The sequence below is a fragment of the Ylistrum balloti genome, unplaced genomic scaffold, assembly GCF_031769215.1.
Source record: "Ylistrum balloti isolate Yb309-2 unplaced genomic scaffold, AGI_CSIRO_Ybal_v1 Utg369570, whole genome shotgun sequence".
Taxonomy (NCBI): Eukaryota; Metazoa; Mollusca; class Bivalvia; order Pectinida; family Pectinidae; genus Ylistrum; species Ylistrum balloti.
The window spans coordinates 466,958-537,988 of NW_026781866.1; the positions used below are offsets into that span (position 1 = coordinate 466,958).

A 71,031-nucleotide genomic window follows, 5' to 3' on the forward strand; every position below is an offset into this window, starting at 1 on the left:
CATAAAACTTGGTGCAGAAAACACAAAACCAGACATATCAAGGAGTGGTTTACTTGTGACACGACCTTCAATTCCATTGGTAGACGTTAATTGTCATGAAAGTCAGCAAACAATGCAACCGATATGATCTTATCAGAGATCAAATCCAATCTCCTAACGAACGTATTGAATGTGGAGCTAAAACGGTAGACATTTCAAGGGGATTGGTGTCATCAACAGCGACAGCTGTAGGTTGTTACCATATTTTCAGCCCGCGTATTAACTTTTCACAGGTCAAACTCTCTTTGAAGGTTTTACAGCAAATTTTGTCTCTTTCTGACATGAATAAGTTTTTTTTTTCTATTTGTATATGGCAATAGATTTACATTGAATTTTAATTTTTGTGTTTACATACTTTTAATGGGTTTTTAAAGAACGGACTATATTTTGTCGCATTCTGCGAAGTTATCATGAGTAAGTAGTGTCTGTGAAAAACATTTTCAGCTTCCTCATTTTTATATCTAAAGATGCCAGTAATTTGTGTCAGTTCAACGTCTTTCTTTATTTGTCATTGTTTGTCTTTAATTAACACGAATATCACAATGAAACAAATATTTCAATAATCATTGTTTACTGACTGAATCAAGCCACCTGCGGATGCTAACTGTGAGACAAACTACCTTCGTTACTCCGTATAATAAATGTATCCTACCCATCAGTTATCACTCCGTATAATAAATGTATCCTACCCATCAGTTATCACTCCGTATAATAAATGTATCCCTCCCATCAGTTATCACTCCGTATAACAAATGTATCCCTCCCATCAGTTATCACTCCTTATAATAAATGTATCACTCCCATCAGTTATCACTCCGTATAATAAATGTATCCCTCCCATCAGTTATCACTCCGTATTATAAATGTATCCTACCCATCAGTTATCACTCCGTATAATAAATGTATCCCTCCCATCAGTTATCACTCCGTATTATAAATGTATCCTACCCATCAGTTATCACTCCGTATAATAAATGTATCCCTCCCATCAGTTATCACTCCGTATAATAAATGTATCCCTACCATCAGTTATCACTCCGTATAATAAATGTATCCCTCCCATCAGTTATCACTCCGTATAATAAATGTATCCCTACCATCAGTTATCACTCCGTATAATAAATATATCCCTACCATCAGTTATCACTCCGTATAATAAATGTATCCTCCCATCAGTTATCACTCCGTATAATAAATGTATCCCCATCAGTTATCACTCCGTATAATAAATGTATCCCTCCCATCAGTTATCACTCCGTATAATAAATGTATCCCTCCCATCAGTTATCACTCCGTATAATAAATGTATCACTCCCATCAGTCATCACTCCGTATAATAAATGTATCCCTCCCATCAGTTATCACTCCGTATAATAAATGTATCCCTACCATCAGTTATCACTCCGTATAATAAATGTATCACTCCCATCAGTTATCACTCCGTATAATAAATGTATCCCTACCATCAGTTATCACTCCGTATAATAAATATATCCCTACCTTCAGTTATCACTCCGTATAATAAATGTATCCCTCCCATCAGTTATCACTCCGTATAATAAATGTATCCCTACCATCAGTTATCACTCCGTATAATAAATGTATCACTCCCATCAGTTATCACTCCGTATAATAAATGTATCACTCCCATCAGTTATCACTCCGTATAATAAATGTATCCTACCCATCAGTTATCACTCCGTATAATAAATGTATCACTCCCATCAGTTATCACTCCGTATAATAAATGTATCCTACCCATCAGTTATCACTCCGTATAATAAATGTATCCTCCCATCAGTTATCACTCCGTATAATAAATGTATCCCCATCAGTTATCACTCCGTATAATAAATGTATCCCTACCATCAGTTATCACTCCGTATAATAAATGTGTCCTCCCATCAGTTATCACTCCGTATAATAAATGTATCCCTACCATCAGTTATCACTCCGTATAATAAATGTATCACCATCAGTCATCACTCCGTATAATAAATGTATCACTCCCATCAGTTATCACTCCGTATAATAAATGTATCCCTACCATCAGTTATCACTCCGTATAATAAATGTATCCCCATCAGTTATCACTCCGTATAATAAATGTATCCCTACACTCAGTTATCACTCCGTATAATAAATGTGTCCTCCCATCAGTTATCACTCCGTATAATAAATGTATCACTCCCATCAGTTATCACTCCGTATAATAAATGTATCCCTCCCATCAGTTATCACTCCGTATAATAAATGTATCCTACCCATCAGTTATCACTCCGTATAATAAATGTATCCTACCCATCAGTTATCACTCCGTATAATAAATGTATCCCCATCAGTTATCACTCCGTATAATAAATATATCCCTCCCATCAGTTATCACTCCGTATAATAAATGTATCCCTCCCATCAGTTATCACTCCGTATAATAAATGTATCCCTACCATCAGTTATCACTCCGTATAATAAATGTATCACTCCCATCAGTTATCACTCCGTATAATAAATGTATCACTCCCATCAGTTATCACTCCGTATAATAAATGTATCCTACCCATCAGTTATCACTCCGTATAATAAATGTATCACTCCCATCAGTTATCACTCCGTATAATAAATGTATCCCTCCCATCAGTTATCACTCCGTATAATAAATGTATCCCTACCATCAGTTATCACTCCGTATAATAAATGTATCACTCCCATCAGTTATCACTCCGTATAATAAATGTATCACTCCCATCAGTTATCACTCCGTATAATAAATGTATCCCTCCCATCAGTTATCACTCCGTATAATAAATGTATCCCTCCCATCAGTTATCACTCCGTATAATAAATGTATCCCTACCATCAGTTATCACTCCGTATAATAAATGTATCACTCCCATCAGTTATCACTCCGTATAATAAATGTATCACTCCCATCAGTTATCACTCCGTATAATAAATGTATCCTACCCATCAGTTATCACTCCGTATAATAAATGTATCACTCCCATCAGTTATCACTCCGTATAATAAATGTATCCTACCCATCAGTTATCACTCCGTATAATAAATGTATCCTCCCATCAGTTATCACTCCGTATAATAAATGTATCCCCATCAGTTATCACTCCGTATAATAAATGTATCCCTACCATCAGTTATCACTCCGTATAATAAATGTATCCCCATCAGTTATCACTCCGTATAATAAATGTATCCCTACACTCAGTTATCACTCCGTATAATAAATGTGTCCTCCCATCAGTTATCACTCCGTATAATAAATGTATCACTCCCATCAGTTATCACTCCGTATAATAAATGTATCCCTCCCATCAGTTATCACTCCGTATAATAAATGTATCCTACCCATCAGTTATCACTCCGTATAATAAATGTATCCTACCCATCAGTTATCACTCCGTATAATAAATGTATCCCTCCCATCAGTTATCACTCCGTATAATAAATGTATCCCTCCCATCAGTTATCACTCCGTATAATAAATGTATCCCTCCCATCAGTTATCACTCCGTATAATAAATGTATCCCTCCCATCAGTTATCACTCTGTATAATGAATGTATCCTACCCATCAGTTATCACTCCGTATAATAAATGTATCCCTACCATCAGTTATCACTCCGTATAATAAATGTATCCCTCCCATCAGTTATCACTCCGTATAATAAATGTATCCTACCATCAGTTATCACTCCGTATAACAAATGTATCCTACCCATAATTATCACTCCGTATAATAAATGTATCCCTCCCATCAGTTATCACTCCGTATGATAAATGTATCCCTACCATCAGTTATCACTCCTTATAATAAATGTATCCCTCCCATCAGTTATCACTCCGTATAATAAATGTATCCTACCCATCAGTTATCACTCCGTATAATAAATGTATCCTACCCATCAGTTATCACTCCGTATAATAAATGTATCCCTACCATCAGTTATCACTCCGTATAATAAATGTATCCCTACCATCAGTTATCACTCCGTATAACAAATGTATCCTACCCATAATTATCACTCCGTATAATAAATGTATCCCTCCCATCAGTTATCACTCCGTATGATAAATGTATCCCTACCATCAGTTATCACTCCTTATAATAAATGTATCCCTCCCATCAGTTATCACTCCGTATAATAAATGTATCCTACCCATCAGTTATCACTCCGTATAATAAATGTATCCTACCCATCAGTTATCACTCCGTATAATAAATGTATCCCTACCATCAGTTATCACTCCGTATAATAAATGTATCCCTACCATCAGTTATCACTCCTTATAATAAATGTATCCCTCCCATCAGTTATCACTCCGTATAATAAATGTATCCTACCCATCAGTTATCACTCCGTATAATAAATGTATCCTACCCATCAGTTATCACTCCGTATAATAAATGTATCCCTACCATCAGTTATCACTCCGTATAATAAATGTATCCCTACCATCAGTTATCACTCCGTATAATAAATGTATCCTACCCATCAGTTATCACTCCGTATAATAAATGTATCCCTACCATCAGTTATCACTCTGTATAATGAATGTATCCTACCCATAATTATCACTCCGTATAATAAATGTATCCCTCCCATCAGTTATCACTCCGTATAATAAATGTATCCCTCCCATCAGTTATCACTCCGTATTATAAATGTATCCTACCCATCAGTTATCACTCCGTATAATAAATGTATCCCTCCCATCAGTTATCACTCCGTATAATAAATGTATCACTCCCATCAGTTATCACTCCGTATAATAAATGTATCCGTACCATCAGTTATCACTCCGTATAACAAATGTATCCCTACCATCAGTTATCACTCCGTATAATAAATGTATCCCTCCCATCAGTTATCACTCCGTATAATAAATGTATCCCTACCATCAGTTATCACTCCGTATAATAAATGTATCCCTCCCATCAGTTATCACTCCGTATAATAAATGTATCACTCCCATCAGTCATCACTCCGTATAATAAATGTATCACTCCCATCAGTTATCACTCCGTATAACAAAAGTATCCCTCCCATCAGTTATCACTCCGTATAATAAATGTATCCTACCCATCAGTTATCACTCCGTATAATAAATGTATCACTCCCATCAGTTATCACTCCGTATTATAAATGTATCCTACCCATCAGTTATCACTCCGTATAATAAATGTATCCCTCCCATCAGTTATCACTCCGTATAATAAATGTATCACTCCCATCAGTTATCACTCCGTATAATAAATATATCCCTCCCATCAGTTATCACTCCGTATAATAAATATATCCCTCCCATCAGTTATCACTCCGTATAATAAATGTATCCCTCCCATCAGTTATCACTCCGTATAATAAATGTATCCCCCCATCAGTTATCACTCCGTATAATAAATGTATCCCTCCCATCAGTTATCACTCCGTATAATAAATATATCCCTCCCATCAGTTATCACTCCGTATAATAAATGTATCCCTCCCATCAGTTATCACTCCGTATAATAAATGTATCCCTCCCATCAGTTATCACTCCGTATAATAAATATATCCCTCCCATCAGTTATCACTCCGTATAATAAATGTATCCCTCCCATCAGTTATCACTCCGTATAATAAATGTATCACTCCCATCAGTTATCACTCCGTATAATAAATGTATCACTCCCATCAGTTATCACTCCGTATAATAAATGTATCACTCCCATCAGTTATCACTCCGTATAATAAATATATCACTCCCATCAGTTATCACTCCGTATAATAAATGTATCCCTCCCATCAGTTATCACTCCGTATAATAAATGTATCCCCCCATCAGTTATCACTCCGTATAATAAATGTGTCCTCCCATCAGTTATCACTCCGTATAATAAATGTATCCCTCCCACCAGTTATCACTCCGTATAATAAATGTATCCTTCCCATGAGTAATCACTCCGAATAATAAATGTATCCCTCCCATCAGTTATCACTCCGAATAATAAATGTATCACTCCCATCAGTTATCACTCCGAATAATAAATGTATCCCTCCCATCAGTTATCACTCCGTATAATAAATGTATCCCTCCCATCAGTTATCACTCCGTATAATAAATGTATCACTCCCATCAGTTATCACTCCGTATAATAAATGTATCCCTCCCATCAGTTATCACTCCGAATAATAAATGTGTCCTCCCATCAGTTATCACTCCGTATAATAAATGTATCCCTCCCATCAGTTATCACTCCGTATAATAAATGTATCACTCCCATCAGTTATCACTCCGTATAATAAATGTATCCCTCCCATCAGTTATCACTCCGAATAATAAATGTGTCCTACCCATCAGTTATCACTCCGTATAATAAATGTATCCCTCCCATCAGTTATCACTCCGAATAATAAATGTGTCCTCCCATCAGTTATCACTCCGTATAATAAATGTATCCCTCCCATCAGTTATCACTCCGTATAATAAATGTATCACTCCCATCAGTTATCACTCCGTATAATAAATGTATCCCTCCCATCAGTTATCACTCCGTATAATAAATGTATCCCTCCCATCAGTTATCACTCCGTATAATAAATGTATCCTACCCATCAGTTATCACTCCGTATAATAAATGTATCCTACCCATCAGTTATCACTCCGTATAATAAATGTGTCCTCCCATCAGTTATCACTCCGTATAATAAATGTATCCTCCCATCAGTTATCACTCCGTATAATAAATGTATCACTCCCATCAGTTATCACTCCGTATAATAAATGTATCCCTCCCATCAGTTATCACTCCGTATAATAAATGTATCCTACCCATCAGTTATCACTCCGTATAATAAATGTATCCCTCCCATCAGTTATCACTCTGTATAATAAATGTATCACTCCCATCAGTTATCACTCCGTATAATAAATGTATCCCTCCCATCAGTTATCACTCCGTATAATAAATGTATCCTACCCATCAGTTATCACTCCGTATAATAAATGTATCCCTCCCATCAGTTATCACTCCGTATAATAAATGTATCACTCCCATCAGTTATCACTCCGTATAATAAATGTATCCTACCCATCAGTTATCACTCCGTATAATAAATGTATCCCTCCCATCAGTTATCACTCCGTATAATAAATGTATCACTCCCATCAGTTATCACTCCGTATAATAAATGTATCCCTCCCATCAGTTATCACTCCGTATAATAAATGTATCCTACCATCAGTTATCACTCCGTATAATAAATGTATCCCTACACTCAGTTATCACTCCGTATAATAAATGTATCCCTACACTCAGTTATCACTCCGTATAATAAATGTATCCCTACACTCAGTTATCACTCCGTATAATAAATGTATCCCTACACTCAGTTATCACTCCGTATAATAAATGTGTCCTCCCATCAGTTATCACTCCGTATAATAAATGTATCCCTACACTCAGTTATCACTCCGTATAATAAATGTATCCCTACACTCAGTTATCACTCCGTATAATAAATGTATCCCTACACTCAGTTATCACTCCGTATAATAAATGTATCCCTACACTCAGTTATCACTCCGTATAATAAATGTGTCCTCCCATCAGTTATCACTCCGTATAATAAATGTATCCCTACACTCAGTTATCACTCCGTATAATAAATGTATCCCTACCATCAGTTATCACTCCGTATAATAAATGTATCACTCCCATCAGTTATCACTCCGTATAATAAATGTATCCCCCCATCAGTTATCACTCCGTATAATAAATGTATCACTCCCATCAGTTATCACTCCGTATAATAAATGTATCCCTACCATCAGTTATCACTCCGTATAATAAATGTATCCCTACCATCAGTTATCACTCCGTATAATAAATGTATCCCTCCCATCAGTTATCACTCCATATAATAAATGTATCCTACCCATCAGTTATCACTCCGTATAATAAATGTATCCCTCCCATCAGTTATCACTCCGTATAATAAATGTATCCCTACCATCAGTTATCACTCCGTATAATAAATGTATCCTACCCATCAGTTATCACTCCGTATAATAAATGTATCCCTCCCATCAGTTATCACTCCGTATAATAAATGTATCCCTACCATCAGTTATCACTCCGTATAATAAATGTATCCCTACCATCAGTTATCACTCCGTATAATAAATGTATCCCTCCCATCAGTTATCACTCCGTATAATAAATGTATCCCTCCCATCAGTTATCACTCCGTATAATAAATGTATCACTCCCATCAGTCATCACTCCGTATAATAAATGTATCACTCCCATCAGTTATCACTCCGTATAATAAATGTATCACTCACATCAGTCATCACTCCGTATAATAAATGTATCACTCCCATCAGTTATCACTCCGTATGATAAATGTATCCTACCCATCAGTTATCACTCCGTATAATAAATGTATCACTCCCATCAGTTATCACACCGTATAATAAATGTATCACTCACATCAGTCATCACTCCGTATGATAAATGTATCCTACCCATCAGTTATCACTCCGTATAATAAATGTATCACTCCCATCAGTTATCACTCCGTATAATAAATGTATCACTCCCATCAGTTATCACTCCGTATAATAAATATATCCCTACCATCAGTTATCACTCCGTATAATAAATATATCCCTACCATCAGTCATCACTCCGTATAATAAATGTATCCTACCCATCAGTTATCACTCCGTATAATAAATGTATCCCTCCCATCAGTTATCACTCCGTATAATAAATGTATCCCTACCATCAGTTATCACTCCTTATAATAAATGTATCACTCCCATCAGCTATCACTCCGTATAATAAATGTATCCCCATCAGTTATCACTCCGTATAATAAATATATCCCTCCCATCAGTTATCACTCCGTATAATAAATATATCCCTCCCATCAGTTATCACTCCGTATAATAAATGTATGAAGTGATGGCCATCTGACGGAAAGAGGATTTTGATGAACATGTTTACATTTATACTATGTTGTAAAGAGTTATTCTTTTTTATACGGACATTTAACATAAATCGATCACACTAGGTTTCTTTTTCTCATATATGGTGGGTTACAATAACCTGTTTTATCACATGCTAATCAGATTGTATGTTTTTATTATCTTCTTTCCTATCTATTTCATATTTTGTATTCATTAACAACGTTTAGAGTTTTAGATTTCCTTTCAACTACTAGTCCTAGTCTCTTCCGAAAAATTAGGTATTAAATTCTTTAAAACTCGAAAATAAACCAACCTCAAAAATATGCCTATCATGAACAGAATCCAGTTTTTTTTCTATATAAAGAAACTTACATTTGATAAGCAGCGTGATAGTGGTAGATTAAGATGTTAAACAGTGAATAAATCTGAATGGTACAAGTTGATTGCACAGAGTAAGACAGTCTGATGGTGAGTAGACAGTGAAGACATCTGATGCAGAGAAGACAGCGAATAAAGGTGATGGAAAGAAGACAGTCAATCAGTATCGTATTATGTAGACAATGAGTAAATCTTATGGAGAGCAGACTGTGACTGACAGAGAATACATAGTGAATAATTATGATGGAAAGTAGAGGGTGAATAAACCTGGCGACAATAGACAATCAATAAGTACGGTATAGAGTAGACAATGAATTAATCTTATGGATAGCAGACTGTGAATAAGTCTGATGGAGAATACATAGTGAATAAATAGTATAAGTTACACATTAAATAATTATGATGGAAAGTAGAGAGTGAATAAACGTTGTCGAGAATATACAGTCTATAAGTATGGTACGAGTATTAGTCTCATGCTGAGTAGACAATGAATAAGTATAATATAGAGTAGACATTGAATAAATCTGATTGAAAGCGAACAGTAAATGAATCTGATGGCGAATAGACAGCGAATAACTCTGATGGAGAATAGACAGTGGATAAACCAAGTGGTGAGTACACATTGAATTATTCTGATGGAAAGTATTGAGTGAATAAATTTGATGGAAAGTAGAAATTAAGTAAATCTGATAGAGAGTAGACAGTAAATCAGTATGGTAAATAGTAGAGAGTTAATAAGTGTATTTGAGAGTAGACGGATAATAAACGTGGTAAAGAGTAGACATTGAACCAGAAAGATATATAGTAGAGTAAATAGGTTTAATGGAGAGTGATTAAGTCTGTTGGAGACAGTAAATAGTAACAGTATAGAATAGGCAATGAATCTATCTGATTCACATAAAACAGTGAATAAATTTAAATAGTGAGTAAATATGGTATAGAGTATAAAATGAATAAGTCTGATGGAGAATAGACAGTAAATAAGTTTGGTGGAGAATAGACAGTGACTAAATCTGATGGAGAATAGACAGTGACTAAGTCTGATGGAGAATAGACAGTGACTAAATCTGATGGAGAATAGACAGTGATTAAATCTGATGGAGAATAGACAGTGACTAAATCTGATGGAGAATAGACAGTGACTAAATCTGATGGAGAATATACAGTAAATAAGTCTGATGGAGAATAGACAGTGGCTAAATCTGATGGAGAATAGACAGTGACTAAATCTGATGGAGAATAGACAGTAAATAAGTCTGATGGAGAATAGACAGTGGCTAAATCTGATGGAGAATAGACAGTGACTAAATCTGATGGAGAATAGACAGTGACTAAATCTGATGGAGAATAGACAGTGACTAAGTCTGATGGAGAATAGACAGTAAATAAGTCTGATGGAGAATAGACAGTGGCTAAATCTGATGGAGAATAGACAGTGACTAAATCTGATGGAGAATAGACAGTAAATAAGTCTGATGGAGAATAGACAGTGACTAAATCTGATGGAGAATAGACAGTAAATAAGTCTGATGGAGAATAGACAGTGACTAAATCTGATGGAGAATAGACAGTGACTAAATCTGATGGAGAATAGACAGTGAATAAGGATGGTATAGAGTAGACAGTGAATAAGTCTGGTGGAGAGTACAGAGTATATTAAGTCCGATAGAGTGTAGCCAGTGAATCAGTATGATATATAGTATCATGAATATGTCTACTGGAAAGAGAAGACAGTGAATATGTCTTTTGGGGAGTAGAGAGTAGATAAGTCTTTTGGAGATTGGACAGTGAATAAGTATAGTGTAGATTAATCAATTTGATTCAGTTAAGACAGTGAATAAGTCTGTTGGATGGTGTTGGATGGTGGACAAAGAATAGGTATAGTATGGAGTAGAAAGTGAATAAATAGTATTCTTATTCAGAACAGACAACAAATAAGTCAAGTTGAGAGTAGACAGTGAGTAAGTATGGTATATACCTTACAGTGAATAAGTATAATGAGTAGAAGACAGTAAATAATTTGATGGATAGGAGACAGCGAACAAATCTGATAGAAAGTAGACAATGAATAAGTCTGATGGAAAGTAGACAGTAAATAAGTCTGATGGAAAGTAGACAATGAAAATGTCTGAGGAAGTGTAGACATTGAATAATTGTGGAACAGTGTAGTCAGTGAATGCATCTGACAGAGAATGCGAACGTGAATAAGTCTGGAACAGATCAGACATCTAGAAAGTATTATGAAGAGTAGAAGGTGAACTCTGATGGAGAGCAGAGAATGAATAAGTCTGTTTGAGAGTAGACCATGCATAAATCCAGTTAATATATCTGTTGGAGAGAGGACAGTGAATAGATATGACTCAAATGAGACAATGCATAATTCTTTCGTTGGGTGTTGATTGAATACGTATGGTTGACAGTGAATAAATCTGATGGAAAGCACAGAGTGCATAAGTCTGATAGATAGTAGACTGTCAGTCAGTATGGTATATAGTAGATATTTTATATGTATTTTGAGAGTAGCCATTAGATGAATAAGACTGGTGCAGACTGGACAGTGAATGAGAATGATATAGAGTTGACAGTGAAAAAATAATTGGGAGTAGACAGTGACTAAGGCTTTTTAGAGGAGCTAATGAATAAGTATGGTGTAGAGTAGAAAGTGAATAAGTCTGTTGGAGGGTAGACTGTAAATAAGCATAGTAAAAAGGACACAGTGAATAGATCTGATTCAGATGAGACAATGAATAAGTCTGTGGAGAGTTGATTGAATGCGTATGGTATTCAGTAGACAATAAATAAATCTGATGGGGAGTAGACAGTGAGTAAGTATAGCATAAAGTTTACAGCAAATACAGTTGATTGAGTGGAGCAAGTGAATAAGGCCGATGGAGAGTATACAGTGTAAATTATCTGATGGGAAGTAGACAGTGGATATGTATGATAGAGAGTAGACAGTGAAAAAGCTGGTGAATGTAGACACTGGATACGTCTGGTATTGAATAGACAGTTAATAAGTCTGTTGGAGAGAGACAGTGAAATAGTCTTGTTTTTTTTTTGTTATTATTATTTCAGATTAAATATTGATGTCTGTACAATGGTAATAATATCTTTTCCAACACACTCTTTCTCTTTAAACTGTCACTCTCCTTTCGCATCAATCATCTTTTATCTGTTTTTTTTCCTTTCAATTGTCACTCTTTTTTCTCTGTTCGCTTTAAAACCTCCCCAAGTATCGATGTCTTTCACTTCTCTGCAATGCATCAATAATTAAAACAATTTTTTGCCTTACACATTTTAGAATGTGTTTTATCAAGTCATTCACCTCATAATCAACATCAAATTTCATTTTATTTTTTCTTTCCATTTCTGCCACTTTGTAGTAAAAACAAACAAATTTATTATCACATATTCAATTCTTAGATCACAACTTCCAAACATAACACCTTTCTCACTTATATGAAAAAAATTGATTTGGGAGATATATTACACTCAAAACTTTGTTGATCCATGATTCGATTGTCCTCCAAATATTTTTTTTTTAATTTTATAACATGTGTAGAATAGGTGAATTTGAGTTACATCATGTAAATGACAAAATGTACATAATCCATGAGACATTTTCATTTCCAATAATTTTGCTTCAGTATAAATAATATTATGCAAACATTTCCATTGGAATTCGCTACATTTCCTATTTGCTATAGACCTACTTAAGGAAGTCCAAACCTTTACCCAATTTATGTCATCTTGATATATTGTATCCCAGGTATTTTGTGGTATGGGATAATCGTTTGTATCCAAAACTAATTCTTTTAAAGTTTTATTTATTAACTTTTTTGGTTGTATTATTTCTTTGTTTCTATCTGTTTTAATATATAATTCTTCTGTTACAGCTATTGGTTCAGTTATTGGTATTTCTTGATTTCTTGATTTAAGCTCATGTAACCATTGCCACACGAGGAAATTGCTTTCTTTACGATGGAGAATTCTAATATCCTTGAATAAAAATGTCTCCCATAATTCTTGAAAATTAATAAAATAATGTCTTCCTTCATTCCATATATCTTTTATTTTTGTTATATTTGATTAAGTCCAATTTTTAAAGATTTCTGATTGTGATATTGGTGTTTCCAAATATCCTCATGGTGTTACAGTGAGTTATTTCACTCTGTGTTTTTTTGGACATAACTCCACTTTAAGTGGGAGTCTACAGGTGTGAATTGCTACCCAAGCCCCTGTAACATTCTAGAACGTGCAATACTCATCATTTTGGTATAATGAATACTATTTCAAGAGAAACTAGTGTGCATTTTTATACTAGACATCTGCACAGGTTGACACATGAGGAAGTCCTATATGGTTTAGATGTGAGCCCCCAGCAGGGATATCATCATAGGCAGCCAGCTCAAGGATGGTGAGTGTGTTGTCACCCTTCAGGTGGAGAGACACAAACATGCCTTATTAGTAAGTGGGGTGAGCATTAGAGATCTCCACTGCATGATTCTTGATGTAGAAAAATCTGTCACCAATGTTACTATCAACGTCGTGACAAGGACATAAATACCGATGATATTTAGGAGCTGAAATGATCGTGGCATCCTATAAGGGAATCTTAGAACAAAGAGGCAAGCGAAACCGTAGTGATACTTCACTCGACAATCCTCCAGATGCAAAACAAGTTCGATGTGGTGAGAAATCAGTTGAAACATGATTAATATTTCAATGTTTGTGAACATTTTCACTTTCCAGTGGTCGTCTATGGCTCTTTCAATACATTCCATTAATGTTAATGGTCTTAATAATCCGGAAAACGAAATAAATTATTCTATTGGTTTTGGAAAATTCAAGTAGATATTATTTTATGCCAGGAAGTTCATTGTTGGGATAAAAATACCATATTTAAGCGGAAAAGGGAGTGGAACGGAGAATAGTTTTTCTCAAGAGGTTCCTCTTCTAGAGGGGTTGTAATATTATTGAAACGGGTTTAAAGTTAAATCAAGTATATAGTGAAACTGATATAGATGGTAGATATATCATCCTTTCCTGTGAGCTTGAAAATTTCAACATAACGTTATACAACATATATGCCCCGAATGATATTAAAAGTAAACAAACATTTTTTAATACAATTAAATAGAAACTGTCGACCGAAAAATATAGAAATAGTTTCATTATCATAGGCGGAGGTTTTAATTGTGTTCTTAATAAGGATTTAGACAGAAACAACTGTACATCAGATGGAGTAGAGGGCGGAAAGTTAGAACTCAATAATTCAATTCAATCACTACAATTACAGAATATTTGGAGAAAGAGAACTTCGACAAATTACGGTTCACATTTAGGAGAAGTAATGAACAATCGAGAATAGACCTTTTAAAAATGTCTTCCTCTTTAGACAGTAAAGTGACTAAAACTAGTATAGAGTTCAGTCCCTTTATTAAAAATGACCATTTTGGCGTGCCTTGTATAACAATTAACATGTCTAAAGTTAACAGAGACCGAGGGTATTGGAAAATGAACAGACATGTTATCAAATCTATCATATTTAGAGACATATTTACAATTTTTTATAATGAAAGGAAAAACAAAATAAATTTATTTCGATAAAAGAGTGGTGGGAGATAACTAAAACAAAAATAACAGATATCACAATGTTTTAAGTAAATTACTTAACGCTAAATATATGAAATATTGTACAGCTTGAAAATGTATCAAAAATTGTAATGCTAATCATGAGACAATTCAACATTTAGAAAATCAAATGAGTTCATACTATGAACAGAGGGTAAACGCTGCAAAGGTAAGAAGTACTAAACAAACAGTGGACTTCGATTATATGTGAAGATGGCGGCTATAAACTCATATTTTAAGGAACAAGTGAAGTTTTACAGTAACCTCTTCACGACTGAAGGAATAGATGTTGATGAAGCAAATATCTTACTACAAAATGTAAATGTATCTATTAAAGACGGCGTTAAAAATGCCTTGAGAAACTGCCTACTGAAAATGAAAGTTACTTGTCTGTTTAAAATTTGAAAGCCAATCGATCCCCAGGCATTGGTGGTATTATTGCTGAGTTTTATCAGACATACAGGAATTTGACAAAGGATTAGTTTAAAATGTTGTTATAAATGTGTTTGAACCTAGAGGGCCCAATCACTCTCTTGAACACCGACTATAATATTATAACAACAATTATTTCAGAACGTATTAAAAAGAACTTCTAAAAATTATTCATAGCGACCAAAAGGGATTTGTAAAGGGAAGAAATATAGAAAATGGTATTCGTTTATTCCAAGATATTATTGAATACTTTAATACGGAAAACAAAGGTGGAAGCATTAAGACCAGCAAAAAGCATTCGATCGAGTTGAATGGGAATGGGTGGAAATGTGTCTTGAAAAAATTATTGAATGGATAAAAATGACATACATACATTCGTCTAGTCATATACTTACAAATGGTTTCGTTTCAAAACCCTTTAAGATTTTCCGTTCAGTAAAACAGGGGTGCCCAATATCACCTGCTGAACCCATGGCATGTTCTGTTAGGGAAAATGCTTCAATAAAAGGAATTGAGATACCATTTAGTAACAATGAAAAACCTGAAGCCAAAATTAATATGTTTGCTGATGATTCGCAGCTATTGGCTAAAGGTGTGTACATAGGAACATGGAAACAAAGACATCCTAACTTTAAGGAAATTTGTTGTGTAGAGGGTTAAGGCTCTTGGAATAATGCCTGGTTATGGAATCAACTTTGATAGAATTTGGGAGAAAAAGATTAAAAAGATTGCAGCAACCATACAAAGCTGGAAAAATCGAAATCTTACAATTAGAGGTAAAATTCTGATAATAAAGTCGTTAATACTTTCTATAATTAATTATGCTATATCTCAGACAACTATACCACAGAAATATAAAATTACCATAAATAATATGATTTACCAGGAACGCTAATGTAAATGAAGTTGCTAAAGAAACCTGTTATAGAGACATTAGTCTTGGAGGGTTAAATATGATTGATCTTGATTTACTGGAAACATTTAAAAGTATTAAAAATAAATCCAAGATAATTCATTCAGAAGTTCAATATTGGAATGCATTAGGGAAATATTGGCTTTAAAGATATGATTCTACCTTCTCACAGGAGCTCTTCATATGTAAATATAGTACTACAAAATCATAGGCATTAAATCGTATTCCACAGTTTTATAAGATCTCTCTCGAATGTTGGCAGGTCATGTTAAAACGCCGTCCAGTTAAGACAAAAAACGATATAGTCTTGTTGAGAGTAGACAATAAGTAAGTGTGGTGAAGAGTGAATAGATAATAAACCCGATGGAGAGTAGACATTAAATGATCTGATGGAGAGTAGACATTGAATGATCTGATGGACAGTAGACATTGAATGATCTGGTGGAGAGCAGACATTGAATGATCTGGTGGAGAGCAGACATTGAATGATCTGGTGGAGAGCAGACATTGAATGATCTGATGGAGAGTAGACATTGAATGATCTGGTGGAGAGTAGACATTGAATGATCTGGTGGAGAGTAGACATTGAATGATCTGATGGAGAGTAGACATTAGATAAATATGATGGGGAGTAGACATTGGATTAATATGATGGAGAGTAGACATTAGATAAATATGATGGAGAGTAGACAGAGAGGAAGTATGGTAAAGTGTAGACATTGAATGATCTGGTGGGGAGTAGACATTGAATGATCTGGTGGAGAGAAGACATTAAATGATCTGATGGAGAGTAGACAATAGATAAATATGATGGGGAGTAGACATTAGATAAATATGATGGGGAGTAGACATTAGAAAAATATGACGGAGAGTAGAAAGTAGAAGTATTGTAAAGAGTAGACATTGAATGATCTGATGGAGAGTAGACATTGAATAAATATGATGGAGAGTAGACAGAGAGGAAGTATGGTAAAGTGTAGACATTGAATGATCTGGTGGAAAATAGTCGGTGAATAAATCTGATGGAGAGTAGACAGAGATGAAGTATGGTAAAGAGTAGACATTGAATGATCTGACGGAGAGTAGACATTGAATGATCTGGTGGAGAGAAGATATTAAATAAATATGATGGAGAGTAGACAGAGAGGAAGTATGGTAAAGTGTAACATTGAATGATCTGGTGGAGAGTAGACATTGAATGATCTGATGGAGAGTAGACATTAAATAAATATGATGAAAAGTAGACAGAGAGGAAGTATGGTAAAGTGTAACTTTGAATGATCTGGTGGAATATAGTCGGTGAATAAATCTGATGGAGAGTAGACATTGAATGATCTGATGGAGAGTAGACATTGAATGATCTGATGGAGAGTAGACATTGAAAAAATCTGATGGAGAGTAGACATTAGATAAATATGACGGAGAGTAGACATTGAATGATCTGATGGAGAGTAGACATTGAATGATCTGATGGAGAGTAGACATTGAATGATCTGGTGGAGAGTAGACATTGAATGATCTGATGGAGAGTAGACATTAGATAAATATGACGGAGATTAGACATTAGATAAATATGACGGAGAGTAGAAAGTAGAAGTATGGTAAAGAGTAGACATTGAATGATCTGGTGGAGAGTAGACATTGAATGATCTGGTGGAGAGTAGACATTGAACGATCTGGTGGAGAGTAGAAATTGAATAAATATGATGGAGAGTAGACATTAGATAAATATGACGGAGAGTAGACATTGAATGATCTGATGGAGAGTAGACATTGAATGATCTGGTGGAGAGTAGACATTAAATGATCTGATGGAGAGTAGACATTAGATAAATATGACGGAGAGTAGAAAGTAGAAGTATGGTAAAGAGTAGACATTGAATGATCTGGTGGAGAGTAGACATTGAATGATCTGGTGGAGAGTAGACATTGAATAAATATGATGGAGAGTAGACAGAGAGGAAGTATAATAAAGAGTAGACATTGAATGATCTGACGGAGAGTAGACATTGAATGATCTGGTGGGGAGAAGACATTAAATCAATATGATGGAGAGTAGACAGAGAGGAAGTATGGTAAAGAGTAGACATTGAATGGTCTGATGGAAAATAGTCAGTGAATAAATCTGATGGAGAGTAGACAGAGAGGAAGTATGGTAAAGAGTAGACATTGAATGATCTGATGGAGAGTAGACTTTAAATAAATATGATGGAGAGTAGACATTGAATGATCTGGTGGAGAGTAGATATTGAATAAATCTGATGGAGAGTAGACAGAGAGGTAGTATGGTAAAGAGTAGACATTGAATGATCTGATGGAAAATAGTCGGTGAATAAATCTGATGGAGAGTAGACATTGAATGATCTGATGGAGAGTAGACATTGAATGATCTGGTGGAAAGTAGACATTGAATGATCTGGTGGAGAGTAGACATTGAATGATCTGGTGGAGAGTAGACATTAGATAAATATGACGGAGATTAGACATTGAATGATCTGGTGGAGAGTAGACATTGAATAAATATGATGGAGAGTAGACAGAGAGGAAGTATAATAAAGAGTAGACATTGAATGATCTGGTGGAGAGAAGACATTAAATCAATATGATGGAGAGTAGACAGAGAGGAAGTATGGTAAAGAGTAGACATTGAATGGTCTGATGGAGAGTAGACTTTAAATAAATATGATGGAGAGTAGACATTGAATGATCTGGTGGAGAGTAGATATTGAATAAATCTGATGGAGAGTAGACAGAGAGGAAGTATGGTAAAGAGTAGACATTGAATGATCTGATGGAAAATAGTCAGTGAATAAATCTGATGGAGAGTAGACAGAGAGGAAGTATGGTAAAGAGTAGACATTGAATGATCTGATGGAGAGTAGACTTTAAATAAATATGATGGAGAGTAGACATTGAATGATCTGGTGGAGAGCAGATATTGAATAAATCTGATGGAGAGTAGACAGAGAGGAAGTATGGTAAAGAGTAGACATTGAATGATCTGATGGAAAATAGTCGGTGAATAAATCTGATGGAGAGTAGACATTGAATGATCTGATGGAGAGTAGACATTGAATGATCTGGTGGAGAGTAGACATTGAATGATCTGGTGGTGAGTAGACATTAGATAAATATGACTGAGATTAGACATTAGATATATATGACGGAGAGTAGAAAGTAGAAGTATGGTAAAGAGTAGACATTGAATGATCTGGTGGAAAGTAGACATTGAATGATCTGGTGGAGAGTAGACATTGAATGATCTGGTGGAGAGCAGACATTGAATAAATATGATGGAGAGTAGACATTGAATGATCTGGTAGAGAGTAGACATTGAATGATCTGGTGGAGAGTAGACATTGAATGATCTGGTGGAGAGCAGACATTGAATAAATATGATGGAGAGTAGACATTGAATGATCTGGTGGAAAGTAGACATTGAATGATCTGGTGGAGAGTAGAAATTGAATAAATATGATGGAGAGTAGACATTGAATGATCTGGTGGAGAGTAGACATTGAATAAATATGATGGAGAGTAGACAGAGAGGAAGTATAATAAAGAGTAGACATTGAATGATCTGGTGGAGAGAAGACATTAAATCAATATGATGGAGAGTAGACAGAGAGGAAGTATGGTAAAGAGTAGACATTGAATGGTCTGATGGAAAATAATCAGTGAATAAATCTGATGGAGAGTAGACAGAGAGGAAGTATGGTAAAGTGTAGACAATGAATACGTCTAATGGAGAATAGACAGTAAATATGTCTGCTGGAGATTATATAGTGAATAAATATCGTTTAGAGTAGACATTGAATTAGTCTGATAAAGAGTAGACACATGAATGATAGATGAAGAAAATGATGTGTAGTGTGCACCTCTGTGTACGCATTTAGCAAATGTGGTTTTATGATGTTTGCCCTGATATTATAGTCGTTATTTTGTATCATGAAAACATCAACTCAATTGATCATTTTTTTGCAATTGTTACTGTTGATGCTAGTATCCCTGAACAATAATCTAACTCCCCTATGCCGTCTTGATATTATCGATTTAGACATATGTTCTGTATTATACGATAAAGTTTTACATATATATGTAGTACGCTTAATTGAAAGTAATGATAGCTAAATAGTCGATGATAATGCTTTTCTTACAGACAAGTATGATTAGCGATAACTATTGGTAATAATGACCTTTATTGGGTTGCTTATGTAGACTTGACGGTTATGTAATAACATTTGACAATTACCTTCCTCATGTATATGTAATTGACAACTCTAGACATGCAAGCGCAGAAATGATTATCATGATATGAATGTTAATATGAGCAACCTTCACCCAAGTAGACTTAACTTGTTTATGTAAGAGACCTTATCATCTTAAACAATGACAACAATGTGAACCAATATGAAGTCAATATTTCGCCATCAACCATACCATTTCTCACTTGATATAAAACAACGTTTTTTACACAAAATATGTACAGGAATATGATTATGCTGATATTAAAAAATTAGTAAGATACTACCAAAATGATACCCGAAAGAGAACTCTCTCAATAAAACGGAAGTTGACCTTTGACAGAATATTTTCTTGCTACTATCAATTACTATTAATTATCATATAATTATGCTACTGATCAAGTGTCATCGCTCTGTACCTTATTGATTACTGAGAAGGAACCATTCATACATTTTATCTCGATTGACCCCTGTGACCTTAAAAGTGGGTAAAGGTCATTTATATTGCAGACAATGACCTGGGCATTTTGATTATCAAGACTACAGCTTGTAGATATTTTTTGCCAAAATAATACTTTCAAAATTTGACACTTCAAGGAAACTATAAATCCTCACTGTTACACCAGATGGTAAAAAGACAAGTTATTGTTATGTTTCTTATTCTTATTTTTATTTTTCTTTCGAAATTCTTGGTGTTCAAATGTTTTGATGGGTAAGAAATAGATTAACAGTATATTTACGTCGTAGGTATGTATTTGATGATGTACGTGTATCATTTTTAAGTAGGTCACAATCCAATATGGCCGGAATGACGTCATATGTTTTAAACTTCAAAATAGCCATATCTCAAAAAAACGTTGACCGTTCAGGCTAAGAATTTTTTTAAACTTATTACTGTCTATAGCAATTTGTTTCATTAAGCAACACACCAGATATCGTCACTCTCTGCTTCTTAGTTACTGGTAAGAAGCATTTTTTTCTAGATTTTAACAAAAACAATTGACCAAGGTCATTTAAATTTTCAGACACTTGATAGTCAATGACTAGAGCTTCCTCTATATGAAATATCAAGACTCTAGACCTGTTGGCACTTGATAAGTTTTCCAATATTTGTTACCCAAACGGCGATTTCAAATTTGACCAAGAGTTGAATTTTGAGACAAGATGGTTTTGATACATTCAGCAGCAATCAGTATGCTACTGATTTTTTTATCACAATGTGCCTCTAGGTTATCGAAAGTCTGCTACTTACAAATTAAAACAAAATTGACACCTGCGACCTAGACAGTTGGTCAAGGTCACTTATATTCACGTTCTCAAATGAGAACAAAATACATGTATGCATCATCAGAACCAACAGGCAAACTAAGGAGCACCACCTTTATATCGTACAAAGAAATAGCACAGTTCTATAGGGGATCACTATGGCGACTGTAAAATCTCTCCCTTAATTTTCACATGAAAACCTTTGTAACAGTTTGTTCGTCAGTTGATGACTTCTTGCACAAAAATCATGATAATTAGAACAGGGCCAAGAATATTGGATCAACTGCGGAACGTTAAAACTATTGGTTGGCGATGCAGGAATGTTGCTAACCAGAAATGGAAAATTAACAATAGGCAAATTGCCTGATTGAAAGCTGAGTATATACAATAACGTGGTCAATTCATTTCTTACTATTGAAAGACAACATGTCAAAGTCTTTGTGACCTGGTTTGTTGAGCTCTTCGATAAATTCAGTCTCTTGTAAAAACAAAAACAAGTCAGCCAACAGAGGGGCACAGACATACTCTGTTTACTCTTTCCCAAACCTATTCACGGCGTACTTTTAACCAGATTTATTCACTGTCCAACATCCACTAGGCGTATTTAGTGTTCACTTTCTACCAGACTTATCTAGTGTCCCCTCTCTGCCAGGCGTTTTTCCCGTCCGCCTTCCACCAATTATTCAATGTTCACTCTCCAATATATTTATGGTCTGCCTACTCTCCACTTATAAACTATCAACTCTGTACCAGGCTTATTCATTGCCTACTCTTCGCCGGATTTATTCCCCATCTACTTTCTAACAAACGTATTAACTATCCCCTCTCCACCATACTTATTCACCGTCTCCACAAGAAAATTTTATTTTGCTGTCAACCATACTTATTCATAGGGTTCTTTCGTTGCAAGTCTTTTTCATTGCCTATGTTTCACCACATGTACTCCCCTTGCTCTCTTCGTACATTTCATTGTTGGTATTACTCTGTGCAATTAACTTGTACCATGAAGATTTATTCACTACCTAAAATATTAATCTACCCTTAGAACGCCGCTTATTTCTTTAACTATTGATCAAATCTAGGTTTATTTATTTTAAAAACTACAAGGTTCTTTTCATGATAGGCATATTTTTGAGGTCGGCTTATTTTCGAGTTTTCAAATTAAACGGAAGAGACTCGGAGTTTAAAGGAAATCAAAAAGCCGAGAAATCAATAACATCATATTTAATTTATTTTTAATAGGAAAGCAAATAATTAAAGCATACTGTATAATTAGCATGTGATAAAACAGGTTATTGTAATCCACCATAAATGAGAAAAAGAAATAAAGTGAGATCAATTTATGTTAAATGTCCGTATAATAAAAAATGTCATTGCAATAACTCTTCTATACATGTCCTTCAAAATCCTCTTTCCGTCGGATGGCCATCACTCCATCGCGGATTGGAATCATCACCTGTCAAACAAACATACAAACACATAATCCTTAGAATTCGAAGACAATAAAATAATCTAAAAACGTTTAGTTATATTTTATAGACAGAAGTTAATTTAATTGAACAAAAACAATTACTAAACCATTTATTATATGGAGTGATAATTGATGGGAGGAATACATTTAATAGATGGAGTGATAACTATTGCAAGCACATTTGTAAAACAGTTTGTAAAAACTTCCTTTGTGACAGTGACAACTGAACCCATTACCAAATCAGATATATATAATATGTTGTCATAACACAATCAATAAAATGAACGTGACATGTTTTATACCGGTTACAAGTTAGTCACGTGATGAAACATGATCCATGTTTTAATCAACCATCCATGCCAAACAATACACAAGATAACTGTTGGAGGTTTGTTACATTACAAAATACATGCGATCTAATGTCTGATGTTACCTGACGATGGTTTTAACCGTTTAACATACTAGCTTTTAACGGAAGCGGAGCATAATAATTTTATTGAACGTTGTGCATGTTTAAAAGAGTGATTTCAAAACAAAACAGAAAGCATCATATGTGTTGTGTTGGCCTAACGAAGGTGATTTGTCTCGCAGGTGGCTGAATTCAGTCAGTAAACAATGATTATTGAAATATTTGTTTTTGTTGTGATATCCGTGTCAATTAAAGACAAACAATGACAAAATAAAGAAAGACTTGAACTGACACAAAGAAATCGTCAGAAAAATCAAAACTTGTATGACTTGTTTAAAACGTAATGGTACAAATATTTACCTGTCTAACTCTGTCATCGTTGTAGACAAAATCATTGAAGCTTGTGACAACATTGTTGACACCCTCCATCCCCGGAAGAAGGGCGAGATCGTGAGACAGGTACGCCATACCACCGTGTAAAGCATTGTCTACCAAAATTGTTCCACGTGGAGTCAACATGTTTTCGTCCATGATAATCTACAATACATTTGCGAAGTTGTAAGGTTATCGATGGTTTTGTAACTAACACCGGAAATTCGTCTCGTGATGAGTAAAATAACGGTGCCAACTATTCATCGGTGAAAGAGACACCTAAGACCTTTCATTTTTGCCACATAAAACCTTATATATATATCATATGCGTACTGTTCCTGGAAAATCCTTCGTAAATGTGTTTTCAGCATTAGCATTTTCCCATTTAGTTGAATGTTATTTGATATACAATATCTGCCTTTTTTCGATTATGTAAAGCCACTAAATTTCATCATTAAGAACGTGTTTAAAACAAAATGTACTTGGTCAGAAGAAAAATATCGGCAGACAAGCAGTTGACATGATTCTGAGTACCGATGTAGTAGACATTTAGTGTAACGATAGAGCAACAGTAAAGAATTGAATAAAAGAAACAGACGTGAATGATGCCATCCAATACCACCGAAAATTCGATTCAGTAAATCTAAGCATTGAATAAGTCTACTCTACATTATATACCTGTATCGATCTTTTGGATTTGTTAATTATGGTAAAGGTCTTAATTTGGAATCAGGTTAAATCTTTACCTATTTTCAATGTTGAATATTTTTAAAAGGAAGAGTGAAAAAATATGAAAATGAAATTACCTGGTAGTAGTCCATGTAGCCTTCTTTGTTAGCATCAATAAATATCACATCGAATTTCTCGCCTTCTTTAGCCAGTTGTTTCATGGTTTCCTTAGCCGGGCCTGCCAAACAAATGTGAAAATTCTCCGTTTGTTTGTCTTTTTTTTGTTTTGTTTTTTGTTTATGTTAACTGAACTTTCTGAAGCCCGATACTGTCAAGGGTGTGTTGATATTTACTATATCAAAAATTATCTTTCCTGAATTTTGGCTATTCCTCATTGCTCGGACGCAGGTATTACTATCACCTTTCAAAAACAATACTGATCACTGCTTGTGAAACTGTTTATAAAAAGTATACTGCACGGTTAGTTTTAGATATATATTGCCATCTTGCTCGACAAGTGAAAATATATTAACCTCAGACCTCGTCATTGGTCGATTTAACAGTTACGGTCGATATAACTATTTAAGGACATTATTTAATTGGTATATTTGTATAATATATTTTATTTTTTATATCTGAATAATATTTGATCTTAATAGGCAAACGTCTTATAATACATCATAATTCTTCTACTTTTTCTTTTTTTTTTTTTTTAATTTTTTTGACTTTTCTACCTACCTATCCTGATTTCGATCTTCTTCCCATGAGGAGACTGATCAACAAGGTGGCGGGCGAAGTCACCGATGTATTCCGATATTTCCAAACCGACCACTTTCCCGTCTGCAGGAAGTGCTTCCGCCATAGCAAGGGCACTATTTCCAGTAAAAAGGCCAACCTCAAGAACTTTCTTGGCGTCCGACATGCTGAGTAGCGTTTTCAAGAAAGTTCCTTTTATAGATAACCACATCGGATTATTATAAATTAATGTAGCGGGAGGATTTAATTCATTTTTCATTCCTATTTAATTCTTAGTATATTTTTTATCATACTTTATATGCGACTGGCTTTAAAATATCGACTGAAATCCACAGTTTATAACAATATCAATTTTGCAGGGAATATGAATTCTTATTTGGTAGTAAATGTCAAAAACATTGAATTTGAAGCTTATGAGTTATTATCCGTATGAGAATGAAACAATTAACTTGCCTTACAGATATATCATTACCTAATACATCATTATTGTTCATTTGAAATCATAAAATGTAATCAGACAAATAAATTCTGCAGTAAGTAGCAATAAATGTGGCAAATTAACCCCACCTAGCCTGTATCGGTTTGTGTATGAACTTTTCAAAGAAAATCTTTCCCTGCATACTAAGGTAGAGAGGTTTGCTCGCATGTAATAGTACAACAGGTTATATCAGGAGCATAAAAGTAGTTTATATTCCTCATACCAGTGTCATAGAGGACAAAGCACCATGCAATGCCTACAAACCTTCACTAATTTTCAACAGAAACGATGAAGATTCCGTAGTTTGTTTATTCTTCTTTACGCTGTGTATGTTAAGTTGTAAGACCAGGTTTCGAGAAGAGTCAGAATTGACTATGAAGAAGCACCTTTCGAGTACGTTTATGAATATGGTAACTATGAAACCAGTGTGAGTTCAGATATCTCAAGAATGATACAGTCAAGACAATTTAGCAGCAGGAAAGACAATGTGTGTGTGAAGTACAATCTTCAGATGTAAAAGCATGTCAGCATGTGACTACAAAATATAGATGCATTGAAGTGTATTTGCTCTGTCAGGCTTGATGATATTGTTCAAAGAACATAGGACACTATTTGTTTAAATCATAAATTTAACGTTTCGTTAAATAGTTATTAAAAAAAAAAGAAGAAAAAGTAAATCGGGTACTTGTGGGCGTTCCGTTATACCCTTTTACGTAGCAGTTGCTGCAGCTTTGTTAAAATTTTAATGGGCTGTGAGAAGTCACCTGATACTATGACGTCACTGGTGACGTGGTAGGGAGAATATTCCATTGTAACCAATATGATGCATGCCTTATGCTTACATGTGCATTGTGTTTTCCAACACGGACACATCTGAAAGTGAAGTTTGTCTAGCCTGAGTTCATATGAGATAATTTCTCTTCAATATGAGGCGATCAGGGCATTGATCACACGATATTCATTCAAGTAATTTGACAACCGAATACAAGTGTGTCTTTATCCTCATGAACTACCTCGAAAATTTTAAATGCACACATATTTGCATATCCCGTGATTGTAATCAATATTAACAAGTTTATCATTATTAATGAGGTATTCTGCGGTCTGCTGTGATGAATTATCGATATAAATCTCTGTGGCCCACCTGATTTGCTATTACGTAACGGTTTACATGGTATGCCCGAGGGCACGGACTACAGGTAAAGGATAAATACAATTGCAGTATTGCCTGTCACTTCTCACGTAGTCATGTATACATGTAATATACATGTAGATATGCTACAGTTAGTTGGGAAATACATGTATCTGAATACTACTGAAATGCATCTAGTCATCATTAGACAAATATCTGGGAACGTTTATTTTTTTGTAAAAAGAAATTTAGTATTATAAGAATACTTAAGATTTTTACGCTTTTGATATCAATATAAAAGTGGATCAAACTGCGTACTGACGGATTCAACATGCCTTTAACAGGTATTACTATGTACATATACAAACCATTGACGGATTCAACATGCCTTTAACAGGTATTACTATGTACATATACAAACCATTGACGGTTTCAACATGCCTTTAACAGGTATTACTATGTACATATAAAAACCATTGACGGTTTCAACATGCCTTTAACAGGTATTACTATGTACATATACAAACCATTGACGGTTTCAACATGCCTTTAACATGTATTACTATGTACATATAAAAACCATTGACGGATTCAACATGATTTTAACAGGTATTACTATGTACATATACAAACCATTGACGGATTCAACATGATTTTAACAGGTATTACTATGTACATATACAAACCATTGACGGATTCAACATGCCTTTAAAATGTATTACTATGTACATATAAAAACCATTGACGGATTCAACATGATTTTAACAGGTATTACTATGTACATATACAAACCATTGACGGATTCAACATGATTTTAACAGGTATTACTATGTACATATACAAACCATTGACGGATTCAACATGGTTTTAACAGGTATTACTATGTACATATACAAACCATTGACGGATTCAACATGATTTTAACAGGTATTACTAGGTACATATAAAAACCATTGACGGATTCAACATGGTTTTAACAGGTATTACTATGTACATATACAAACCATTGACGGATTCAACATGGTTTTAACAGGTATTACTATGTACATATACAAACCATTGACGGATTCAACATGCCTTTAACAGGTATTACTATGTACATATACAAACCATTGACGGATTCAACATGCCTTTAACAGGTATTACTATGTACATATACAAACCATTGACGGATTCAACATGCCTTTAACAGGTATTACTATGTACATATACAAACCATTGACGGATTCAACATGCCTTTAACAGGTATTACTATGTACATATACAAACCATTGACGGTTTCAACATGCCTTTAACAGGTATTACTATGTACATATACAAACCATTGACGGTTTCAACATGCCTTTAACAGGTATTACTATGTATATATACAAAATCTCTGATACTTGAGTGGATATCATCATTGTCAAAAGTGTCGGGATTTCACATACTATTATTTAATTTATACATATGTACCTAAGATATTCGTCAATACAAAACTGTATTCTCGAAAGAAATTGCCTGTTATTTTTACATTTTCCAGTAAATGCCTAACAGCAAAATATATTTCTAGAATGTAAACTATTGAATAGTTTATCTTTACATCAAAATTTGATCAATATAATGTGCCTTTGTGCTATCTAATGTATATTTCATACAACCCGTAGTATTACTTTGTAAATATGGAGTTAACTTGAAAGAAAAGTATAAACGCTATCTGCAAATTGTTTTTTATTTCTGTGTGAACCTCTAGTATAAGATATAGTGACATCACAGGTCCATGAGCCTCTTATCATCCTCGTAAATTAGTCACATAGGCATGGGTAAAAGCGTCATTTTGTGAATGATATCAACCATTGCGTCATGTTTGTGTAAAATGTAGTATCATGTCCTGTCTCCTTTAGATTTAGATATTTCTCAAGTGTATTGTGGTTTTCTGGTGTTTCCGGTATTTATTTTGTGATGCTTGTCACGACATTAAGATGAGCTGAACTGTTCGGTTAACTACTCGGCGAAATATTTAATTCTCATATGTACATAAATGCAATACAATAAAATAAAAGAGATGATTAACTAGAAGCCGTTTTCTGTCACCTCAAAGGCTGAATAATGAATATTGTAAGATTTAGTGAGTCCCCCAACACACACACACTTATTTCGTACGGCTTTTACCTTCCAATTGTCCCGTCAACATGCCAGGTCCCACTTTCCACTGGATATCACCATTGTCATATACGCTCTGCCACGGATGCTTCTCAGTTTGTGAGATGAGGTTGTTTACAGCTGAGCTTGAAGTCGATGAAATCTTATCACAATAATCCTCACAGGCCTACAGCACAGAAACGACACATGAAATTTTCACGAAGATGCTAACATAATTCACTTGCACCAAGTAAAAACCAAAATCAAAAATCGAAACCACAAAACGTTAAATGGTCTGAAAAAATTGCTATATTACGTAACGTGACATTGTCATAGATTATCACTCCTAATATCTGAAAGTGAAAAATAACATGAGATGTCAACTACAAATAATTGATGTTAACAACACGGATGCAAAACATTTTTAGTAAAGAGATACTCACATTGAAACAATCTATACAAGTTTGTATCTGTTCCTTGACTCCGCTAGGAACTTCTTGAGAACTCGCAATTTCCTGAAGCTTGTTCAGGTGACGTAACAGTGGTGTACTCCAGAACTTCGGAACAGCAGGATCAACAAAAGTGGTTGTGGTACTCATGTTGGTATGTAGAACGTTTCTGAAATTGCACATATGTTATGGTTTTGCATTATATGATACAATTAATGAGCGTAGAGTTCTATGTTTTCGCTCTGATAAAAAATATTTAGATCAACTAGGACTGAAATAATTTGTTGACAAATACACTATCGTATTTATCATCAATGGTTTTACAGGTACTTGTATATAACTATCAAAGTAATTATCAGAAGTAACAATATGCCTATCTACAGCCTTGTGTCTATTAAGGAACGTGTATGATAGCCATTGCTGCCAAACATAGTTGATTGCTCCCTTCATTTCACAGGAACCTTTCCGATATTGCTAGTTAAAAAGTACGTGCATCTAAAATATAGATACGTATGAAGCATTTTGTGTTAATTTTATGTAAAAACCACAATACCACAGCCGAATGACGTCACAAATGCCTTGTAGATAGGTCCTGTTGATTTAAATTTTACAAAAACTAAATGGATAGTGGTAAATAACAACAGAAGACCCACATTTTTCAATACTAATTCCGAATTACGCGGCGTCCTACGTTATATTTCGTCCTACGGGAAATCGTAGTTAGTGTCAGGAAACAATCCAGAAAAATCTCGATTTGCTGAAATATGTATCAAGATGTATTTTGGAAGCATGCATTAGATTTTTTTATTTTAAACTAGGAAAGATTTTTAAAAATATGGCCAACTGCACGTGATATGTCATACATATGTTCTACTCCCGTCGGTAAAGATGCAATTGATAACTAACGGACAGGCAACCTAAACAAAAATGGTAGATCTGGATAAAGGAGAATACTGGAGAGTCCAGTTCCAAAGAAAGGGGAGAGCAAAGTCTCAAAGTGTATATATGTCTTATATAGTCTATATATTTTTTCCACTGAAAAATATTCCAGTTTAGCGGGCACGAATGGAAACTAACCCTGTTTCTAAGCTCGAGTATGTAAGGCAAACTATGAATGAGGGAAATATTTACTCGTCGATTTAAAACAAATACATCGGGTACATCATAACAGCCAGAAAGCTTGAAAACATTACAGATACAAAACAATGCCTTACCTGTACACAAATTCGTATCGAGGATAAACTCCTAAACATATTGACCTAGGCCACCACTTAAATACCTTCTGAAGCGGATATGCTCAGCGTTACGTACCCAAATAGACACATGATTACTGATAAGAAGCGTCTCGTCAAAACATGCATTATTGTAACAGCACTGACCGTGAGGCCACATTGAAGCGGATGCTTGTAATCTCTAACCAATGACAACTTGAATTGATGTTATTCAAAAACACTATGTGTATAATACACATGTATTTACATAACTTTCGAACGTATTGCCTCCCTATTAATCAAGATTTAAATGAATAATTAGAATTCATTGCAAAACAAAATTAATAGAACTACAAGCTATCGTCTCTATAGTTTCCTATGGGAAACATTTTCAACTTTCCAAATACAAAATAACTCGGCTGTAATTTCGAACACGTTCATAACACCATAACCTAGACGTTTATTATACATTATCCCGTGTTTATCAAAAAAAATACACTATCGTATTTATCATCAGTGGTTTTACTGGTACTTGTATATAACTATCAAAGTAATTATCAGAAGTAACAATATGCCTATCTACAGCCTTGAATTGTGAGTTAACTTATAAATTAGTTGTTCTTTACTGGTTTATGTTGGACTACCTGGTGAATAATAAATACATCTTCATATAATAGTTCATTAATATCAATCCCGTATACATTTCTTAATCATTTTAACATCCAGATACATGTAGTGACAAAATGGCGTGTATACGCTGCTAATGTTATAAGGAGAGGGACTTCAGCCCGATAACATTTGTTTTTAACATGTTTGTTTTTCGAGTTTTCGTGGTCGTCAAAGTGATCTCATAGGGATTTACATCATGTTATATTTATATAAAGTAGAAGACTCATACTTTTCCAGAATACTTATTAGCCTTTTGTTGTTGTTGTCTTTTTTTTATAATTTTTTTCCTATTTTCCACTAGTTTTATTGAATGTGAGTCTAGATTATGATGATTTGATTAATTGATTCAAGAACATCTTTCAATGGAGAAATACATACTTTTTGCCATATTTTGACCACATCCTAACATGATTCATCGAAAAGTTTTTTCCATATGAACAATGAAATATCCCTTCATAGAAAAAAATTGCCCTTAGAACATTCTAGGAAAATTTAAATGGAACACGGAAATATACACAGCATTTGGTATAACTAAGTACACCTATTACATAAGCAATACATAAGCGATACATTAAGTTTTATCAACTTAATTAGGAGGAACGAAAGAAATGAAATTATGAGCTTAAAGATATATTACACTCTTTAACAACTATATACGTTTGGTGAACTGTTAACCTGGATATTCGATGTCTGATGTCTTAGATTAATTGTAAAAGTCTAAAGTCAACAATCAAATAATGAATTTTAAAATAGGTGTGTCTTTTAAAATAAAAAAAAAGTTATCTAGTCTCCAATGATTCTTAAAGATCCGGTTGATATCGTTAATAAAGATAAACACATTTGCATTTTAGGAGTGTTGTGTCCTGTTGATAATCAGTGATTACAAGGGACAATGGAGTGGAAATTTGAATTGTGGGTAAGGTCGAAAGGGAGTGGGAGTTGAGCGATCAAATTTTTGAAGAATTTACACGTGACTAATCACTGGTGTTTCCTTTGACAACCCCATGTGAGATTACCAGACACATACAAAACTTACGATACCAATCAATCATGTTTACCACAATCGATATAATACCGATGATACGTCGTTCTAATACTATTTAATGACACGTAGGTCCCACGCAAACGTCTTGCGATTACCTAATATTTAGTGGCATGAAGTGCGGTGTTGGATCGTTGAACGCAATCTTGTGATTTCGAATTCCAATGTAACCACTCGAACCAATAACATATAAATCCCATATAACAGCTATTATATGACGAAACGATGTCAGTAAGTATTCATAGTATTCGTGTCAGAAGAAACATATTTAAATAAGTATCTTACTATACCAATGGTTAGGAGATAAGCAAGTCACGGATACAACAACGGGAACAACAATGCATCACAAATAATTCCCTCGCGCCCCAATGTTGTACAAAATGCTTAATGTATACTGAAATTTATGGTAATTTGGGCTGTTTTATGAACAGGGCCCGTATTCATGAAATCGTTCTCATGCTCAAGCGTGGATATTGTACTTAAGCCCTATGTCTTTTTAAGTTAAAAATTAATGAATAAGGCTGATTTTGCCAAATATCTAAACATTTTTTATAAAGGACTTTAAGTCAAAGTTATATTCAATGTTCATATTTGACATTTGTATTATTCTATATGATTTTGGCGAATTATAAAAAAATTTCCTTGGGCACAAAATTTATGCTTGAGCATGAGAATGGTTTCATGAATACGGACCCTGGTTTAGGTGACACACAATACTATGTATTTCAGTAATATTTTCTTCACATAAAGGTCTTTATAGTTCAGTGCGTAATTCCTAATATCTGTGTATGGTGTTATATATCTGATTTTAATTTCCATACTGTCGTGTCTCTCTAACAACCTGTTGTTTTGTTTCCGGTCCAGACTTTTCTCTGCGTTTCGAATAAGTGTCAAGCTAATTAAATTTGATCAGTTCTTGACCCAAGTTCAAGATTATGCTGTTAATATATAGAACTGATAGTTTATACTCAGTGCATCTCTAAAAAAATTCTTGCCAATTTCATGAGCATCTTTTTTTAAAGATATATGTTGATTAAAAGTGTTGAGAAGTGCTACGGTCGTCGTGGTGATCTCATTGAGAAATATTCTATATCTTTGTGCGATATCAAACTGGGCGTGTTTGATGCTCGTTAGTTTGCCTGATGGTTCTCATGTTGTCTATATTTTTTTCTCATTAAAGAACGTACTATTACTTACTTGGATTGACCAAAGTTTGCATGGCGTGTGTTATCGATGAAGCAGAAAACGTTTACTCTTCCGGAACACATGTTCTTACTCTCCTTGTACTTTTTCAGAAGTCTCATAGTTAATCTTTCTGTTGTTAATATTTAGTTTTATTGACTTTAAGTTTGGATTATAATTATATTGACGTTTTTTATTCTTATTTTATGTTATATGAACTAAAGTGTTCTCAATTGCTCTTACATATATTTCGTTAATTGTCTATGTAAGTCTGATGGATAGATGTCTTAGGAAAGCCTTTCTTTTCTGCTTCACTTGAAAAAACGAGTTGTTTTGTTATCAGATTCCTGATAGCATTATTGCATGCGATGGATTCGAATGCTTTGCTATATGTCGTTCGACATCCTTTTAATAGCTAGGTTCATTTAAGACCTGGATCCGTGTGTATGAGAGGAGAATGCACGAGTTGAATGTTAGTGTTTCTGAGAAGCTGCGACATAGTTTGGTAAGTGCGGAACTGAAGCCGACTTCATAGTGTGACAGTAGGCCACTCATCAGTTCAAATAATAGCGGCAATGGGTAAATCTACTGCTACACTACCATAATTCTGAATGTAAAACGGGGAGTAGCAAGGTCCACATTTAAAGACACTGTATGTCGCGGCCAGGGCCTGAAATTCAAAGCCTTCCTCACAAGGACGAATGCTGACCTAAGGCCTAAATATGAGAAATACGGTTATGGGGTACTGTAGTAAGAATGATTGTCGGAGTAGTCATAACGCACTCGCCTTGCAGCTACAGGCTCTCCGTGTGCACGTGAGAAGCGACCACGTGGGTTTTCTCCTGGTACTCCCTATGTACGGCCCCTTACGTGCTTATATATCCTGTTAGTTTTTTTCGCAGTTGTTTTGACATGTAGACAACCTTTGTGTCTATGTTTAAGAACAGACACAAACGCAAACATTCAACGAGTAAATCAGACATTTGGGGCAGCAAGTGCTATTCTTATATCCTACCAGTAGGGCAGTCGATAGTGCAAGACAGTCTATCAAATTAATCATTGATTAATTAAAAACCAAATCAAATTTCAGGCAGCACAATGAAGTCAGTGACATATTAAGGAATAGATTATCGTGTTAACACTTCCGTGTTGCTGTATACTGTAACTCGGAAACTGTCATAAAATGTTATTTTGATGGATTTTCCCGCTATAAAGACAAAAGGTCAAACAGGCATGTCACCATTTACTACAATGCTTTCAAAAATATTATACAACTATTGTTTTATTTTGTTATTGTTTCTTTCATTCAAAGTGTCAATCATCAAAGTCTTGGCATGTCATGTAATAGAGCTATTACATATAGTACTATTAATACTAAGGGAGACTTCTCAGGGTTCAGAGACTTTTCGAAAGAACCTTGCAGAAAAATTAGCTTGATTTGATTGGTGTTTAACAGAGCTTCGACAGACTCAGCAAGACCGTATATAGTGTTAGCATGTTAGAGAACCTACATGCCACGTTTTTTCATCCATATGAATAGTGGCACGGCTAAGAACACATACACTCAACGTTCTTCTTTAATGACCTGAAACATGAAAATATGAACATTATTGGTGCTTAGGCGCGTGTATATGTCGACTTTCATTTCGACCACTTTGAGTTTCCCTAAGTCGCCTCCCGGACGGAAACGCTGTGTGATGCAGTATAATTCATTGTTTGACGCTACTGTATCTAACTCTAACTTTATTAAAAGTATTTAAAGTCACCAGGCTGTGGTTTGAATTCTTATTTGTTCCATAAAACTTTTGACCAGCCTAAAGGATCAACTTTACAAATATCATTTAGTGATCCAACAGGAGTAAGATATGAAATCACTTAAAGGCCAGCTCCGGGAATCTGGGAGCTTAATTGAGAAGCAGCAACAATATTGCAGGCGAACTGCTCTCAATTGTATGACGTGCAAGTACCTGGTAGTAACATTTCTAGTTTGTTATACACACCAATGAGTAACTCAAACAGCTAGAGGCGTCTGTGTCGATTTACTGTGACAAGTAACTTCTCGTGACCATGTCTAATACGGAGTTAAACAAGAGACAGCTACAGTGATTCGAGCTTCTTTCAATATACAGATCGACTACAAGTTTCAAATTGGAAATTTGCCCTGTAAAACAAGGGTGATACTTTCATAATGGAAAGTCTCACTTAATTTTATCAGGGCTTTTTGAACTGCCCGAAAAGTTCATTTTCGTTCAATATGTGTATCTTTATGATTTCACAGGCAAAGTGAGACAAGTTCAATTATATACAAGTTTTCTTCACAATTCTAAGAATTGTAAGGAATGGTATTTTTAAAGAAAACATCGTACTGAGGCGAATTTCAATTATTAAGCATTTTGCAAAATTGATTTCTTCTAATAATGTCTATAATTTATACCAAACATACTTTACCGTTATTAACGACGATCCTCCGACATAATCACAATGCCCCCCCCCCCCTCTCTCTCTCTCCCTCTGTGTCTGTCTGTCTGTCTCTGTCTCTCTCTGTCTCTCTCCCTCTCTCTGTCTCTCCCTCCCCCCTCTCTCTCCCTCTCTCTCTGTGTCTGTCTGTCTGTTGTCTGTCTCTGTCTCTCTCTGTCTCTCTCTCTCTCTGTCTCTCTCTCTCTCCTATCTTACCTTCACACGCATGTGATGGCATTCTCATTTTTTCTCCTTCAACATATCAACATCCCCCTACCCCACTCTTATTTTTTCGTTGAAATGTCATATGTAATGAAGAGGTTAAATTAAACAAGGGTTGTGTTAATCTTTCTGCAAGAAAGCTTTAGCTATACAATAGTGATGAAATCATCAAATCATCTATCTATCACAGCTTCACTATAGTATTTCACAACTATATTTCAAAGAATACACTTTACACGTTGAGATAATGTACAGTATGGAAATTGTCTAAAATGCAACCTTACAAACGTCACTTCACATTTTATTTTTTTGCTATACATGATAATTCAACGTCGTATGTATATTCTATTCCCCACCAATATTCACTAAAATGTCCAGTATACAATGAACGAGCCGTGTTGACTTCCACGAATAATGACATGCAATAGAACAACAATTTGGCAAAACTCTGTCAAAGTAATAATGCTCTCCAACCTTAATATATCAAAGAGATTGTAGTCCTCTAGATGTATGAGCGGTATCCGAAATACGTTTTTGATGTTTGTTTTAACAAACAAGCACTGTCGGATTTTCAATAATTGATTTTTAATCTGGAGATTCCCTTCACTGTAGTTCTAATCCGTGTGAACCAGATTCTATTCATTTTAAGATTTATAGAGTCCTAGAAGGGCAAAACAGCTGTATGATGCAGTTTAAAGGATTGTTTGTCTCTACTGTATCCAACTCTAAATTATTAACGGTGATATTCACTTGTATTGTTTTTGTACCATCTTTAAGACAGTATGTGGTAAACACTGCTGGCGGTCTTTAAGTCCCCGCGGTTTGCCTTAACCTGCATGCCATGTTTTAATTCATTCAAATAGCGGTCCGGTTCAGTATATACAGATGTAGATGACGTTCTTCTGAAATGGTCTGATACAGGAAAATTCCGAAATTTATTTATCGATAGAGTTGCTGGTCCTTCCCGTCAAGATTTTGACTCTTCTTTTAATCACTTTGGATCGTCCTAAGGTTAAAATCTTAGGCCCTTGTCATCACTAACGAGTCCTAGAAGGACGCAACAGCTGCACTTTGGTGTCTTTTTAACAATTAATAAGTCTCTCAATATAAGTTCAATTTATCAAATTTCAATGTCGTTCGTAACTGCGAGGAATTTGTTCTGGGGGTCTTTTTCGTTGAGTCGTGGTTTGCACCCCCTCCATTTGAGTATTAGGATTGTTTACACTGTTAGACACTGTTTACCCCCGCATTATACACTGACACGGGCAAAGCTACACTGGGCCCTCTGATACATATTCCCGTTTTGAGGAAATCCCAACATTTGAGATGCTCATAAGCCAATCCCTAATGTATGCATGAACAATTTATTACTGAGCTCACCCCCTGGCATTGTATCCGTTTTCTGAAATTGTTGTCATAGAAACCCGAAACACAAAACGCGACCGTCTAGCCTAGGTTTGAACTGCGTCTGAATATTTCAGCAGATTGTCCATTTTCTTAGGATTGGTCTGAATATATACTGAAATGAAAATTTAAACGCTTGTAATCACACTTATATTGATTTCATCTTCTGAAAAGATTTTGTTTTGGATACTAACGTCAAATCAGACTCATACACCTGTATCCTAAACTGATCAGGATGAGATGTGGTAGACAATGATACGCCAAATACTACGAACTCACCAGCTTTGTGTTTGGCTTCAACTTTAGCATCTAAGTACTGGTGCAATGGTCTTGAAAGGCTGCTTTCAAAATTGAAGAGGAACATAATCTTTACCTGGGATATTTTCTACTGCCTGTTGGATAAGTGACTGGGTGCTGGTGTTGGTCGTGTATGTTTGGTATTTTTGGAAACCGATGTAGCCTTGTAGAGTTAAGCTGACAGACTGGTGTCGATTGAAAGGGATACAAAAACCGAGGTAAACAATATGAATCAAGGACTATAACAAAGGCGAAGTCCACCACCCGGGATTATAAGTATCACGTGCCAGAAGTATAGCATTACTGGTTAATGTGACCGCTGCAATACTTCAATTACTAAATTAATATATCATATTAATCTCATGTTATATACTTCAAAACCCTTTCCATAATGCTAACGATACTGCTTATATAAATTACTATTACTAGAGAATTACATGGAGCCTGACAGACCAAACACGTGTTGTGAATTATCACTGTACACAAATAATTGTCATTTACAGGAATTGTCCTGAACACTCGTGACCTTCCTTTTTAGAGTTCAGTTACAAAAGGTAGCCATATTAACACTGCGACATCTGAATATAACTAGACATCCAGTAACCTCGGCATTTCATGTTAATTTTATTGTTGTGCAACATAGACACGCTGCTAACTGTTTTTAAATACTTGCTCAAGTATCAGTCTTGATTCTCGCTTCACTTAAAAAAACAAAATAGCAAATTATCGCGATAAACATGGTTCACGCTCAAAACTAAACACACATTTATAACAATGATAATGAAATACCTTAGTTCACCTGGACTGCCTTAAAAAGATGTCTGTGAAGACGCCCTGGTGTGAGTTTGTTTTCTCATTCTGCAGGGATGCCATCTTTTTCACTCTACTCTGCTTATATAACGTCTTAAAATAGCTATTTACATTATCTTACTTCAAAAGTTCTTCGGCATGTATTAAAGATATTAAGAAAAAAATTCTGTTCTATAATTCACCTTCTGATCACCAAGATATTTATTCATTATATATATGATAAGCGTTATGATTTTAATTTCCCTTTTATGTTTCCAATTGAGAATGTGACGTGGCTTACCAAGATTGGATTGACCAAGATTAACATGGCCGGTGCCGTCGCTGAAGCAGAAAATGCTTACTTTCCTGAAACACCTTGTCTTATTCTCCTTGTACTTTTTTTTTACAATTTCCTCTCCATCAGATTTATTAAATGTTTATTAATCACAATACGTAATTGCAATGCACCCAGTCTGTTAGTAAAATGTTTCAGTCCGGAGATGAAATACTGATATCATTCATCAACACAGGTAGCTGGCACGGATCACTGTCCTGATGTTCCACATGTTTGCCTTTATTTTTTTCGCCTGACCTATCTGATACAATTTGGTCAGGAATATGTTGTTTTATTTCGTTTTCCGCAAATCCGGTCATGACTCTTTTAAACTCAATACTCAGCTCCACATTGTTGTTTCCCGGAGGAACGATTAATTGTACTAAAACATCTTCCTACCTAGAACAACCGGTTGTTCTTTTAATATCTGTGTACTCATAATGCGACATTACTTATTTGGGCAGACAGAGATTTTTTTTACATATCTGATTTTGTTGATAAGTAGTATATGCTGACACTACGCAAAGTTCAAAGTCCTCCGTGTTAATCTTTATACTATTATTTGAGTTGTCATCGATACTGACTTGAATGTCTTTTGTAATATCTATGTATTATTTGCATTTGTTAATGTGGAAAATTGTTTATCCAGCGGAGAACACAAGGAACAGTCGGTCCGATATTTATATCTTGTGATTACACCTATTATAAGACAACCTGAAACCGAAAACAAACTGTGAGCAAAGACTTCTACGTCACGACACCAAAGAGCTATAAGTAGGGATCTTGTCTTATTTATGTCTCAGTTTCCTCGCAAACCAAGTAGAAGAAAGTGTCGAATAAAACCTCAAGCAAAGAATGAATGACGGAGTCACTTCCACTCTTTTTTTCCGCGCTATTATGAGGGGACAATACAAATCAGTGAAGATTTTGGTGGATGGGGGAGCTGATGTCAATATCGCCGACAGAAATGGACAAACCCCTCTAATGAAGGCATATATGGAACTGGAGGTATGTTCTAAACCAACCATAGATACAACCTCGTCAAGGTACAAGATTTTCCAATATTTACTCAAGCATGGCGCAGATCCTACAGTAAAAGATAAGCAGGGTCGATCAGTAACCACCATGGGAGTATCTAGTCTGATGAAGCCGTCAAAGAGAGTTGAAAAATTGGAGTGTTTGTGCAATAATGCACAAGGAACTGCTAGCTCCAAATCCGACTTTTCATCATTTATAATAGCAAGTAATGAATGTAAAAAGTGCAAACCGTCTCCTCGTGATCAGCGTTCCAGCGGGAAACAACAACGGGGAGATCAGTATTGTATCTTTTCTAGGCCGCAGTAACACAGGTGAAAAAATCATGACTGGATTTACGGAAAACACAATAAGACAACATGTTACGGGAATCCAACCAAGTTGTGTCAGACAGGACAGACAAAGAATAAAAGAAAACAAGTGGAACACCAGGACAATGATAAGTGGCAGCAATCTGTTCTAGCTGTATTACTGAATGATATCAGTATTTCACTGTTGGACTGAGATATTTCATTCACAGATAAACAGTTGGCACTGAAGGAAATTCATAGAAGCTGTTGATATTTAGAGGAATGTATGTAAACTTATATATTTATGGTATAGATTTTTTTAATCGTGATTTCATATCAGTAGGATAATTACAAAAACGTGTCACTTCAAATAACAATAGTTCCGTGGTTGATGTTTCGTTGTTCTACTACACCATGTTTAGATAATATATAAAAATAAAAGATGGGAAAGTAAAAATTGTACACTTGGTCTTGAGTCTTATTTGTGAAAAATAGAAATCTTTATTATATAAAAAGTTATATTCATAAATCTATCAAAAATAGAAATTTTAATGATATAAAAAGGTATGTATATAAATGGAAGATTTATGAATTCTTACAAGTAACCCTATTGGTTTAGAGGCGTGTGCAGTATAGCAATATAAGTTTCGGTTATTTTAATACAACAAAATGGAGAAAATTGTGGTTATATTCATGTTTGCTAATAAATTCATATTTCACCGAGGCGTCTCGGGTTTTTCCCTGGTTCTCTGGTTTCGCCCCTACAGGTAGACCCTCCCTGCTCTTTCATCCGGACCAACAAGAATGACTGCATAAGTTGGAAAAAACTCGCAACAGCTGTAGAGATTAACTGAGTATTCCAACTCTGGTTGATGCAGACAGATCACCGCCTGTTTCTCTTACTTCAGGGAGATTATGTTAACTGAAATTCGGTGTTATATTTAAAAGTGATATAAAATAACCGGAGAGTCCTATCATTAAGTATTTTACAGTGGAAATATGTCTCTGACATTAATTGTTATCTTAATAGTAGCAGTATATTCTCTATCACTCTAATACAATGTTTTACAGGGTGTAGATAAAAAGTGACATGTCCGATGAAAAACATCAAGATTTATCAAAACGATGAGCAAAGCCATGATTTTATCTATCAGAAGACTAGTAGGTAGTAATGTCTACAGTGATTTAACTGAGTTAATGACTTAAGTTCCTAAAAGAACTGACTTATATCAGAATGTGTATACTTTCGCTAAATTGGATTTTTTTATCGTTTTTTTCCGTTGAAAGTACTGTGCCTGTCACATTTAAGTATTAGCATTAATTTTGATCGATTCAGATATTAATAACTCTTTTCTAATTTCTTCTGTTGAAGACTATCGAAGTCCTCTCCTTTAAATCACGATTGCTTCTTGACTCGGTGAACATACCAATGTAATATTTGTGCGTATTACATTTGTAAAATACAGCGATTGGTGACGTCACTTTAGATAATTAAATGACGTTACGAAGATTTTACATTTGTGGATAGCACAACGTTTCAGGATGTGCGATGTACGCACGATGTCCGCACAATGTGCGCACGTTAGGAAAATCGGACGAATAAGTTATCGCACAGTTTGTGCGCACGTTGTACAGTTCCATCGCATAAATGTGCGATTTTATCGTGGTTGAAATGAATTATAAATTTAGAAATGACTTATAAATAAGTGTGGGATAGGATATATTTATTTACTAAATATATACCAATAAAACTAAGTGCTAATTAAGCCATTAATATATAGCTTGGACACTTGTAGATATATCAGATACACAATAGTTAGATACACTCCTAATTTTAAGTGTTTTGTTTACGAAGAGCCACACGTGACCAGCCTTAGTGTACAGACACACGTCATATATACATATATGTAAACATTAAATGGACGTCTCTTTACGTCACAGCAATGAATCATTATAAATCTCATACGGTCAGAAAGGAAATTTTATTTCATTACTTTTGTATTACTCTCATTTTCCATTCTTTTTGTAAACAAAAAGTAATCTTCGGGCGACCAAGCTGTTACGGATCCGGATCTGTCAGGGCTGTACCTGTGGTTACCCGTGTTCTATACTAATGTTAGCAAAGAAAAACTGAGTGACGTATTATTGTACGTATAACATCCTGCAATGATGTATCAAAACACAGTATACAGAGATGGTATTTATTCCAATTTTACGTGATTACTGTATACAGGTACCACTACTCGCCACTTTCTGAGGTGTGAAATTATATACGATAAGACTATATCAATGCAGGTCCAGCGTTATTTCGAAAATTGTCGAATGAGAAATTACTTTTATAATCACCGATTAATTTTAAAGTTCATGTGAGCGTTTGATTTTCAATCCGTAATAATAGCCAATCATTAAAAAACGCACAGAATGTGCGAATGTATCGCACAGTTGTGCGCACTAAGTATGCACGATGTGCGCACGAAGTTTTAGGTGCGTTGTGCGATACCACAACTGTTACGTACGTGTAGCAATAAAAACATCTATCGTGTGATAGAAAGGATGATAAATTCGCTTCCATCTGCTACAGAAGTTATTTTTTTTCATTTCAGCGAGCTTTTGACAAAAATAACTTTCTTGTTTCATAAATTTACATATAAAACGGAAACTTGAAAGATTCTATATGTAAGTGTATACTGAGTAGGTATGTTTATAAGAAGCAAAGTCATACTGACTAAATATGTGGTATAAACCACATATGTGATATCATAACCTGCACAATGTCATTAGTGTAACCCGTGAATGAAGCTGCTTTCTATACTTACATTATCAGTTAAGGCATTGGAGGAAATGTCCTGGTTACCGGAAGAACGTCCTCTTTATTTGTTCACTAATATTTAAAAACGGCCAAGGCTGGCGTGATGTAAGTTTGAGACCCGGATCTAGACCCTATTTACGAATTTCTTATTAAGGCTAAGCTAACTTTCTTCATAGAATAATAAAATCTTATATCAAAATACCACAAAAAAGTATAATCGACTATTTAAATTTAATATACATTATATTGTTCACGATACTCGGTTTGATATTTGTTGTAGTATTCCATGAGTATTTGCAATAGAGGCCTTTAGGTACAATGGGAGTCACGTTCCAGTCACGTGTCCGATTTATGATGGTTTAAGATGGTTTATAGCACTAGTAGGAGGCAATTGATCTGTGTTTCTCAATCCGTTGAGATTGTAGGCGGTAAAAATAACATTATTCTGGTTTACTTTAACACCTTTAGGTTGAATATAAGGCGAGTCCAACTTTTCATTTCTGTTTCAAAACCTATTTCAACTTTTCTAAAATGTCTACTTACAGCACCTCAGAAGCTTCTGGTTTTTAGAGATTTCAACCCCATTATACTATAAAGCAAAATGCAAAAGATGTTTGTTGTGAAAAAAGAATTTTACACAACAAAAATCTCTTCAAGAACACAGAAAACACATCAACCTTCTTACTTTTACTTACTTATAATATTCTAGATTTTTCTGCTTGGATTTTTTGTTTAGCTTTCCACCACCCACATTGTCTTCCATCAAAGGCTGGCATTTAGTCACCGAGCTGGACTCTATAAGAAAAGAGAAAACATTGTCAGAAAACATATCAATCAGTATACCTATGGGTCTCTGTTTCAGAGCTGTCTCTGTCATCAGGAGACAGATAAGTCAGCATACCTATGGGTCTCTGTTTCAGAGCTGTCTCTGTCATCAGGAGACAGATAAGTCAGTATACCTATGGGTCTCTGTTTCAGAGCTGTCTCTGTCATCAGGAGACAGGTAAGTCAGCATACCTATGGGTCTCTGTTTCAGACGCTGTCTCTGTCATCAGGAGACAGGTAAGTCAGTATACCTATGGGTCTCTGTTTCAGAGCTGTCTCTGTCATCAGGAGACAGGTAAGTCAGTATACCTATGGGTCTCTGTTTCAGAGCTGTCTCTGTCATCAGGAGACAGGTAAGTCAGCATACCTATGGGTCTCTGTCATCAGGAGACAGGTAAGTCAGTATACCTATGGGTCTCTGTTTCAGAACTGTCTCTGTCATCAGGAGACAGGTAAGTCAGCATACTTATGGGTCTCTGTTTCAGAGCTGTCTCTGTCATCAGGAGACAGATAAGTCAGTATACCTATGGGTCTCTGTTTCAGAGCTGTCTCTGTCATCAGGAGACAGGTAAGTCAGCATACCTATGGGTCTCTGTTTCAGACGCTGTCTCTGTCATCAGGAGACAGGTAAGTCAGTATACCTATGGGTCTCTGTTTCAGAGCTGTCTCTGTCATCAGGAGACAGGTAAGTCAGTATACCTATGGGTCTCTGTTTCAGAGCTGTCTCTGTCATCAGGAGACAGGTAAGTCAGCATACCTATGGGTCTCTGTCATCAGGAGACAGGTAAGTCAGTATACCTATGGGTCTCTGTTTCAGAACTGTCTCTGTCATCAGGAGACAGATAAGTCAGCATACCTATGGGTCTCTGTTTCAGAACTGTCTCTGTCATCAGGAGACAGATAAGTCAGCGTGCCTATGGGTCTCTGTTTCAGAGCTGTCTCTGTCATCAGGAGACAGGTAAGTCAGCATACCTATGGGTCTCTGTTTCAGACGCTGTCTCTGTCATCAGGAGACAGGTAAGTCAGCATACCTATGGGTCTCTGTTTGAGAATTGACTCTGTCATCAGAAGACAGATAAGTCAGCGTGCCTATGGGTCTCTGTTTCAGAACTGTCTCAGTCATCAGAAGACAGGTAAGTCAGCCTACCTATGGGTCTCTGTTTCAGAGCTGTCTCTGTCATCAGGAGACAGATAAGTCAGCCTACCTATGGGTCTCTGTCATCAGGAGACAGATAAGTCAGCATACCTATGGGTCTCTGTTTGAGAACTGTCTCTGTCATCAGGAGACAGGTAAGTCAGCATACCTATGGGTCTCTGTTTGAGAATTGACTCTGTCATCAGAAGACAGATAAGTCAGCGTGCCTATGGGTCTCTGTTTCAGAACTGTCTCAGTCATCAGAAGACAGGTAAGTCAGCATACCTATGGGTCTCTGTTTCAGAGCTGTCTCTGTCATCAGGAGACAGGTAAGTCAGCCTACCTATGGGTCTCTGTCATCAGGAGACAGATAAGTCAGTATACCTATGGGTCTCTGTTTGAGAACTGTCTCTGTCATCAGGAGACAGGTAAGTCAGCATACCTATGGGTCTCTGTTTGAGAATTGACTCTGTCATCAGAAGACAGATAAGTCAGCGTGCCTATGGGTCTCTGTTTCAGAACTGTCTCAGTCATCAGAAGACAGGTAAGTCAGCATACCTATGGGTCTCTGTTTCAGAGCTGTCTCTGTCATCAGGAGACAGATAAGTCAGCATACCTATGGGTCTCTGTTTGAGAATTGTCTCTGTCATCAGGAGACAGATAAGTCAGCATACCTATGGGTCTCTGTTTCAGAGCTGTCTCTGTCATCAGGAGACAGATAAGTCAGCATACCTATGGGTCTCTGTTTCAGAACTGTCTCAGTCATCAGGAGACAGGTAAGTCAGCGTGCCTATGGATCTCTGTTTCAGAGCTGTCTCTGTCATCAGGAGACTGGTAAGTCAGCCTACCTATGGGTCTCTGTCATCAGGAGACAGATAAGTCAGCATACCTATGGGTCTCTGTTTGAGAACTGTCTCTGTCATCAGGAGACAGATAAGTCAACATACCCATGGATCTCTGTTTCAGAACTGTCTCAGTCATCAGGAGACTGATAAACAGGTCCATCAAGGATTTTAGAGAGGAAAGACATTCCGGATGGTTACTAGCATCTGGTTGAAGAGCTGATATGGGGCGTGATATGGAATTGTTTAGAGGCAGATATGAGCCATACTGCTTATAGACCTGGTCAGCCTTGTCTGAAGACATATGGCTACTTTTGAATTATATTTAAAGGAGTAAAACACATTTACCCCCGCCTTTTCTATCCACCTTGATAACGGACCGCCTGTCTCTTTGCTTTATTTGGTCAGTAGAGTTCAGCAGTACCACTTGAACTTATTCTTCACTGAACGATTAATCTCCGTGGGAAAAACAGAACTTACAGATACTGTGAAGGATGCAGGTGATCAGAGGTGAACTGTTTTCACCTTCTCACGAGAGATATACATGGGAATACGGACGAAGACGAAAATCTTCGGACAGTTACTGGACATTGAAAAGTATTTCCATCAATCACAAAAATGATATCTACCCTTACCCCGACATGTCACACATAACTTTATGTCTTTGATGTTAATTTCCTGACCGTTGGATTTAAATGAAACTTCACAATCAATCAATTTTCAATAATTCTACTTAAACAGCGGACACAAAAGACGAGGATTTACCAGTGTAATCTTTTATTTAATTATGAAACATGTCCTTTTATATATAATTATCACTATTTGTTGGTGACTTCGTGTGTTGATGATAATGGGCTTATTAGCCTGTACATAAATCTACGCCAATATAAAGTTTTCGACTTTTACACACCTGAAAATATTATATACATTCATGTCTTATTGGAGTTACTTCCCTTGCAGCACATATTGTGATGGTTGTTTGACTGGTTAGGAGGATGAGTTCTACATAAGAGAACAGCATTACCTAGCCTCGCGTTATTGTCAGTAGGGATCGATCATTCGCTAGTATCGACGTATTGTCACTTTCGATGGATACCATATGGTGTCGTGCTATTGTCACTATATAGGGGCACCTCGTTAGTATCATGATATTATCACTATGGACAGGTACCACGTTGTGTCATGATGTTGTCACTATGGACAGATACCACGTTAGTATCATGATATTATCACTATGGACAGGTACCACGTTGTGTCATGATATTGTCACTATGGACAGACACCACGTTAGTATCATGATATTGTCACTATGGACAGACACCACGTTAGTATCATGATATTGTCACAATGGACAGGCACCACGTTAGTGTCATGATATTGTCACTATGGACAGACACCACGTTGTGCCATGATGTTGTCAATATGGACATGCAACACTTAAGTATCATGATATTGTCACTACGGACAGACACCACATTAGTATCATGATATTGTCACTATGGGCAGATACCACGTTAGTATCATGATATTGTCACTATGGACAGGTACCACGTTAGTATCATGATATTGTCACTATGGACAGATACCACGTTAGTATCATGATATTGTCACTATGGACAGGTACCACGTTGGTATCATGATATTGTCACTATGGACAGATACCACGTTGGTATCATGATATTGTCACTATGGACAGACACCACGTTGGTATCATGATATTGTCACTATGGACAGGTATCACGTTAGTATCATGATATTGTCACTATGGACAGGTACCACGTTAGTATCATGATATTGTCACTATTTACAGACACCATGTTAATATCATGATATTGTCACTATTTACAGACACCACGTTAGTATCATGATATTGTCACTATGGACAGATACCACGTTGGTATCATGATATTGTCACTATTGACAGATACCACGTTGGTATCATGATATTGTCACTATGGACAGGAATCACGTTAGTATCATGATATTGTCACTATGTACAGGTACCACGTTAGTATCATGATATTGTCACTATGCAGAAACACCAAGTTAGTATCATAATATTGTCACAATGGACAGGCACCACGTTAGTGTCATGATATTGTCACTATGGACAGGTACCACGTTAGTATCATGATATTGTCACTATGGACAGGCACCACGTTAGTGTCATGATATTGTCACTATGGACAGACACCACGTTAGTATCATGATATTATCACTGTGGACAAACACCACGTTAGTATCATGATATTGTCACTATTGACAGACACCACGTTAGTATCATGATAATGTCACTATGGACGTGTACATCACTAGCGTCATGCCATTGTAACTAAGGATGGCACCCCATTACCGTCATGCTATGGTTACTATGAACAGATACCACAATAGCATCGTGCTAATTTCAGTATGGATGGTACCACATTAGCATTGTATTAGTATTGTCACTACAGAAGGGTACCACACAAGCGTGATGGTATTTGTTACAGAAATGTGTGTACAAAACACGAGGTGCGGACAAATACTGAGTTTATTCAATACTGTAATCTGATTGGACAATAATATACAATTTATTAGGTGATACTAATTAAATGATTAGACATACCGGAACGACCCGGACAGACATGTAGCATAAACACAATATATGCAACATCTCTCTTTTTTGAAAAAAGTAATTACACTGCATTTCATTTTAATAATATAATGTAGATTTGAATGTCCACTTTCAAAGTTTATAAAAATGACTATATTTCAAATTCAGTGTCCACAAGATTTGACTAGTAAGATCTCATTGAAAATTTATGAAAATAAATTAATTTTGTCTGTTGCCCTTTCATCAACAAACATCAAATGTAGAAAATGAACAAACTAAAGACGATTTACATGAGAACACTTGAAAAGTTTGTGGAGTCAGAGGTAACCAGCACATGACTCGCCGTAGAGATTGGTTTTTACCACCAGTCTTACACACACGTGATCACTGAGTATAGTCTTTGAACCAACTAGGTGGTTTCACAACGCGACCACTTGCTGTTCTCACACTGTTCGAAACATTAGTAGCAGCTGGTACAGATTTTGGAACATCGGAGATTTGTTGTTTCCCTGGGGTTCCGTGTGGCCTTGATACTGGTGTGCGCGGCTCTGACGTAGTGTTCGTCGTTGTTGCTGTTGGCTCATCAATCTCTGGACCAACGATAGTAGGTGGAGGTTCTGCTGTCCTGAGCAGGTCTCTCCTGTTGCTCTTGTACTCCCTTCCGTTGGTGTCTGAATGATAAATGACCTGGGCTTAGTGTTTTTCCGACGTACCTGAGCGGGCTCCCAGTTTCTGTTAACTCGAACCGTTACAGACTCTCTTGGTCGAATCTGAGGAAATGACTTGGCTCGTTTATCGTGCTGATATTTCTGTCTATTATGACGTGATCGGAGTTGCTCAGATGCACTGTGGGCAACCTTGGGGGTCAATGAGTGGGTATCCTTGACATCAACTTCCTGCTCATCAATAGCTGTGCTGGCGAATAGTCCGTTCCTGCTAACGGAGTGTTCCTGTATTCCAGCACTGCAATATATGGGTCACTGTTGTCTTCCTCAGCTTTCCTGAGAAAATTCTTGATGGTTTGCACCATCCGTTCACTAAGACCGTTAGACTCGACGTCACTAGTTCTATGTCCCATTTCCTCTCTGAATGTTCTAGAACTGAATATCATGTTGTCAGACATGATGACCTCTGGGATGCCATGCCTTGCTAGTATCGACTTCAGCTGGGTGATAACGTTGCTAGCCGTTTTGTTCTCTAGCATGCAAATTTCAGGATATTTGGAGAAATAGTCTACTACTACAAGATAGTTTCTGTGACCAAACTGGGATAAGTCCATTCCCAGCTTCTGCCATGGCCAATCAGGTACTTTGTGAGGAATTAGAGGTTCCTTTATCTGCTTGGGCTTGAATCTGTTGCATGTGGAACATCGCGATACAAAATCCTCAATGTCCCAGGACATGTTTGGCCAATAGACGCTCGCGCGAGCACTTGACTTGCACTTTTCCATTCCGAGGTGACACTCGTGAATGGTTGCGAGCATTTCACGACGAAGTTGTTTAGGGATGATCAACTTCTCGCCATAGAACAGTAGTCCTTCAGCCTCAAATATCTCGTCTCTGATTGTCCATTATGGGCGTACTGACATGAGGCTCTCCGATTTCACTATTGGCCAACCCCTTTTCACAGTAGCGACTAAATCATGTAGCTCGCAGTCCTGTGGCATTAACAAGTTGGCCAAGCTTTGACGGGCTTACTGATAAGCTTGTTACCAATCCATGGACCATGACTTCCATCTCCTTGTTGAGCTCTGTGGTGTCCCCAGTGGTAGGGAGATAGGCTCTAGACAGCGTATCGGCTATAAACATATACTTTACAGGTACATATGTAGTGTTGATCTGATACCGTTGTAACCTTAGTAACATCCTTTGTAGTCTTGGTGAGGCTCTGGACAGAGGTTTCCTGGTGATTGTCTCTAGGGGCTTGTGATCAGAACTTGTCGCATGAGAACACAATAGCTAACGGTTCTTATTCTATTTGCGCATAGTTTTTCTCCGACGACGTGAGTGACCTTGACGCGTATGCGATTGGTTTCCCCTCCTGCATTAAGCACGCTCCAAGACCGTTTTGCGAAGAGTCGAAGAAACTGAGGACAGTTTTCGCTGTGAAGACGTCCTTGACTTTCAGTGCACGATCATGTGTCACATCCCAGGTCCAAGCGATGTCCTTTTGAGTAGTTCTCTCAAAGGGGAGGTAATTTCCGACATGTTCGGAATGTACTTAGACAAATAGTTCACCATACCAAACAGTCTTTGTAGAGCTGGTTTATCCCTGGGAGTAGGCATGAATACGATTGCCTCAATCTTGTCTGCGTCGGGTTTTAGCCCTTCTTGTGTAGTGACATTGCCCGTGTATTTGACCATGTCCACCTTGAATTGGATTTTTGACGGATTGAAATTAATGTTCTGTTCCCTTGCTCTCTCAATCACCTTGGTAATGATGTTGTCATGTTCTACAGAATCCTTAGCTGCGATTATCATATCGTCAGCAATCATCCTCACACCATGGATGTCTCCGAAGGTTCCTGGTTCTTCTTCTGAAATATTCGCCCGCTGAGGTTATACCAAAGGGCATACGTTTGAATCTGTACCTGCCAAATGGCGTATTGAAAGTACACAAATACGAAGATGGCTCGTCCAACGCGACCTGCCAGTACCCATCCTTTTCGTCATGGATCGAGAAAAACCTTCCTGTCGTGGAGTTCCGCAGAGATGTCCTCTGGGGTGGGGATTATGTAGTGTTCCCTTTTGATTGTCGTATTACGGTCTCTTGGGTCGAGACAAATCCTTAGGGATCTATTTTTCCTTTCCACAAGAACAATACTATAAACCCATTCGGTGGGTCTTTCAACCGCAGCGATGACGTCATCTGCTTCGAGTTTACGTAAAATCTCCTGCAGCCTTGACTGCAAACTGAAAAGTATCTTTCGGGGTGAGTGTATAAAAGGTTGAACACTTGGGTCAAGATCAGTATGGTACTAACCTTTGAACGTACCGATTCCTGTGAATACATCCTGATTATGGGCAATCAGTTTCAACTTGGTAAGTGTCCCACTTTGTCCCTTCTGAACTGTGTACATGTCCGATTTATTGTCTGTTTTTTCAACCAGTTATAGCTCCTTGCATGTTCGAAGTCTTAAAATCGGTGGCGACTTGACATCAGCTATATAGATCTCAATGTCTGTGTTTCTACACCTCAAAATAGTCTTCCCTGTAGGCTTGACTTTGTGTCCACCATAGGCCGACAACACTATATTTGTCCATTGAAGCTTAGGATTTCTGTTCAGCTTCTCGAAGCACGCTAACGGCATAACGTTAGCCTCCGCGCCGGTGTCGAGTTTGAATTGAATGTTTTGATTGTTTACCTTTAAACTTGTAAACCAGCCTGTTTTACAAGTGTCATTTGTCTGCCCAATCTGTAGTTCTCCTATAAATAGATCACTAAAATTATCAATGTCCTTCTCTGCTAAGGCATACATGGTTCCTATGCCCATTCCTCTTACCGTCGCGACACATATTCATGAAGTGATTGTTTAACCGCACTTATGGCACTGTTTACCAAACGCAGGACATTCATTATTAGGGTGTGACTTGCCACAGTTCCTACATTTCCATTTGCTCGTAGCAGCGTGTTGTTGTTTATGTTGTGTTTTCTGTGGTTGTTTGTGTTGTTTACCACCGAACGATTGTTTACGTTTGCTTACTGCATGGACAGCTGTAGCGGCAGCACTAGTGCTTGTAGAAGTACAGGGCTCAGATATTTCCTTAATCTGCCTTGCACTCGCCTCTGAGGCTCTACATATCTCAATCACGCGATTTAGAGAGGGGTCTGCTCAATCTCTTAACAGTCGTTCTTTCAAGCGATTATTATCAATGCCAAAGATAACTCTTTCTCTAATCATCACATCTCTCTGGTCACCAAATTCATAGTTCATTGCACGTGATTTTAGTTCAGTAACGAAATGGTCTATCGACTCACCATCTCTCTGTTAAGTTTCCCAGAACATGTAACTCTCAATTACCGTGTTTTTTCTCGGGTTGCAATACTCCCGGAACTTGTCTAGCACGGGTTTCAACTTCATGTTGTCCCCATCATTTTCAAACATGAAATTGTTGTATATCTCCAGGCCGATGGAGTGAAGCACGATGGCGACCTGAGTAGCCTTGGGTTTTTCTGAACCGCCTGACGCAGTTAAATTCATCCTCAAGGTACAGGATTCATTTTGTATTTTGTCTGTGCATGCTCAACCATAAATTACAAAATTTATGCCTTCTTATGTGTCCATGATTATGACCAGATTAACATTGATATGGACGTGTGAATACAAACTTTAAAGATTCTGTAAGGGGGAAGAAGCCTAACACATGTTTGTAATATATTTGCCCGAATCCACGGGACATGACAATAGCTGTTCACATTCAACTGTATTACTCGGAACACTTTTTACTATGTAATGGTACAAAACAGATGAGTTCCGGGAATTACCAAAAACTTTAAGGATCCGCTTAACACTATTATAACTGATAAAACTCACGAAACTCCTCACTTTTAGCTGGAATGTTTCAGAGGGATTTCTTAGTACACTGACTGACAGCTTCAACCTTTCAATACAAGAGGCGAGAATTACTTGCGAATCCACTGGATTCATAAGGATCAATTTGGGCCCAGACTCTTATTGTAATAGTTCTACATAAAGAAAATTTAAACAATTCCGAAGAATATGAGTTCCTCCATCACCGGGAGCACTTGAACTCGAAAATTAATTAATGAAATCAAATTAATTAAATTACCTTGCAATAACCAGTTGACTTTGGTTGGAACAGAGTTCACAAGTAGTCAAGTCTCTTCATTGCTTAGTTTGCTTGGAGGGATATCGTCTCTGTGGCTGGGAGAACTCTAGATCCGGAAACATTTGCTGTCCTTGTAGATACTACAACTGGTTTAGGGATAGGCATCGGATACCGAGTTTAGGAGACTGGATGGACGGCTTTAACGACACTGAACAACTCCCGTCCACACGAAGCTCAGTAGGTACAACAGCAGACTTATTCTCCAACGTCTCTGGGTGAATGTTTAGTGGTACACTCACGAGCAGTTTGTCGTCATGTTCAAACAGTTCAACATATTCCTCAGCGGTAGACAATAGATGGTATCCATGCACACACCTGATGCTTCTACCACTCCCTCCACTTGAAGTTTCATTCTCGCACTGGCTGGTTAAACATGCATCTTGTCATGATACTTTTCTGCGACTCCTGTTGAAGACCAACACATTCGGTTTCAGAGGATTGAATTTCGATCGTAGCTGTCCTTTCTGGGAAAGTTCTGCTGGTGTTGTACCGGTAAGGCGTGATCACAATCTAAGAAATGTTTGATTAAGGTCTGTTTCAGAATTTGAATCCTTCTTTCTGCAGCCCCATTAGAGACAGGGTGAAATGGCGCCAATAAAGTGTGTTTCAACCCATTATTTCTCAAGCACAAACTCGGAGGATATGAACTTCGGTCTGTTATCCTATACGAATTCCTCGGGAAGACCGTAAGATCCAATCAAGCAGCGTAAAATTTGGATTGTCTTCGCAGACGCAGTGGTAGACATATAGACACATTCTAACCACCTGGAATGGCTGTCAATGGTCCACAAGAAAGTTAGGTTAGTGAAGGCCAGCTCCAGAGGTTGAGTGATATCATTGCCGGCAGTTTACGAACTGCTTGACAAACACTATAAGCATTCGCTAGCGGATCGATTTCCTTATCATATCTAGACCAGTGTAAATAGGTTATTGCTATCGCTTCCATCCAACACATACCGATGTGTTGATCGTGTAGATCCGCTAGTAATCGTTCTCTGTATGTTGGCGGAATAATGATACTGAGTCCCAAAGGAATACATCCTTGCTCGGTTGATAAGTGGTCTCGGCGCTGAAAGTATGGTTGCAGCTTCGAATCTGTTGCCTGATTTGGCCACCCCGGAGAATGTAATATAATACCCGCGACAGAGCGGGATGTTTCCGCGTTACCTGACTGATAACATCTACAACAATCGGAAGAGCATCTAAATATGAGAAGTGGAAGATGGCTGCTTCCTCAGAGAATGCGTCAACGTTACCGTGGTCTGCGGCCTTGCGACATTGAGTGGTTGGTACTCCTGTTTTGGCCTCCAAATGGTCAACGGCTTATTGTCGTTAACCAGTGTCATTCTGCGATCATACAGATATTTGTGGAATTTCCCCCTCCAAATCTAAGAGCTGGAACTTCTATCTCAAGTAGCGCATAATTCCCTTTACTTAGTGTCAATGTGCGCAATCGCTTCATTCCTCACTGTTCTCCGTGTCATGAGAAATAACAGCGCCTTATGTGTAGTCTGAGGCGAAAAAAGCTAAAGTCAATGGTTTTTGTCCTTCACAGTGCACTAGCACTGTACGTATTTCCTTATATTCAACAAAGGCCGTCTCACATTCACGAGTTCACTTCCATGACCGGTTTTTCTGTAAGAGTTAATGCATTGATTGTAGGGTTGTCGACAAGTAGTTATGACCCATACTAGTTCAGGAGCCCGAGGAAAGATTAAAGCTCGATTACATTTGTAGGAATGAGAGCTTGTCTTATTGATACTTCGCCATGGTAGGGTGTGAAACTTCTTTGTTCATCATATGACCCTCATATTCAACCTAATTCTCCATGAATCGACATTTATCAGACCGTAAACGAATGGTGTGGTCATCCAAGTGCCTCATCACTTCTTTGAGAATTTCAATATGTTTCACCCTGGTAGGAGAATTAAGTATCATGTCATCGATTCTATACATAGCATGATCTTAACCTTGCAAGCTCTGGTGGAAAATGGCGAGAGCCAAATGGCAACCGCTGACACCGGTACAACCCTAAGTATTTATTGTAAGATACTGCTTTGAGTCACTCTGCAATAACAGATGTTGATAAGCTGATATGTTTGTTAAACTGTTCTCTACCAGCCAACTGAGCAAACATGTCATCAACATTTAACAGTGAGTACTGTTGCTGATCAAGGCACTGATTGACTAAGTCATCACACAACCGAATTCATTTGTCAGAATTTGGAACCTCCAAGATCGGTGTCGCCCAGTCATTGCGGTCAACTTTTCTGATAATACCCTGTCAATCAAGGCGGTCAAGCTCCTTCTCAAGAACTTCTCTAAGCGCAAATGGTACTGGTCGTGTTTTACAAAATATCGACTTCGCATCCTTATCTAGGCGGATTTGAGCCTTACAATGTTTGATTGTTTCCGTATCTATCTGAAATAGCAGATTGCACTTGGATTTCAACCATCTGATGGACTACTGGTTCATCTGACAGAAGCCTAAAAACCGTGCCACTCAAGCTTGATACTCTTCAACCAGTTCCTTTTCCTAACACCAAAATCCTTTCGAGCAACACCTTTTCAAATGTTTTCAAACTAATAACATCAATGTTATGTCCCCAAATCTTACTTTATCAGAAGATACTTTTATTTTCGTCTTTGAAATTGGAGCAACGATTCCTTTATTAAATGATTGTGGAACGCATCCTGTTGATATAATGACCACACACAGTTAGTTAACAAGGGTTGTATCATCACATTATAAATTTATTACATTTACAATTATGTCCAGTAGCAGAAATTCTTGATTTTTCCCACCAACTTCAGTTTTAAACTAAGTATCGTGTAAATCACTGTTATCCAGAGACAGCGATCCGCCGTCACGTCACTTTTACTAAGATTATCCACACCAACTATACTCCTGTAGAAAAGATTGCCCAGTAGGCGTCTTGTCGCTTTCTTTAAAAAACTTCAAAATATTTCAGTAGTTCGGCCTATTTTTCTGCTTCCCCTTTCTTTTCAGCATAGCATTTTTGTTTTCTGAATTCGTGTTTTCTGTATTTGGACGTTCGACATAGACGATTAAATCCTTTCCAGTCATCTATCGTACAAGTCTGGCTAGTCGAATATTGCAATTTCCATTCTTTGTCAAGTACGGATTAAGGATAGTCCTAAATGTCCCGTTATCGGCATAAACTCCTTTGCATTATGTGTATGAATGTTTTCAAGACAATTATTTATAGATGAACTAGTTGTAGATGACAAAATCCAGATGTTTCAAGTCACATGCAGTTGACCAAGTTGTAAAGATACTTTATCAAACTTAGGGAGATGGTTGAAGATTACAAACAAACGTACACTATTTCAAATGATTTAATTAAGCGTCATCAGTACGCTAGAACACCTGCATAATCAAGCTACATGTATGTTTTAATGTGATATATATTTTTTATCCATATACATGTCGCACCTGTCCGGCGAATTGGGGTACCACACTAGCGTCATGGCATATTTACTAATCACTGGTGATGATACCATGACGTTGGTGCTGTACCCATCACTAGTGATAATACCATGACGTTGGTGTTGTACCCATCACTAGTGATAATACCATGACGTTGGTGCTCTTCCTTTCACTGGTGATAATGCTATGATGACAGTAAGCATAAGTTAAAGTTTATAGCATAATGACATTTTTTGAGGTAAAGGTGCAGTGAAGTGTACACAGCCCGTTTGAATTCCCCTACGTAATATTTACCCTAGAGAGGTTCCCATTGGCTGAAATCATAACATAGACAATGACGTTACGTCATGAATTGACAATAGTGAAACAAAATGGCTGACACCGTCTGGTTTTGTCCTCAACATTTATTTTTTAACTTGTCAAATGCAAGTTATGTGATAAAAAGTATCTAAACGTTTTCATTTCGAATAAATGTTCATGAAACGCGTCTAGGCATCAAATTGTAAGAGAGTCTTTGGGATTAAAAAGATACGCTAAACATGATGACTTATCAAGAGCCGTGCATACTACATTTATATATACATATGAATTTTATATAGACTTTGTTAAATATTGACCCAAACTTAGAAACTCAGATAATTGTATACTAAAGGCTTGTTAAAAAGATATGACTGAAAGAAAGAGCGAATGGACTGATACTATAAAGAACGGATTATTTAGAACAGTTTGAAGGTATTTGTAGGAGATTGGTAATAAAGTTTTCATACAAAACACTTTAATAAGATGTAGGACGAGAGTTCCTTTTCAGCACGAATGTATGGGTTTGATTAAGTGTTCGCTAGTAGTAAAACTGAAAAATTAAATTGTCATTGCATAAATTGTACATTGAAACCGGTAGATTTAATAATGTTGAAAGATTAATAGTTTGCATATGTTAGTGGTAATATTGAGGATGATTATCATTTTATTTTAAAATGTGTGCATTTTAAACTTATCAGAAAACTTTTTATCAAAAAGTAGTATTATTTGAAACCTAGTATGACAAAACTTTTTCAGCTCTTGCAAACAGACAAGATTTGTTGAATTTGAGAAAATATAACATGTAACAAACGGTAAATAAATACAGTTGAAGTAACAATTATTCATGCATAGATTGATATATGGAATTATTTTCATTTTGCTCGATCGGTGTATCTGTGTGTACTGTGAGCTATTTATTCACGTGTTTGTTGTTGTTATTGCATTTGCACTGTAAATATATGCACTGTGCCGATAAATCGTAGGGTTTAAGGCAAAAACATTTATTGAATTAAACTACATACATACATACATACATACATACATACATACATACATACATACATACATACATACATTTACCTTTTGCTTTGTTTCTCTTAATGCAAAAATGTTGCTAATAGGGTTAACAATTTTAATGAGCAACGGAGAAATCAGCCGGAAGTTTACTCGAGTCTGACCAACGGAGAAATCAGCCGGATGTTTACTCGAGTCTGACCATCGGAGAAATCAGTCGGATGCTTACTCGAGTCTGACCAACGGAGAAATCAGCGGATGCTTACACACGAAGCGGTCGGCAAAACGGCGAAAAAACAGTGCTTACCTGATGTAGGCGTGTCGTGGATGTGCGTCGTTTCTGAAACAGCCATTCTGTATCGGTATTGTCATGGATTCCTAGGTAGGCAAGAATTTGACTTCCATAGGTCATATTTTGGAGGTAGGTGTTTTTCAGAGGAATTGTTCAGAATATCAGATTAAACATAAAACAGTAGACATGCAAAGTTGTTTTCCTACATAAACCTCGCATTAGTATCGAACGCTTTACGGTATTACCATATATCTGTAGAAACTAACATTACAGTGAATCCATGTGGCTGATACTTTTAATCCAGAGGATATCAGACACAGTGCATATCATAATTACTCCAGGGTGATTCTAAGATGAGTTTGGTTCGGCCGACCATGATTGGATTTCAAGTTCAAATTAAAATTCAGCTTTGAGCTTTTTCAGCTTATCAGCAAAATAAACAGAATTAAGCATACAGTAATGTAGAGTCATTGCATGTATTACTAGAAACAGTAGTAGGTAAATAGAATATAGTTTATCAATAATTATAAATAATATTTATATTATAAATTTTTATCTTATTTTAAATGCTTCTACTATAAATTTACATAAATTACTTTTTATTCATAATTTTGAATACTAATTAATTGGGCTTAAAAACAGACATCTTTGTCAATAATACTTTCTAATGTATCTGTTTCTTATAGTATTGTAAAAAGGACACGTAAGTAAGAAATGTTATTCATCTTCTGTATAATTAACTGTACAATAGATACACAATCACTGGGATTTTCCAATGTTTCTATATCTGTCTCCACTGCCAAACAGTGATATGCCATACATTGTGAATACAATTCTCGATTTTTTAGGTATAAATGTTCTCAAATAGAATTGTAAAACGCAACTATCAACAAAATATCTGTATAAATCACATTTTGGGAAGGCATTGATAGTACTATGATGACTTTGTTGAGCCTGATAAAACTTCGCTCTCTAATCATACATAAGTCAATTTTACATCAATATTACCTTGACTAATCCAAAGTTTACCAAAGCCAAGTATGAATATTTTTGTTTTACGAAAGAAACCCAGTTAGCATTAAAATTTCCAGTTATTCTGTACAATTCCTAATAAGCTGTTTGCAAAATACATTTTTTAGATTTTAATATCTGATTTGAAGATTCGTTTTCAGACAATATTTTCAAAAGGATATCTAGCAAGTTCAAAATAAACCATTACAAGTTGAGCGTTTTACCCCTTACAACCTCTTAAAGAAATCTAGGTATATCTTGTCTATAATATTACTATTCTTTACGTCCTAAACTTCAGATGCGTAATAGAGAATACTACTAACATACTTATCAAAAAGATTTAACATGGTTTGAACATTTAAACCTAATTCTTACATTTGGAATATAATGCAAACACAGCTTTTCTAAAACCCTGACCAGTAGTTTTGAGCAACACTTAGGTTATTGTTGTACCTTAACCAATACCTAAATTTAGGGGAGTTGTGCTACTTTTGTAACCGATGATAAAAAAGATAGTTCCGACATCTTTTTGTTACTTATCTTTCGTGTTTTGTTGAATATACGTATAATTTAAATAATTTCTTATGGAATATTTTATCTAATATGTACATCAATTGGTGGTATATTTCTGTTTTGAGGTAAAGTTAAAAAATACACTTGGATGCTTCGGTTGGAACATTTCGGAAATGTGCAGTAGATTGATCATCCAGGTTTAAACCCGGTTTCTTATCCGATATGACGATTGAAGGTAGGAAATTAACAGACATGTCGTTTCCTTGTCTTAAATTGCATTTTTCTGTAATATTCAAATATCACATGAATGATTTTTTTTTCATTTTCCTGGCGGAAATGAATAACAGTGATTATATACAATGTATGCAAGTACGGACAATGGGATATACATGTACAATGAATACTGGCATGCAATTATATGCTCAAAACTTAAAGCTTAAACTTACATCAACATACTTACTCGTATCCAGAAATAATATATATCAAATGGTAGAGAAACACACCTTCGTTAAATGGAAAACATCCAAATCCGATGCACCTTAATTACCAATATACCGTGACTATACAAATACAGTTAGTTTTAAGCCTCAACGCCGCGGGAAGAGTTGATGAGAGGTCGAGATCCGGTCCACCACGTGTAACGTTGCGACATCAAGATAGGATCATAAGGCTTGGCCACTTACGTGACAGGAGATTACCAAGCAGTTAAATCGTCACGAAGTACCATTGGTAATTGAAACCGCCAAATCCACCCAAAACGCTGGTTCGTCACTAGCACCTCACATTGAGCACGTAGTCTGCGATGGTTGACATGTGCCCAGACGTTTCCTTATGAGACGTTGAAGGTCCATGCTCTTCACGGATGAATTTCGATTCAAGGTTTCCGATCAGATGGCCGTCAACGTATGTACTTTTGTCGAGTAGACCGTCCTGTAGAAGCCTGTGTTTTGGAGCACGACTAGTTTGAGGGTGGGTCGTCGTGGTTTCGGGAGGATTTTCTCGTTTTTTAGATTTAAAGACACCTTTAGCGATCATTTACGGGAATTTAACGGCTTTACGCTTTCGAGACGAGATCCTGAGGCCCCATCTTGTGTCTTTAATTATACAGCACCATTTGACTTTTCAGCATGACAAGGTCACACGTTGCAAGAGTGTTTGTGGACATCGTCCCTATTGATCGACCCCAAAATAGCTCCAATTTGTCCCGAATCGAACACTTAGGGGTTGAATTAGAGAGAAGAAAAAGTAATCGAGCAAGTACTTACCGAGGATTGGAATAACATCCCTGTACGGAAAGTCAGTGTCCTTATGAACTCCATGCCACGCAGAATTAGAGACGCTCAAGATGTTCGGGGAGGAAACACACAATATCAGGGATCGGTCTGACAACTGTTGTTATTTCTCAACAGCTTGGCGGACTAATGCACTTCTCATTTGTCGAAAATCTCAGACAAAAATGAAGAAAGATGGTTCAATATCCAAGGTAAACTTTTGCATTTAGGCATATTGCTCATAAAACCGAAAAGTTGATGTCTCGTTTCTGTTTCCTCTTTCCATATGTATAAATTATAACTTAAATCTAATTGTATTGGTAGTACGTTTAGGTGCCTTTCATCGAATAGATGATGTACATCAAATCTATTTATACACCTACATATTATGTAAATCTAATATTCTATTTGATCGGTTGGTTGATGGTCAATTTCAGGTTCTCTGACCCCGTGACTTACTATTTCGATACGAGGTAAAAATAACCATTTTTCACAGTTAACATATTAATATGTAAATAGTATGTAGTATATAAGATGTATTAGCACAATTACGCTATAAATAAGTTTGTATCCAGGGAACATCAATTATTTGAATGAAGAAATATGACTAGCCAAGTCACACACTGTGAATGGCTTGATAATAGCCGGATGTTATTAACACGATAAACATACAAACGTGATTAACTTTCCTGCAACTCACATGTGACATGAGTTTATACTAATTTACATAATTGTCTACCTGCGTATTGTGAGAGTGTATTAAGAGTTTTTACGGGTCAAGGCACTTTTGATATATAGTGCATATGTTGCTGTACTTATAAACACGACAGTTCTATAATACGGTGGTGTATAAGTATTTACCATTATAGGTGGATGCCGTTCATATCCCATGGCATCAATCATGTCATCTGTTGTATAAATATTAATGTTATCCCATATGTGGTATAACATTTTATCATGTTTTGATTGTCTGAACTGTGACTGAAAGTGTGTTTCACGCACTTACGAAAATTAAAACGCGTATTAAGTAGTAAACGTTTTGTAATGATTTGATTTTCATTTGGGTTTTTTTTTCATTTTCCTTTTTGAGGATAACAATCCAATTTAATTCTGGCTACAATTTATTATCATTTACAATGTAAACACGTATTTCTGAAATTATTGGTTATTCATATTAATTAGCAGTATTTCACTCTTCGCACTTTCTTGTAACTTTTGAAAATAACCATCTTGAGTGAAAGATATATATACCACAAACATTGTGTAATCTCTCTCTACACATATTCATCAATTTTAAGCATAAATATGTTAGATTTTTTAAAATTTCTTTTCTTACTTTTATACTTCATCGCATAGGATAGAAAGATTGATATTTTTCACCAGTCCAATCAGATTTTTTATCCCACAAGTTTCTGTGGCGAGGATTTTGAGGGAGTTGACTGAACTCGAGCACGCTCAAATATACTTTTAATGTTTTGTGCATTTAATTGACGATTTATATTATTATGCCAACCCTTTTTTATTTAGAGTGGGACCTAAATGTTTGACACTGTAATTAATTTGCTCCATGATCACATATAGATAAAAAAATGGCTATCCCACACACCATGCTTAGTGTTCCCTCAGAATTAATATATCACTAACCATCTTTCAAATATGAATTTAACATAGTTTCTCGCTCCATCTAAAGGCAATGCGGCGTCCAACCGGCTGAAAAGGACGAACAGGATATTTTATGTCATTGTTTTCTATTTAAGTTTGTAACTGTTTTATTTTCTATGATGCTCTATAAATATGAATGTATATGAAAGGATGAAAACAAAGTATGATGAGCTGATGGCAAAGGGCAGAGAAAGGGGATGGACTGTGTGGCTATTTCCTGTGGAGGTGGGCTGCAGAGAGTTCCCGGCCCAATCCTTATGGAGGATGCTGCAGACACTAGGAATCACAGGAAGAACTCGAAGTGCAGCCATCAGACGTTTGGTAGGAACTGCAGAGAAAGCATTATGCTGGCTATGGCACAGACGAGATGAGCCGATGTGGAAGACAACGTAGACGAGCATGGGTTTGGTCACTACTGCTGACCCACCAGCCGGAGGATGTTGTGGTTTAGGGTCGAAACATCTGAAGAGGGCTGGATACCACCTGATGACGTCGACAGAGGCTTCGCAGCGGAAAGATACTAGTAACATGCTACACACAAGGAATGTCACATATATCAGAATCAAATCATCTGTAAGTTATCATTGTTTCGACAAAAAAGGACGTACTGCCTTGATAATTCTAACAAATCACTGGTTCTTTCTGTCGTCATTGATCATATACAGACATATGTCAGTCATGATACAGGGAGGATAAATACTTTTTCATGATGTAAATATATATATATATATATATATATATATATATATATACGATGAACATCTTAAATTTGTGAAAGAAAAAGACACTATTCATTTCAACTACGTGTTTTATATCTACGAGTTCAACATATGTATCAAACGATATAACTGCTTTCAATTAGAACATCAAGCTTAATTCAAATAACAACCATGCAAATTATAATGTGCAGGAAAATCATGATATTATTTGTATTAAAATTTGTATTATCTATATTCGAGACAGATACATACGTAATAAGCAATTAAGGCAGAGAAAATCACTATATTTTTTGTATTTTATTCTGGACTAGCTTTCCTGAGACAAGCAGTTGAATAGATTGTACGTCTGAAAGATGAGCACTGTAGTTTTTAATTGTACGCGTATTTGATTTGATGTGAAGATAACTAAGGATAGTTTTTTTTAGGATTTAAATCCTTCAGTTACGACGATGAACTTCCGTGGGAGGGGGCTCGTGGTATGATGCTAGCTCACTGAGCCTGGTAACTTGAGCTTTGTAACCATTTGTTTGTCTTACAACTATCCCCATTGGTCTAGGTTCCAGAGATGTGACCACACTGCTTGAGACATCTTGCCTTAAATCAAACAATTCAGCACGTTTTTGGTTTTTTTTTTTTTTTTTTTTGTCGTCAGGTCATCGTGGAGAGATCGGTGTGTTAGGATTGATATAAGAGTCAGTCACCGACTTCAGTAACAAACAAGAATCTGTCCTCGAAGACTGCAGCACGCACTCTTTACGTTAGGGACAACTAGATTTAATGTTTCATATATAGGGATTCTAGTTCACTATCGCTCTCTGCACCCCAGGAAAAAATGAAGGTGCTGTGTACTTCACCTCGTGGTTAAGACTAAGAGCCTAGTTGATCCGTTGATGTACATCAGGCGAATTTCGAGGTAATCCGCACTAGACCAATCAAATTACTTCCCTTGTGCTTTCTATTTTGCCATAAAATGTTCCAATACCCCTGAAGTATCGAATATGACATATATAGAATAGTTGTTCATTGTAACACAACTGACAATATTTAAGTCTGCCCTGTTCGGTCTTTGAACACATGGTAGAAGTCACCAACTCGCACAGCCAAGACATTCTATGATTGCTTAAGCATAACCACCACAGCATCCTCACAGAAGGACGTTTGGAAGTTAAAGTGAAAAGACATCGAGAAATCATCGACTTGGTCAAAGTAACAAATTGCCGATTTTATTATCACAATGTATATACATGTACATTAGATTACTTATTGTCTTTCAAACAAACGGTTAAAGTTAAACTTTAATCTTTGAAGTATCTGGACATAACAGTTATGCAGACACACAAAGCATCACGTTGGGTAAATTAGAAAACAGTAACTACTACTAAACAAAACGAGAAAATGAAAATAAGTAGCATAGGTAACTCAACAGTGTTAAAGTTACGTGTCTAGAAATAAAGTTTTACAACAAAAGCAGTATATTCTTTCTTAGTATGTTTTATTTTCACCCTCATGTTCTCATTACATCAGGCATCAAACAAAACGAATAAAAACAGTTCAGACATGAATCGTTTTGGCATTATCCATACAAGAAATAGATAATTATATTGAATGTATATACTTATCTCAAAACACAACCATTTCAGTTCATTTATCTCAACGCCAAAAATTTACCACGTGCCCGAGTGAAATCTTTCAGTCCAACAGTGAAATACTGATATCATTCAGTACTACAGATGGCACAGGTTGCCGACACTTATCATTGTCCTGACGTTCCACTTGTTTTCTCTTGTTCTTTGTCTGTCCTGTCTGACTCATCTTGCTTGGGATCCCTGGAATATGTTGTCTTTTTGCGTTTTCTGCGAATCCTGTCTGAACTCTCTCGTCTGTGTTACTGCGACCCCGAAAACTACGCTCACCGTTATTGCTTTCCGGGGAAAATTTTACCCCGTCTGTATTGACTCTGGTTCTGAATTCACCATTGATAGGCATGTCTGGAACTTCCAAATAGTCGAGGTTGGCATGCTTACAATGAAACTCTTCTGGAGGAGAAGGTTTGCACTTTTTGCAGTCATTACTTGCTATTATAAACGATGAAAAGTCTGATTTGGAGCTAGCAGTTACCTGTGTATTTGTACACGAACACTCCAACTTTTCAACACTTCTCCATGAAGTTGTCCGAGCAGATAATCCCATGGTGGTTACTGATCGACCCTGCTTATCTTTTATTGTAGGATCTGCGCCATGCTTGAGTAAATATTGGACGATCATGTACCTTGACGAGGTTGTATCTATGGTTGGATATACCTCCAGTTCCTTATATGCCTTCATTAGAGGGGTTTGTCCATTTCTGTCGGCGATATTGACATCAGCTCCCCCATCTACCAAAATCTTCACTGATTTGTATTGTCCCCTCATAAATAGCTCGGACAAGAAGAGTGGAAGTGGCCCCGTCATTCATTTTTGCTGTTTAGCGAGAAACTGAGATATCTGTACGACGCGCTCCTTACTTATAGCTGTATGCGGTCCTGACGTAGATAGGTGTTTCTTGTTCACAGTTTGTACTTCGGGTTAAGGACAACTGTATATATATATATATATATATATATACTTCCAATTGTCTTATTCAAAAAGATAAGATACAATTATTTTCTTTTAAAAGTCTTTTTTATCCTGGTATGTTGAATATGATTTCTAAATCGTAGAAACAACAATAATAATAATACATATTAAGTCTGTGTGTTCTTGAAGAATCTGAGTGTTCGGCTTCGTCGACTACATCCACCAAGTAAATGTCGGTCAAGATGTACGTCTTGTCACGTTTTCAAATGTCAACTACAAAACAAACAGCATACTCACAATATAATATCATTATTGTAACCAAACATCGTTTCTTTAGTCGTCATCAATCTGTCTCTCTCGAGAATAGGGGAAACCAAGAACAAAAAGGCAAGAAAAATTAATAAAAATTGGATACAGAAATACATAAGATATCCATCCTTTAAGAACTGAATCAGATTTCAAATGAACGGTAAAGGACAATACCGAAAACAAGGCAATCGGTCTGTGTCCAGTATACATACTATCAGTGTTTCCTATCATATTTTTTGTTACCCTTATTCAGTCTGTCATTCTATCGCACCCTAGATATTTCAAAAGCTTAGTCTTTTAGTCTATTTTATCCTAAATATCAAACCAATCTTGTCTTTCGGTCTATTCCAGCCTTAACATAACACAGTTATATTCGTTTGGTCTATTTCTCCCAAATATTACACAAATTTTGTCTTTCAGTCTATTCAATTAAGGATTGGATCTTGCTTATGTCGATTTCATGGGACGATGAATTGAATTTGTCTTGAGACAAATTTAATGAACTGCGAAAAAAAATCCTTATATTTCATATCACGCTTCTTCTTTTTTCTATAGCATGGGAACTGACGCAATTTATCTTCTACTTTCGTTTCTTGTCATCATATCGTTTGACGTCATACAAGCAAATACTCCGTCATTTGAAGACAGATTTTTGTGAAAGGTTGAAATAAATTTCAGCGTGGTTACTTAATATTCAATGAAACTTAAATAAGAACAAAATTTAATATATTTTTCGACAACTTGAATGAAAATTTAAAGAAAAAAAAAACGAAATGTGTTCATACGCACTGGCAATGATAATCTGGTCAAATTCATTGGTAAATGAAACAGATCACATTTAGTAGTTTCATTGAGTCTGATTTGGGAAGAAATTGAAATATTATTTAGCATAACACAATGCTATTCTTTTGCCCATTTCTTTCAAACAATACCACAATGTTTGTCTTTTAGTCTATTCCATCCCTAACATAACACAAATATATTCGTTTGGCCTAATTCATATTAATCATTACACAAGTATAGTCATGAAGTCTAATCAATCCTACGATATGCATAGTTCTATTCTTTTTTCTATCTCACTCTACACATAACACAATTCTGGTCGTTTGGGCTATTTCGTCCTAAACATAACACAATTCTAGTCGTTCGGGCTATTTCATCCTAAACATAATATAATTCTAGTCGTTCGGGCTATTTCATCCTAAACATAACACAATTCTAGTCGTTTGGGCTATTTCATCCTAAACATAATATAATTCTAGTTGTTTGGGCTATTTCATCCTAAACATAATATAATTCTAGTTGTTTGGGCTATTTCATCCTAAACATAATATAATTCTAGTCGTTCGGGCTATTTCATCCTAAACATAATATAATTCTAGTCGTTCGGGCTATTTCATCCTAAACATAATATAATTCTAGTCGTTCGGGCTATTTCATCCTGAACATAACACAATTCTAGTCGTTCGGGCTATTTCATCCTAAACATAATATAATTCTAGTTGTTTGGGCTATTTCATCCTAAATATAATATAATTCTAGTCGTTTGGGCTATTTCATCCTAAACATAACACAATTCTAGTCGTTTGGGCTATTTCATCCTAAACATAATATAATTCTAGTTGTTTGGGCTATTTCATCCTAAATATAATATAATTCTAGTCGTTTGGGCTATTTCATCCTAAACATAACACAATTCTAGTCGTTTGGGCTATTTCATCCTAAACATAATATAATTCTAGTTGTTTGGGCTATTTCATCCTAAACATAATATAATTCTAGTCGTTCGGGCTATTTCATCCTGAACATAACACAATTCTAGTCGTTCGGGCTATTTCATCCTAAACATAATATAATTCTAGTTGTTTGGGCTATTTCATCCTAAACATAACACAATTCTATTCGTTTGGGCTATTTCATCCTAAACATAATATAATTCTAGTTGTTTGGGCTATTTCATCCTAAACATAACACAATTCTATTCGTTTGGGCTATTTCATCCTAAACATAACACAATTCTATTCGTTTGGGCTATTTCATCCTAAACATAACACAATTCTAGTCGTTTGGGCTATTTCATCCTAAACATAATATAATTCTAGTTGTTTGGGCTATTTCATCCTAAACATAATATAATTCTAGTCGTTCGGGCTATTTCATCCTGAACATAACACAATTCTAGTCGTTCGGGCTATTTCATCCTAAACATAATATAATTCTAGTTGTTTGGGCTATTTCATCCTAAACATAACACAATTCTATTCGTTTGGGCTATTTCATCCTAAACATAATATAATTCTAGTTGTTTGGGCTATTTCATCCTAAACATAATATAATTCTAGTTGTTTGGGCTATTTCATCCTAAATATAATATAATTCTAGTCGTTTGGGCTATTTCATCCTAAACATAACACAATTCTAGTCGTTTGGGCTATTTCATCCTAAACATAATATAATTCTAGTTGTTTGGGCTATTTCATCCTAAACATAACACAATTCTATTCGTTTGGGCTATTTCATCCTAAACATAACACAATTCTATTCGTTTGGGCTATTTCATCCTAAACATAATATCATTCTAGTCGTTTGGGCTATTTCATCCTAAACATAATATAATTCTAGTTGTTTGGGCTATTTCATCCTGAACATAACACAATTCTAGTCGTTCGGGCTATTTCATCCTAAACATAATATAATTCTGGTCGTTCTGGCTATTTCATCCTAAACATAATATAGTTCTAGTCGTTTGGGCTATTTCATCCTAAACATAATATAATTCTAGTCGTTTGGGCTATTTCATCCTAAACATAATATAATTCTGGTCGTTCGGGCTATTTCATCCTAAACATAACACAATTCTGGTCGTTCGGGCTATTTCATCCTAAACATAACACAATTCTGGTCGTTAGGGCTATTTCATCCTAAACATAACACAATTCTAGTTGTTCGGGCTATTTCATCCTAAACATAATATAATTCTAGTCGTTTGGGCTATTTCATCCTAAACATAACACAATTCTGGTCGTTCGGGCTATTTCATCCTAAACATAACACAATTCTAGTCGTTCGGGCTATTTCATCCTAAACATAATATAATTCTAGTCGTTTGGGCTATTTCATCCTAAACATAACACAATTCTAGTCGTTCGGGCTATTTCATCCTAAACATAACACAATTCTAGTCGTTCGGGCTATTTCATCCTAAACATAATATAATTCTAGTCGTTTGGGCTATTTCATCCTAAACATAACACAATTCTAGTCGTTCGGGCTATTTCATCCTAAACATAATATAATTCTAGTCGTTTGGGCTATTTCATCCTAAACATAACACAATTCTAGTCGTTTGGGCTATTTCATCCTAAACATAATATAATTCTAGTCGTTTGGGCTATTTCATCCTAAACATAATATAATTCTAGTCGTTCGGGCTATTTCATCCTAAACATAACACAATTCTGGTCGTTTGGGCTATTTCATCCTAAACATAATATAATTCTAGTCGTTTGGGCTATTTCATCCTAAACATAACACAATTCTAGTCGTTCGGGCTATTTCATCCTAAACATAACACAATTCTAGTCGTTTGGGCTATTTCATCCTAAACATAACACAATTCTAGTCGTTCGGGCTATTTCATCCTAAACATAACACAATTCTAGTCGTTTGGGCTATTTCATCCTAAACATAACACAATTCTAGTCGTTCGGGCTATTTCATCCTAAACATAATATAATTCTAGTTGTTTGGGCTATTTCATCCTAAACATAATATAATTCTAGTCGTTTGGGCTATTTTATCCTAAACATAACACAATTCTGGTCGTTTGGGCTATTTCATCCTAAACATAATATAATTCTAGTCGTTAGGGCTATTTCATCCTAAACATAACATAATTCTAGTCGTTAGGGCTATTTCATCCTAAACATAACACAATTCTGGTCGTTCGGGCTATTTCATCCTAAACATAACACAATTCTGGTCGTTAGGGCTATTTCATCCTAAACATAATATAATTCTAGTCGTTTGGGCTATTTCATCCTAAACATAATATAATTCTAGTCGTTAGGGCTATTTCATCCTAAACATAACACAATTCTGGTCGTTAGGGCTATTTCATCCTAAACATAATATAATTCTAGTCGTTTGGGCTATTTCATCCTAACCATAACACAATTCTGGTCGTTTGGGCTATTTCATCCTAAACAT

At 36.1% G+C, this 71,031-nt stretch overlaps 2 protein-coding genes across 3 annotated transcripts; both read right to left on the minus strand.

The window, feature by feature from the left end:
• Window positions 1–23,090: 23,090 nt before the first annotated feature.
• Window positions 23,091–31,011, minus strand: LOC132564777 (uncharacterized). Of its 2 annotated transcripts, none has more exons than XM_060229431.1 (7): window positions 30,953–31,011; window positions 29,733–29,907; window positions 29,320–29,476; window positions 25,541–25,750; window positions 24,940–25,040; window positions 24,122–24,298; window positions 23,091–23,337 (listed from the first exon to the last, which is right to left on the minus strand). In XM_060229431.1, the coding sequence occupies exons 2-7, from the start codon at window positions 29,886–29,888 to the stop codon at window positions 23,269–23,271; spliced, it is 870 nt and encodes a 289-aa protein (XP_060085414.1). In that variant the 5' UTR covers window positions 29,889–29,907; window positions 30,953–31,011; the 3' UTR covers window positions 23,091–23,268. The 2 variants fall into 2 exon arrangements, with proteins under 2 accessions (XP_060085414.1, XP_060085474.1); XM_060229491.1 differs by lacking the exon at window positions 30,953–31,011 and adding an exon at window positions 30,120–30,146.
• An 18,728-nt stretch (window positions 31,012–49,739) lies between these two features.
• On the minus strand, window positions 49,740–50,276 carry LOC132563630 (uncharacterized protein K02A2.6-like). Its single transcript, XM_060228405.1, has one exon. The coding sequence runs from the start codon at window positions 50,274–50,276 to the stop codon at window positions 49,740–49,742; it is 537 nt and encodes a 178-aa protein (XP_060084388.1).
• Between the last annotated feature and the right edge of the window lie 20,755 nt (window positions 50,277–71,031).

What these genes read in the sequence shown, in the direction of transcription:
- LOC132564777 (XM_060229431.1), bottom strand. Translation starts at nt 29,888, where the DNA reads ATGAGTACCACAACCACTTTTGTTGATCCTGCTGTTCCGAAGTTCTGG. An exon ending in GAAGATCGAAATCAGGATAG is followed by an intron (nt 25,041 to 25,540) that starts GTAGGTAGAAAA and finishes TTTGTTTGGCAG; the next exon opens with GCCCGGCTAAGGAAACCATG. An exon ending in GCTACATGGACTACTACCAG is followed by an intron (nt 24,299 to 24,939) that starts GTAATTTCATTT and finishes AATGTATTGTAG; the next exon opens with ATTATCATGGACGAAAACAT.
- LOC132563630 (XM_060228405.1), bottom strand. Translation starts at nt 50,276, where the DNA reads ATGTCCTGGGACATTGAGGATTTTGTATCGCGATGTTCCACATGCAAC.